At 35.6% G+C, this 72089-nt stretch overlaps 1 pseudogene; it reads right to left on the minus strand.

Moving 5' to 3' along the window:
- Positions 1-24408: 24408 nt before the first annotated feature.
- Positions 24409-38439, minus strand: LOC149182097 (UPF0603 protein At1g54780, chloroplastic-like; annotated as a pseudogene).
- Between the last annotated feature and the right edge of the window lie 33650 nt (positions 38440-72089).

Raw genomic sequence — 72089 nt, forward strand, 5'->3', positions numbered from 1 at the left:
TCATAATAAGCTTTCCAATCTTCAATAATTCTTTTCTCGATGTTGTGATTCTAGTTGAGATGATGAGGAAAGTCAATACCCAAATATTTAAAAGAAGACATCTGTTCAAGACAATGGTTATCATAGACGAAACTACCATGGGTGATATTTTTGAATTTAGTGATCATCACTTTAGTCTTGTCAGTATTAATAATCATACCCATCTTAGAGCAGTAGACATGAAGAGTCTTTAGTTTCTCATCTAGATCATCATGGATCCTTGCAAGAAGAATGATGTCATCAGCATAAAGGAGAAGAGTAATGATAATACCAGTGAGCTCGGTGCCTTTGCAGCTCATAGTTTCCAGACACTCCTCTAGCTTATCGATGTAAATACCAAAAAGGGTAGGGGAAAGGGGACAACATTGTTTAACCCTGATATTACATTTAATATCTTTAGACCATCCATCATTGGTCTTAATATTTTCAATGAAAGTCTTGTAGAGGTGGATCATAAAAATCCTAAGTCCAGGAGGAACCATGATCTCTTCAAGCCTCTCCCAGAGCTTATCTCGAAGGATAGTGTCGAAAGCTTTTCTAAAGTCCAAAAAACAGCAGAAGATATCAGTTTTACTATTGCGACATTCCTCTGTGATGATCCTAAGGGTGACAAGGTGGTTGATGGTTGAGTGATGCCTCCTAGGACCATCTTTCCCTTTAGCTATCTTAGAATGAACCAAAAAATCTTGGCCAGGATGTGGTTAATCATAATGGTCCTGTAGTTAGACGGAACACTTTTGTCTCCATTTTTGAAGATAGGAACAATAAGGCTTTGCATCCAAAGCTTATGGAAGCCATGCTTTATATCCAAATTGAGAAGCTTGTGGAGATGATGAATGAGGATAGATTTTCCCATTTTAAAGATCTCAGCTTGGTAACCTTCAATATCTTTGCCTTTCCCATTAGCGAGCTTATTAATCCTAGAATCAGCATCTTCTAAAGAAAAAAATCTCATCCTTATTAGGAGTGTTTAGGATACAACTTCTTAAGATAGTAATCCAAATTTTCCAGGGGATAGAATGATTATCTCTAGTTTTACAAACAAGCACATTCCACCAAAACTTTCTTGGTTCAACTTTAGAAAGGTGGAGAATATGCTCTTGTCTCTTATTAATATATGACCTCTTCTTCCTCTTAATGAGATATTTGTATATAATTATATTATGGAGCTTAGTGATTTCATTAGGGGCATCTCTGACTTCTTTCGTGGAAATTTTAGAGTCTTTTTCATACCAAGGATTGGAAGTTCTATTATTTTTCTTATATGAAGTCTTACTAGAATTGTCATAGTCCAAGAATAAAAACCCTTTCATGTGAAACAAGGTCAGTACCACATACTACAAGCACAAATGACAAACTCAAAAACAATATACTTATTCAATGAAAGAATGATGAATCTTATTAGTGCACTTTAAGTTGAAAAGCTCTTGAGTTGTAGTGTCAATCAAATTTTCTCAGGTTGGATCATAATTAAGTACTCAATGTTGTTTTGGGTCCAATTTGGGGAAAAGGAGGAGCTCTTGGTGACAATGGGATGATCAGGATTTTCAGAAGGGAGCTTTGCTATACTTTTCAAAAAAAAAGCCATTCATTCTAGTGGAGGATATATAGGGAAGCCTTTAATAAGGACCTTTCCAAGATCAATTTGGAGGAAAATCCATTTTCAAAGCTTAAACATAGTTCTAGATTCAAACAAGAGTAGTCATTTCTTAGAATAATTATTAATTCCCAAGTAATTGGAGCCAAATTGATATGTTGACCATTTATTCTTATAGTGGAAAAGGAAGCATTTATGAAAAGTCCTTGGCCCTTTGATCCAGTATTTGAAGTAAATATCGTGATTAGAAATGTAATGAGAGATGGAGTTTATATTAAGAAAGAGGGAAAAGTAGAGGGCCAGTTAATAATTATCTCTAAAACACTCTCAATAGAATCCTAACATATTTGAAATGGCAAAGGTTAACTCCATGGTTATTTTTTGCTTTAGAAACTTTGCTAATTTCCATGATTGAAGCATGTATTCATGCCTTGAAAGAAGCTCACAAATGGTTTTGATATTGGTTGAAGCAAAGAAAATGTGAAAATTTACACTCACATAGAGGTAAGGAAAAAGAGTATGTGGAGCTTGTTTTCTTAGACTCCACACAAAGAATGGAAAAAAGGTGAAAAAACCAAGTCAAAAGATATGTGTAGCTTTTGTCATGCAGAGGTAGGTGTTAACTCCACACTCTACAACGAAGGCTTTGCGACGCAAGTGACACAAAGGTTTGCATGTAAAAATTTTGATTAAAAGGAGTGGAGCTTGATGCCACATGTCCATTGTTACCCCACTTTCTGTATGATTTACAGGAGATAAAAATAATGAGATACGGGAGATACAGAGTAGATACTATTGTTATTCAAATTTAATAAAAAATATTACTATGTCTTCCTCTACATAAAACAAACATCTTCCATAAAATATTTTATCCATGAACATGATTTAAAATGAACCTCTTCCATTGACATGCCCAGCTGCAAAGAGGAACGATGTCGATGGCTCAATTTCAATTTAGAAAATTCACAATTAGTTTCAATTGTAAGATCTCCTATTTTTAGTTAAGATTTTAGTTACAAGTAGTGAAATAGGACTCACCGATCAATTGCGATTAATCACGAGTTAGAATCTTCTCACTCTCCAAATGATCTAATCCAAATCTTTGTGAGTCAAACTCACATTGACCAAATTTAACTCGTGGGCAATGCAAGTTTGACTTGCAACTTCCCGATTAAAGAAAATTCCTTTAATTGATTCTGGTTTATTCAATTTTCCAGCCTTGACTCAACGAGCATGAGTTTTACAATTTTAGGTATGTTTCATTGCTAAAAACTAAACGTTAGTCGCTCCAAAATTTATTTCTCATTTCTCAGGCCTGCAAATCATATGTCGAGACCTTCAATAATCAATCACTACTCACTATTACACAGTCCAGACTCCATATCGGTGAACTGCTAGAGTGAGCCTAAGTCCAGACTCCATATCGGGCAGTCACCAGCGTGTGCTCTATCCATACTCCATATCGACCCTCAGGCAGTCGCGCGTCACCTTCAGCATGTGTTACCTTTAGGCTTAACCACTTCACTATTCAACAATTGACGTATGTTTGCACTTGGTTTAAATAATAGGTGTATTACTATATTGAAGTTTCAATGTCATTTTCAATGGAAAGTTTCAAGTTTCATTGTTCAACAATCGAATGTTCAACGTATTCCTTTGGTCATGGCTTTTCAACCCTATAAATGGGGCTCAAATAGATTTTAAAAATGCACTAATAAATGATTTCATACCAACCACTGGCCAAGTCATCAAGCATTCCTTCCTTGGTCAATGTCTTGCCGACTCCAAAGGCTTTAACCATGCATTCACAACTTTGGGTATTTATGTTCTTCCGGAACTTTTTATTGATGTATTGGTGCAGTTGTCTTATGCTAAATGAACTTGCAAATTCAATATTACAATGCAATATATGTTGATAATATTTCCTTTAGGTAGCATTTCCTCATATATACCTAATTGTGTTTCATGGTCATAATGATATATTAGGTCGAAATGTGCTTGTGTTGCTGACAAACTCCTCTTTGATCCTTAACAAAACCTCATATCCTTTAAAACCAACCCTCTTTTTTGCGAAGTTATATATGGCATTTTTAATTTTAATTTTTCATTGCCTTTTACAAGAGCCAAATTAGATAGAAGGCACAACTCCAAATCTAAACAGAGACCATAACTTAAACACAAGTCCAAAACAATGTCGAGGGAGAAGGACTTTTCTTGGGCTTATTCTGACAAGATTCTTGGAGACCCCAAGTTCCTTTGTAAATTTTGCAAAGAGAAATGTAGTGGAGGAATTTATAGATTCAAGTACCACCTTGCACAAATACCCGAACATGATATAGGTCTCTGCAAAAATTTTGACGAAAATGTCAAACACCAAGCAACCTTGGCCATTGATATGTTGAGTCAACAAAATGCAAAGAAAGAAAAGAAAAAAAAAATATGAACTCCTGAAGTTGACAATTTTTCTTCCACTACCCCATTGTCATCTCCCTCTATTGAATCCTCAATGTAGTTCCCAAGTTTCCCACACATGCCTCCAATTCCAAGTCAAACTTAAGGCCAAATGAATCCTCCTACATTCAACATTGCAGGTGGAAACATAAACACCTTTTTTCTCCTCACACAAAACCTGGTTCCCAACCTACCTTGGATACCACTGGTTGGAAAAAAAATATCCATCGTCATGCAAGGATGGCCATTATTAACTTTTGGTACTATCCTGACATACCTTTCCACTATGCCATAAGTCCTTATTGGCAAGCTATGATTGATGCAGTTGTTGTTACAGGTCCAGGGTTCAAATCCCCTTCATCAGAGAGTATTAGGACAAATTTGCTATTAGAAAGTGTTGAAGATGTCATGCTTATGCTATCTGAGTTTCATTCATCATGGGTAGAAACATGGTGCACCATCACGAGTGATCGATGGATAGATCAGAGGAATAGAACTTTAATAAATCTCCTTGTATCTTGTCCAATAGGTACAATGTTTCTCAAATCAATGGATGCCTCAGACAAGGTTAAGACTGCAAAACTTATTTGTGAAATTATGGAGGAAGTCATTCAAGAAGTGGGAGAAGAACATGTTGTACAAATTGTCACCAAAAATGCACCTAATTATACGGTTGCTGATAGTCTTTTTGAAATTAGGCACCCAACTATTTTTTGGAGCTATTGTGTTGCCCATTGCATAGATTTAATGCTTGAGGACATTGGTAAGCTTCATTGGATACATGAGGTTGTGGAGAAGGAAAAATCCATAAGCAAATACCTATACAACCACACTATTGTCCTAAAAACCATGAGAAAATAATCTGAAGGTAAAGAAAATGTTCGACCTGAAGTGACTAGATTTGCAACAAATTTCATATCTTTGCAATTTGTGGTTGAGCAAAAGATAAATTTGAAGAGGATTTTCTTGGGACTTGAGTGGATGGAATCTAAACATTCCTAAGATCCTTGAAGGAACTGAAGTTGTTTCACTTGTGTTTAATGACGGTTTCTGGAAAGATGCCAAAGAGATTATTGTTGTGATGGAGTCCCTTGTTAGAGTTCTCAGGTACTTGAAGTCTTTTAAGTTTTTCATGTTTTAAATTTAATTTCAAGCTTCTTTTCCATTTCAATGTTTCATATTTATTTAAATTTGAAAGCTTGAAATTTCAAGATGGTTGATGGTGATAAACCTGCTATGGGTTGCATTTAAGAGGTAATGGATCTCGCAAAGGAGGCCATAAAAAGAAGATATTGGGATGAGGAGGGAAAGTATATGTCTCTTTGGGACATTATTGATGCATGTTGGGATAGGAAATTGCATTCCCCCTTACATGCTGCTAGGTACTTCTTAAACCCACAATATTTTTTATGATAAGAGAAAATTTAATGAGGGTGGGGAGGTTCGTAGAAGACTTATGACATGCATGGAAAGGTGCTTCCATGATCTGGAATTTCAAATTCGTGTCTTTTCCCCACTATAGGATTATAGAGCACCAACAAAATTATTTTCCTATACCAATGTTATACGAGAAAGGTCTAAGATGTTTCCAGGTACCCTTTGAGGCTTGAAGGCTTCAGAGATTCATTATTTTTTTTTTTTTTTTTTTGTATGTTAAATGTTTTATTAAATTTTGTTGTCTTTTTAATTTTTTACTACTTAGTATTTAGTATGTCTACTCACGAACCCTTGCCACTTGCTAGGTCTTTGGTGGAAAAACTTTTGTAGTGATACGCTAGATTTGAAGAGATTTTCCATTTGAATATTAAACCAAGAATGCAGTGCTTCAGGTTGTGAGTGCAACTGGAGCATGTTTAAGGAAATATATTCTAAGAAGTGCAACCGATTGACACAAAAGCGCTTAAATGACCTATTTTTCCATTAAAATCTATGACTTCGCAACAAGCAAATACTAGGCGAGAGATTGAATTTGAAGGTTTCATAATCTGATTTGCAGTTCAAAGTTTAAACTTTCAAGTTCAAAGTCAAACTTAAATTCACATTTCAATGTATCATGATAATGATAGCTTTGGATCATCCACCAATAGTCCTTAAAGAGATATATTTTCAAACTACAAATGTAGTAAATTGGGTACAATTAGAGGAGGCTCCTCTTTTAAGCCTACATGACTTGAAGAACTTTAAGAGTCAAGCAAGCAAAGGAGTGGGAGGAATCACTTCTATTTCTCACTCTTAAGAGTCTTAGACTCTTAGTTACTGATTTTTTTCTAATTAGTATGTAGTTGTTTGTAAAATTTTAGAAGCAGTTGCTTCTATTTCTATGTAGTCACTAGTTAGGAGTCATGATTCAGTAGTTTGGATCATGTTTGGATTCATAACATATATGAGATGCTTACTCATTCATGATATTTTGGACATTTATTGATATTATGAATTGTTTGGACATGAGTTTACTAAATATCAATGAAAAATGTTTCTTTTTAATTCAATATATGTGTATATTTTTATTTATTGAATTCATTGATTTTTTCCTGTTTTTTGCCGATTTTTCCCCAATCCAATTAAAAATCTTAGTTCTTTTGCCTCGCTAATTTATTATCTATTCCAAGTCTAGTAACATTGGTTACAAGTTTCATTCTTCACTTATGAGTGCTAATGTGTGCTAGAGAGTGCCAATGCACGCTGAGGAGTGTTAGGGAGTACTAGGACAACAAAAGGGAGCGCTAGGTCAAAGTGCATGGAAGTGAATGAATATGAGGGTGTGTTGGGGAGTCTCAATCAGTGCTAGCTATCATGCGAATGAGGGAATGTAAAGGTATGCTAAGCATGGGTAAGGGATGCCAGGGAATATCAGGGAATGTTAAGAAGTGCTAGAGTGTGCTAAGTAGTTCTAGGGTGTGCTAACATGTGCCAAATAGTACCAAGGCATGCTAGGTGCTAGGATGTGTAGGGTGCTAGAGTATGCCAATATGCATCAAGGAGTTTCAAGGAAACAAAAGAAATAACCAAGATAAAATGCAAGGAAATGAAAACATAAGAGGGTTAATAAGTCAGGACTTTATATTTTTCAAAAGGGGCATGCTAGGCACACTAACAATATGTTCTAATACATGCCAGGTGCCAATGTGTGCCAACTGATAATGTTTGTCAATGCAATATTATGCCAAGGAGTTCCAGGGCATGATAAGGACTACAGAGAATGCCAACACATGATAGGGGAGTGCTATGCTATGATATGGCATGCCAACATGTGCTTGGGTGTCCTACTCATGGAAAGATGTTCTAGGTACAAATATGTTCCAGGTACAAAGATGTTCCAAGATATGTGAGGTGCCAAGGAATGTTAGTGTTCAGTTCCAAAGCATGTTAAGGTGTGCCATGAGTGTTGAGGAGTGCTAGGTCTCTCTCATTAATAGAATTGACAGAGCTTGATTATGTATTGAATAATATAGATACTACACACATTAGTGGAACTTTATTTAAAGGAAATTTGCTAGATAATAAACCTAACAAAGGTGAATCATGTGTTGACTCATAGGAAAACTATATTCTTATGACTTGAGGAAAATGATAGACACTAATTACTTCTTAACAATTGACTAACTATTATAACCACTATGACCTAGGACACATAGTGAAAAATACCCCACAACAATGGTCTTAAATAGTTATATTTTGACAAAAAATATAGTAATAGGTACATAGCGTCATCAAAATCTCATTGGAATGATCAATGATGACCAAAAAAATTTGACCGTCACTAAAAGTAACCAAAAAGAACATTAGTGAGGGTCAATAAAAATTTGTCACTAGAAGTGTCACCAAAGGGAGAATTAGTAATGAGCCTTTAACAACCCTCACCAAAAGTGTCACCAAAGAGAGAATTAGTGACGGGCCATTAACGACCCTCACCAAAAGTGTCATTGAAAATGGCTTTGGTGACAAACCTTAAGTGACAATCACTATATACACTTACAACAACAATCTTTTACAGACCGTCACCATATGCGACGTTGGTGATGGACCTTAAAGGTCTATCATAGGCAAGAAGCATCATAAAAAAATCATTGGAATGATCAATGATGATGAACATTTATTGACCATCACCAAAAGTAACCAAAAAGATCATTGGTGATGGTCAATAAAAGATCGTCACTAGAAGTGTCACCAAAGAGAGAATTAGTGATGGGCCTTTAACAACCCTCACCAAAAGTGTCACCAAAGAGAGAATTAGTGAAGAGGCTTTAATGACGCTCACCAAAAGTGTCATTGAAAATTGATTTGGTGAAAAAACTTAAAGGACCATCACTATATACACTTACAACAACACTTTTTTAAAGACCATCACCATATGCAACATTGGTGACAGACCGTAAACGTTCGTCACACACATGACCCTCACCAATGACATTTTTTCTTGTAGTGAAACACACCTTCGTCAATGATTGTGCTCAGTGTGGATATATTATAAGCATGTAATATGATCTGGAAGGGCTTGTAAGGAGGAAGACTATATCTTGTCAGTCGACTCCATTCAAAGGAAGTGACCAAACTTCTTGGAGGGGGTGCCATGGGAATGGGAAATCTGCCCCCTAGTTCATTGGAATCTGAATAAACGTGAAGAACATGAGTAGTATGGAGTTCACTCTCTACATGAAAAGTACGATCAACTGAAGGTTGAATCAAGTCAACCATTTTCTCAACCAATTGCTGGTCACGAATAAACTCATGAGATTCTCATTCAATAAGAGTGGGATTGACTGGAGATGGATTATAATCAATCACTTCATCAACTAGTGGAGGATTACGGGAAATATTCTACTAGCCAGTCAGAAGTTGTGGTTGAGAAACAGTAAGATTTCCCAAAAATTTACATGTTTCATCCATATAAGGGCAAATGTGAATTGGATGATTCCCTTCACATAACTTACATGGAAACTTAACTTTACCCTTTTTTCTGTGAACCTTATGATCACTTGTCAATGGTTTGTCACCAGAATAATCTCCAGAATCTGATGACTAAGGATGATGTGAGCCTACGGACCACACTTTTAGTACCTTAGGAATACTAGAACAATCTCAAAGAAGGTGATCACCCTTACATAACTTGCAAGGGAATTTAACTTTGTGCAGGTAATTGGAAGGTTCATCCATACTAGTTTCATTAGTAGAAATGGTTGCTTGGTTTCCCCCTTTCTTGTTTTGCTTCTTCTTCATCATCCTTTTATTCTTCATCTTAGCTTCCTGGTTACTAGAATCATGTTATGAAACCAGCTCACAAAAAGATAGAAAAGATAGATCAATGCCTTAGAATTCAGCCTCTTCGAGGGGGAAACCTCCTTTACATTACATAAATGAACAATTCTTGGATGAAACAATTATATAGGAGTCTAAGGAGTCACATTATAACACGGACGACCTAACAAGAATAATATAAAGCCACTAAAATAACAATAGAGGGATTCTATGGGGCATAGTAATAACAATATGGGGACAATAGGGGAAAAATAATATTAATAAGGGATACAACTACAATAGTAATGGGGTAATCACTAGTATTATAAGGACCTAACATGCCCCTCTCCTTCAAAAAAGTGTTGTCCTCAATGCTTAAGTAGTTATGGATGCTTCTGTATAAAATTCTCATCCTCCCATGTGGAATCTTCAGCGGATAAGTTCTTCCACTTGATGAGATACTCTGAAATTGATCGATTTCATAGCTATCGAGTTCTTGTCTCTGTGACTGCTTCCGGTTCCAATATAATTTTTCCTTCCTCGTCAAGTTCTGACAATATTGTTTGAACTGGGAGCTTGTCGCCTATAACCCTCTTTAAACATGAAACATGGAAAACTGGGTGCACTCGAGAAGCTGCTGGAAGCTCCAATTTGTATGCCATAGTACCAATTTTTTTCAACACCTTGTACGGACCATAGTACTTTGGTGATAATTTATTATCCTTCTTAGCTTACTTTAGTGAAATTTGTTTATATCGTTGTAGCCGTAGGAATACCCAATCACCTACATCAAAACTTCTTTCGCTGCAATGTTGATCTACCTGTTGTTTCATTCTACTCTGTGCCAACACGAGGTTATCCTTTAAGAGTTGGAGGACTTGTTGTTGATGTTCAATGTGATGTTCCACTACTTGAACCTTAGAATTTTCTCTTAAATATGATGTGATGGATGGTGGCTGATATCCATAAAGTCCCATAAATGGGGTCATTTTTGTTGCTGTATGGAAGGACATGTTATACCACCATTCATCCAGAGGCAACCATTTGACCCATTGTGTCTGTTTATCAGAGACAAAGCAACGAAGATATCCTTCCAAAATTTTGTTTACTATATTAGTTTTCCCATCAGATTGAGGATGATAAGATGAGCTATGAGCTAACTGACTATCAAGACAAGAAAATAATTCTATCCAAAAATTTCCATTTCCATGTAGATTTTGAATTGTTTCCAGAAATGCAGTAGAAACTGTACTGGCTTTAAATGAATGTGATAATGCACAAAAGTGTGCATACTTGGTAAGTCTATCAACTACCACCATGGTGATACTCTTTCCCTCAGACTTGGGTAAACCTGTGATAAAATCCATTGAAACCTCCTCCCAACGTTGGCTTGGAATGGATAAAGGTTGTAATAGACCCGGGCTCTTAATTGTTTCAACTTTATTTTGTTGGAAAACCAAACATTCTGCCACAAACTTTTGAATATCCGATTTAAGGCCATCCAAAAAAAATTCCTTCTTAACCCTGTGGTAACTTTTTAAAAATCCTGAGTGCCCTCTTAGGGGAGAAGTGAGCAATTCCATAAGAATCTTTTGCTTGATTTGGGAATTCTTACAGAGGTATAAGCGATCTTTGTACCATAATGAATCATTTTGCCAGCTAAATTTATCAGATGTACTGGAATCTTGTTGTAACTTTCGAATAAGTGCCCACACTTCTTCATCATTCTTCCATTCCTCCCTTGCTTCATTTATCCAATCTGGTTGGATAATAGAAATGGCGCACAACAATGCTTCCACATCCTCATCCTTTCTTGAGAGTGCATTTGCCACCACATTTTTCTTCCCTTTTTTGTAGATGATTTCAAAGTCATAACCCTAGATGATTTCAAAGTCATAACCCAACATCTTTGTGACCCACTTTTGTTGCTCTTTAGAGGATAATATTTGTTCTAAAAATTATTTAAGGCTATCATGATCCGTTTTTACCTTGAAGTGTCTTCCCATTAGGTAGGGTCACCATTTCTTAAGTGCATGTAGTATTGCCAACATTTCCTTCTCATAAATAGCTTTTTGTAAAAACTTTCCCTTGATTGGACGACTTTCAAAAGCAATGGGTCTTTCATCTTGCATTAAAACAACACCAATTCCATTTCTTGAAGCATCACATTCCACAATAAAGTTTTTTGTGAAGTCTAGTGTAGCTAAGACTAGTGCTTGGCACATTGCCTCTTTAAGATGTTCGAAGGCCTTTGTTGCTTCTGGAGTCCATGAAAATGCATCTTTCTTCAATAATGTTGTTAGAGGTGCTGCTATTCTCCCATAATTCTTAACAAACTTGCGATAATACCCTATCAACTCGAGAAATCCTCACAGATTTTTTATGGATCTGGGGATTTTCCATTCCTTAATGGCTTTAATTTTGCTAGGGTCTACCTTAACTCCTTCATGAGATACAATATGACCCAGATATTCCACCTCTTGTACTCCAAAGAAACATTTGGATCTTTTTGCATATAATTGTTTCTCCTCCAATAGTTGTAGCACCCTGTCAACATGTTCAACATGATGCTTCCAAGACTTGTTGTAGATTAGTATATCATCAAAAAATACTAACACAAATTTTCTAAGGAAGGGTTTGAAAATGGAATTCATCAAACCTTGAAATGTAGATGGTGCATTGGTAAGGCCAAAAGGCATGACCAAAAATTCATAATGACCCTCATGAGTTCTAAATGTTGTTTTCGGAATGTCTTCAGTCTTCATTCTGATTTGATGATATCCTAAATGAAGACCCAACTTGGTGAAGTAAATTGATCCATGCAATTCATCCAGTAATTCATCAATGACAGGAATGGGAAACTTATCCTTAATAGTGAGCTTTTTTAGCTCCCTATAATCCGGACACATGTGCCATGATCCATCCTTCTTGTGCACCAATACTACTGGAGCAGAGAAAGAACTTTGACTAGGTTGAATTATACCATCCTCTAGCATTTCTGCAACCATACATTCAATTTCACTCTTTTGGGCATAAGGATATCTGTACGGACTGATGTTTGGAGGAACACTTCCTGGAATCAGATGAATAGCATGATCATGATCATGAATAGGTGGGAGACCTTTGGGAGTCTCAAATACCTTGGAATGATTGTCCAAGACTTTTTGGAGATCTGGAGAAATATATGATTCCGACATGGAAACATCTAGCAAACATAATTGTGAAATTACACCTCTTTGTTCCTTTTTTAGAAGCTTTGTCATACCGTTAGAGCTGATTATCTTTCCCAGTTTCCCCGCAATACCCCTTAATTCAACTTCCTTTCCTTCTACATAAAATTTCATGAAAATTTCTTGAAAATTAAAAGATATTGTACCCAAGGATTGTAGCCATTGGACTCTTACTACAACATCAACACCTCCCATTGGAATGGAAAGCATTGGGCTATCAATTCTTCCATAAAAATTGCCCAAGTGATAATTTGTTTACAAGAGAAAAGCCATTGATACCATAAAAACTGATTTGGTTCCAAATATAAAGTTTCAATACGTACATTTTATGTGTTTTTCACATTATTGAGATCGAAAAAATGCTTCATCTGTAATATCCATGTTGTGGGATCCTTGCCATCAAACTTCCTCATATCGATTTTTGGAATATGGTGGGTCTTCAATCCAACATTAGAGTCTATGAAATCATGATTAACATTTCTTTTGTTCTCATCATGAGTTTCCTTTACTACCCTTTCACCATTAGTAAGCATTTCTTGTAGAATCTTTGTCAAATCTGTCTTCAAATATGTCTTAAAATCTTCCATGCCTGTCTTCAAATCTTCCATTCTTGTCTTTAAAAAATCCATCTTAGCTTCTATGCCTTTCTCTAAACCATCCATATTAGATTCTACATCTTTCTTTAAACCATCCATCTTATATTCTGTTGCTTTTTGTGCAAGTGACACTTGTTGCACTTGGTCTCGTAATTTTGATATATCATGTTGTTTTTCTTCCTCTTCTTCATGAGTCATTCTAGAGCTTTCAGGTTGCCTACTAGGTGTTTTCATTTTCTTTCCTTGGGGCATCAATTACTGATAATAATGCTTTACTATGCCCTTTGAATTTCTTCAAACTAATTTTTCAAACCAAGCTTATGCAAAAATTAAAAAAAAAACTACACACCTTTTTTCACTTTGTAGGAGCTTGATATTGAATCTTATGTATCTCTGTAACTTCGAATCATCTAGCTTTGGAATTGTGATCTATGGTAGCCCTCTGCGTCCTCTTTCCAATGCCACCAGTTTGATCTAAATTGGATTCTCCAGGGAAGAGTTATGCCAAATCTCCCATAGTGACCTGATTATAGACTAGTTCAGTAGAGCGAACTTGTACGACGTGGCACGAGTCACTTTTTCGACTTTTGGCACTAAAAAATATATACAAGAAACTACAGTCTGTCCTATTTCTGTACCATTTTACGAAATTTAAATCTGATGCTCAAAGAGAAAGTTATGATGATTTTCCCTAGGTCACTTGTTTGGAATGTAATTCAGGAGTTTTCACAAAGACCAAATTTCTCAGATCATGTCTCTGCAAATACAGTGTGAAAAGATCTGAAATTCAGACCCGAGGTTCAACGCGATTTCATCTCAAATAGGTTTTTGTTAAGCTTCTGAAACATCGTAGAAAAAATTTATAAAAAAAAGGCCACGATGACCTATTTGGAGCAGTGAAACCCTAGAATCCAAAGCTTTGATACCAAATGTTATGAAACCAGCTCACAAAAAGATATAAAATATAGATAAACGCCTTAGAATTTAGCCTCTTCGAGGGGGAAACCTCCTTTACATTACATGAATTAATGATTCTTGGATGATACAAATGAGAAAACCTCCTTTCTATATATATGAGTCTAAGGAGTCACAATATAACCCAACCGACCTAACAATAATAATATAAAACCACAAAAATAACAATAGAGGGATTTTATGGGGCACAGTAACAACAATATGGGGATAATAGGGGCACAACAATATTAATAAGGGATACAACTACAATTGTAATGGGGTAATCACTAGTATTATAAGGACCTAACTCATGACTTTCACTAGGCGAGGAGGAAGAAAGGGATGAATAAACAATAGGTGAAGAAATAAAAGGGTAAAATTTAGCATGAAATTGAGGTTTATGTTTCTTAGGTGGAGGACTACTTGGTTGAGAAGAATTTTGGACATTTAGAACCAAGGAGGTTGAAAATAACCAAACTGGTAACCAATGGTAAATCCAAGAAGGGACAACATTGCCATATAAGGAGCACCAATATTTCCAAAAGAAGGAAAAAGACCAAGATTCACATCATAGGGGATTCCTTAATTACTAGACTTGGGAGCTATCACCAATAGTCTCAACCTAAGATCCACTGAGGAGTTGTTCCACGGTGAGGATGTTGTTCCACAATTAATTAATTGATTTTCGAAATTAAATACATAAAATAAAACAAAGGGGAACTAGGCAAATAAGGATTACCAAGTCACTGTGAGCTATAATATACCACTTTCGTAAACCAAGGATTTACCTCTGGGCAAGAAATATCCATAAATGTTGTGTTCAGTGTATCATAGTGTACAAGGTGGCCAACTCAGTTACCTATGGTGGGATAACAACCTATATGGGACTTCCAAAATATGGTCAGAGTTACGTAGAAGTGCAGTCTATACTAGTATTTTCTAATGTGTAACCATACGATGAGATAATTCCTATATAATTTTCATGCATGGAGCATCATCTGATATACCCAAAGGTACATGGAGAACAATTGGATACACTTACATACGTGGAAAGTGATATCACCCCCGGAATGGAACACTAAAAAAAAATGACAGCTCCTACGCTTAAAGACACCGGAACATTTCTCTAGCCTAGACCTCTATGTGAGTCATTAAGTTTCAAATGATCCTTAGGTAAATTGAGTGAATTTTGGATTTTATCTTCAATTGTGTTTCGATTTCAAGGCTTAAAATTCGATGTCACTTGAACACACTTATGATGCAAATAATACGGCAAAAATAACTCTTTTTGTTTTCCTTTTAACAATGAAAGGACTAAGTAAGTGGGGGAAGAAGAAATCAATCAACAATGCAACAAATAGTTCATTCAACAATTGATCCCCTCAGCTTCACTATTCCAATCAAGATCAAAGCCCTATATGCAATGCAAATATTTTCTTTTCTTTTCTTTCCTTTTAATGTTTAAAATGGAAAGAAACATATGAATGCAACTTAATCATTGATGAAAATAAACCACATAGACTTTAACCATAATGTAAAAGTCACTTTTCAAATTCAACAATCAAGCTATGCATACAAACCCGAATGGACAAGAAGAAAGAAAGAACAAAACAAAATCTTATTAAAAAAGTGATGAAACATAGAGGTGATTAACATTCATACACCATTTAAGCAAACATAAAGGAAAAAATGCGCAATTTCACACAAGGGATCAACTTTCCAGAGACAAACAAAATCAAAGACACAAGGAAAACTTGTTGGACCAATGTAAATCAAAGAGGAAGGCAGAGGGATACAATTTCATGCATCTTATAGGGATCAACACAAGTACATAACATGCACTAGTGCTCTGTGGCGCAGGCGCATAGAAGGAGGAGGTGTGTTCAAGCATTATGTCTCCAAACTAAGGGGTGTGCTGAAGAAGATCCAACCAAATTACGACACAAAAAATCAAATCAAGCTCAGAGACGGGTTTTCCTAAGGTCAACCAAGATTTGGGTGAATTAATCGAGGTTGATTTAAGAGGTGAAAAAGATGTTAAGGTCAAGGAAACCACTAAGTGAAGAAAATGATCCCTAATGGAGTCACTAATTTGTTATGCGAAATTTACGATTGCAGAAAAAAAGTAATTTCCCTAAACCTATTGGATTGGTCAAGAAAAGCATAAGGCAAAGAATATAGAGGTTTCCTTACAGAGGGTGAATAATGGAAAGGATCCTACTTGGAATCTGTCACAAGATTTACTTTCCTCCTTTCCTGTAAGCTCTAATCATAGCTATGGTTTGTATAATTAGAACATGTACATAAAACTAGAAAAATCCAAGGATCCACAACATTTATGCAACATAATTCAATTACTATATTCAATGAATCATCAAAGCATTGAAATACATGAGACACAACACATATAGGAAAACAAGATATTCTTTGTATTAATAGAAATAGGAGAGAGTTTACAACCAAGAATAGTACTTGATCTTGTAGAGATCTCCCCAAGTTGACTCGAACTTCCTTGTCACAAATCACACCTCAATATCACCCAAATGCATGAAGATGATGACTCATTTAAGTTCAAAGCAACAACATAAGGGCACAACTAATCTCCAAAATCCAACCCTGATGCTATGGATGGCAGTAAATTTATAGGAGAGAGATGGTAGTTTAGGATTTACCATCATGAGCTTGAGATCCACTTATGATGGAGGATGATCTCAAAGGATAAGAGGTGATGTCTCCAAGGTAGGATCAAATAGGACTCGGGCTTCTTTCCCAAGGTAAATGGTTAAAACAACCCGTGAAAGCTTCTAAAAAGAGAAGCTTTAGAAACCTTTTTAATTTTTTCAAATTTCTAGAATTAGCACACCCTCAGCAAGGAGTGACTAGTGCTAATCAATGCTACTACATAAGGGAGAATCCAGCATTGAACATACGTGGGTAAAGTGGTAGGGTACGTTGAGGATAAAAACATTCGTTTTGACCAATTAACCCCATAATCCTAGACTTTTGGGGAATTTCATGCTTAGGGATTTGTGCAGGGATGATGAAAACATGTTCACGGATGTGGATTGATCCAATTTGTAGGCATATTGACCATATGTGGCAAAATGGCCTATAATACCCTAAGTAAAACATGTTCCTTTTTCAATACAAATTTCAATTAATTTTCTTAGGAGTAAAAATTTAAAAATATGGGATTTTGAAATATTTCTTATTACAAACAAAATAAAAATAAGGAGAAATCTAAGTAGCATTTCTAAACAATTTTGTATGAAAAATGAACTCTATATTAATTTGTACAATTATAATATCAATATTAAAAAAATTAGAATTTCATTAATTGATACTTAAAAATAATTAGAAAACAAGGAAGTGTAACCAAATTATTTTATTTCATTTTACTCTCTTAAGCTATTATTGCTTCTTGATCTTTGTCAAGGATTGATTGCATCATATATTTCAAAACCAATTCCTAGTAAAATGTTTGCTAAATGTCAAATAAGAATGTTATGGTAGTATTGGAAATAAAATGTTTTAGTCAATATTGTTGTGAGAAATATAATTAATAGCCAAGAGAAAGAAAGGATAAGGAGAATCTTCGAGAAATATAATCCAATGATGGTTCATCTTTAGCTTAAAATTATAGAGCTAATCATAACTATATTATTACAAAATAAAGATAATAAAATTGTATCGAAAAGACAAAAAATGCAACTAACTAATCTACTCCTGTAACTACATTATACTAACTAACAATGAATATATAATCTCATAATGGCGATGTGCCATTCCTGTAACTACAAATATGCAATTATATGTACATTATAAAATAACACTAGAAGTTGTAGAAATATAACATAAGAAAATAAATAAATATTATTAAACATTATATTTATCATAAACAAGATAACATTATTGCTATTTACATGAGATCTTGCGTGAACAATTCCTCCAAAAAAATGAAACTAACTAATCTACTCCTGAAACTATATTATACTAGCTAACCATGAATAAGTAATCTCATAATGACAATGTAGCCATTCTTGTAACTCCAAATAGATATTTATTTTGGTAAACAAGAAGTTGTTAAGGTTAAATATAGATGGATAGGATATTTGTTCAGAATGATTTAAATCTCGTATAAGAATGTTAATATGGGTGATATAATTCATTTTATTTACCACATGGAAAATATTAACCTTACTATACAATGAGAATTTATTTAAAAATTATTTTTTTAACCAAATTTCAATTCGATCACCAAAAATTAAGTTGGAATTTTATTAAATATTCTAAAAGGTTTATGGATGGATAATATGTATGCCAATAGTTATATGGTACCATTTAAATCATTGGATCTTGTGGAAAAGCATTAACGTTTATGGTGATAATTCTGAAATATAAAGCAAGATTATGAGGGATCAAATTATTGGTTGAAATTGCAATTCTTTATTATTTTGATAGATTATTTGGTTCTTATATATTAAATTTCTATAAATTTAGAAATGAATAATTGCATCAAATAATATGTAATTTTCTATCCATTTATAAGTTGTACTATTGATACTTAAACAATTATCATATAATTATATTATTGAATTTAAATTCTAATCTACAAAAGGTTCCTTATCATTACAAGGAAATGGAATCTTATTCATGGAAAATTCTTTCAAACATATATCAATTGAAATATGGAGATCAAATTGGGTATCATTACATACTTTTGAAGGGTTTTAAAGAACATCACATATCTCACCAAGCTCTTTAATTATAAATTTAGAAACACATTTTGGAGTGGATGTTTCCTTTGAAGGATGGACATCATTTTGAATTTAAAAGGTAAGAAATAAAAATCCATTATAACATTTTTTGTAATAAGACATATCTCATCTTATACTTAACTTACTCTTTAGGATTAATGACATGAGAAATTGATATAATCATCATCATGGGATAAATTTTCTTAGTGCCATAAATGTTTAGTGATTCATAAAAGATGATTCCTTTCTCTTCCTCTATATAAGGCATGTTAGAAATACAAGTATCATTAGATTAACTAGATTCACATGCACATAATTTTATAAGGTTATCCATAGAAAGATTATTTATTATGTCTTAATCCTAAATAGGACTATTGGTAAATTCATAATTACTCTAATTTATCATAATTTCCTTATCTCCTAAATCTGAGTTTGTATATGAAGGAAATTCTAAATGGAGGAGTAATTATGATATATATTAGAGGCTAAAAGGAGATTATGATATAATGAAAATTAAATTTCTAAACATGCATTTTCAAAATATGTTTCTATTGATTAAATGATCAACACTATCATGGTTCAATTCCCCACTATTGATTTCAACACAGAGAGTATTAATAGAGAACTTAACATTATTTGAAATAATTTCATAGGCACCATCAATATATTTAGGTTACATTCCTAAAATGGTGTGTCAAAGCATTCCAGGCTTTATGATTGAACAAAATTATCAGTGCATTTAAAAGAATAATACTTAAAAATTTCTGCAACGTGCATATTATGAGAAGAATGAAAGTTTGTGTTCATCATAGATTTCATATTTTGGTACACAAGGAAGCGAGTAAAGGCAATGAAACCTTTTCCTTAAATATATAGTAGAAGGTTTATTGTCAAAATGAAATTAAAAAAAAGAATAATCTTCATATGAGAAGAAATTATTTTGTAGAATCGTCTTCATACATATGTAAATTTTCTAATTCCAAACACAATTCACTCTAATCATAATCTTGAAAATCATGTACGAATTCACTTACAAAATGTGCCAATGTGTGAATAGAAGTCGGTGAAAACATCATACACCAGCGTTTTACCTATCTTTCAAAGCAAGAGTGAGCAACATGCAGATGAAACTCTCATAAACCATATTGTTAGAAATACAATTTTGAATAAATTGAAGAGCATGTTTAGATGCAAATGTTTCAACCTCACTATCGATTTTTTTTTTTTTTTTTTAGTTTTACTATTTTTATAGGAGTAGGACATGACACATCCAAAAATGCATCTCCAAATAGGGGTTTTGAAAGGAGCCACTAATAATAAAAAAGTATTAAAATGAATAGTTCCACAGGGTCAGCTTGTCATTAGCCCTCCTTTTAACACCAATTGTTGAATTCCTTCTATAATAGGGTTTCAACACTAAATCAAGGTCCCAACTAGGCTTGTATTTATTTGGTTTGGTGATGTCTATCAATATGTGGGCTTCATTTCCATTGAATGGATTTGTCCTTAAAAAGAGACTTTGGATAATGATTTACTAAAACTCAATGCAATATAAAATAATAACATAAATCAAACTAACTAATGTATCTATATCTCCCTCATACTCTATGTTTGACTATCCCTATCTAGATAAAGAAGTTATTCATAATATCTAATCAGAATTTCTTTTTGAAGGTTTTCTTAAACCAAAAATATTTGTTATGGGACCTTTTGCTGACACTTATATTCGCATGTGGAACATGAGCAATGCTTTCTATAAAAAAATACTTTAGCAATCCATCATCATAAACAAGAAGCAAATAACCATGAAGCAATAATAACACAACATGTGGTAACGAATTTCATCCAGTGTGGACTAAGTCTCCGGGCCTTAGTTCAAGGGTGGGATGCTGCTTCATTAGTCTCTACAAAAGATGATGAGTACATGGAAAATTCACTGTCAACACAAGGATGGATCTCTCATCTCGAGTGGCTATGTATCTCCCAAGAGGTGTTGTCCTACAAAGAACTCTCACTCACAAAGACTCCTCCTTTAACAACACAAAGAAATTATCTCTCACAAAAATCGCATAAATGGACACTCACACATAAGTGGCATAAATGGTCCTCTCTCACAAGGTAGCTTAAAATGGACCTTTCACATAAAGTGGCACAAAATGCATCAATATACCTTGCAATCTGACGATGGCCTAAAATTCGATCGCGATCCTTGCAAAAAAGGGTGAAATTTGAGTATAAAGTTTACCCCATTCTAAAACTGTCAAGTCTAGGCCTCCAGGGAATCTAAAAGATTCATTATCGATTCATGTGTCAAGGTTCCACCCTCAAGGCCCCATGCTCAAGGTTCTTCCTCTGGAAAATTGGTTGCTTAGATCAGAAAATTGTCTGCACCATCATATTCCTGGCAAAATTCTAAGAAATATGACTATAAAGTTGACCCCATTTGGATACTATCAAATTTGTGCCTCCAGGAAATCTAAAAGATTCCTCATAGATTCCTTATCCTGGCTCCACCTTCAAGGTTTCATCTTTGAAATAATATTGTCATGGTTTCACTCATCACTCTACCAACCTTCGTCTAGGTTTCTATGACATGTTTGGTTTTGTGGCCTTCTCTTTGCCCAATTGCACAAATGACTTAGGTTTAAACAATTTTTGTATTGACGGATTTACCAACGTTGGCCATTGGCATGTTGGTTGGCTTGTTGTTAAACTAAGAGGAGGTTACCATAGGGTCAAGGCTTCCAACCCCCGCATGACCATTTCCTTGACGTGTTGTTTTAAAATGTGTTCATTTTTTCTTTAGAGAGACACCATTGGGTGGGTTGGTTGGTAGTCGTTGCAGCTCCAATACATGTTGGCCTTATTGTGGTTGTTTGAAAGCTAGATTGGTGGTTCGATTTAGGGTGTCAGTGGTTACATTGACACATTTAACTTTAAGGCTACTAATTGGGTGGGTCGGTTCGACATGCTAGTCATGAGTTCAACTTCCATCGGCCTTTGTTTAAATATGCTGGCCATTGGGCCATTAGGCACGGTCCTGGGGTTATAGCCATAGGCCCCAACCCTATTTGATTTAGTTTTAAATAATGGTTTTGAAGTTGGTGGGGTTGGTGTCCTGCCAACCAATATTTTAATTATTATCTTAGAAATCCAAATAGAAAAAATTTCCACCAAAGTTTTTAAGAGTCATTTGTAAAATTAAACAGGTGACAAATTAACTAGTTATGGCTATTGTTTAGTGCTAAATTGTCGCTTGATTATTTGCCACAAAATTTAGCATGTTTCGCTAGATTTATCCATGCTTCCAAATAAAGTTGTGCTCTATATTTAGTTGGCGACAAAAGTCTTGCTCCTTTGACCTGAAACTTTGATTGCCAATAACTTGCACATATGAAGTCATATTTAAATGGTGTTTGCATCATTGGAATCAAGATGACGATCTCTTTCATCTAGTCCTTCTCATTTCTTCTGATTGATCCATTTTTATTATTTTTTGTTGTCGATTTAGGTTTTGTAATAGCTAAATATCTATCTTATTTCACTCCACCTTTGATCTTATTATTGTTTTACTCTTCTCATAGCCTTTACCAATTTAACTAGTTCCACTCTACTTCTATATCCATTAGATGCAGTCTCTTCATTATCCAAAGTAATGTTTAAACCTTTATATTTCATCTTATGACTATAAACTATTTTTTTCTCTTCCATATCTCCCATTTATATCTATAATCTAACTATGCTATGATACCTGTAAGTCTACAAAAATATGCATACAATTAAATTATGTTATAAGAAACCAACAATTATACAATTCTAGAAATTATATTTATGGTTTTCCACGGGGGATTCACTCAATGAGCCTCACTCAATGAACTTCTCACATATCGTGTGGGTTTGTGGCATACTAAACAATACCCTTGATTTGACTACATATTGGAAAATACCTTTAAAAATCACATTTTCAACCCCTTACCAATATGAACCCAATACACTTTCCCAATTTAACAAACCTCTACTTTCACTAGATACGACTTGAGTGGGCCTAATGGTTAAGAGCATGTGTTTCTTTCTAAGAGGTCACAGGTTCAAAACCAGAGGGAGGTAGAGTATGTATGCCTTCGTAGACTCAACAGTCAAATCCCTACACGGAGGTGGGTCCCTTGTCCCACAAACAAGGGGGTCACATACATCAATTTGGTGTCTGGATTGGCTCTGACCTTAAAAATGGATGATAATAATAATAATGTATCCATTTTTTTATTAACATTTTTTATACCTCTTTATATTTTTTAATTAGCTTTGAGCTCTTTAAATTTTTTAATTAACTTTGAACTCCATTATACCTGCCAATATAAAAATTCTTTACCCCCTATATATCCCAAATATATTAAGTCAATTTTTCCTCAATATATCTCCACTAATATGAACCCATAGGGTATGGTATTGCTCCCCTTTACCCATATATATCTCTCAATATCTTAAGTCATTTTTAACTCAATATATATTCCCAATATGAACCCATGTGGTATGGTATTACTCCCCTAGTAAAACCTAATGTAATCTTTCATGCTCTTTAACTACCATCAATATTTTTTAGATTTTCTAAAAATTTATAATATTTAATTTAATTTCTAAAATTTATCAATTAATTCTCACAATTACTTTCCCTTCACTATTTATTTGGTGAAACCTAAGTACGTGGTAGAAAATTGAAATTTGGCCTATTTTCTCAATTTATGTCACTATTCGTTGAAATCTGAGTAAGTTAGTCGGTTGATGTTTGGCCTATTTTCTCAATTTCATGTTGTTTTGAGTTTATGGTTAGATTCTATTACTAAAATATTTTCAATGATGGCTCCAACTCCATTATGAGCATGTTTTCATATTTTGGTTAACTGATAATGAACATTGAAGTTGGTTTATTTTCTCAATTTCATGTGTTGTTTTGAGTTTATGGTTAGATTTTATTATTAAAAGATTTTCATTGATGGCTCCAACACCATTATGAGCATGTTTTCATATTTTGGTTAACTGATAATGAATATTGAAGTTGGTTTATTTTCTCAATTTCATATTGTTTCGAGTTTATAGTTAGATTCCATTATTAAGAGATTTTCATTGATGGCTCCAACACCATTATGAACCTGTTTTCATATTTTGGTTAACTGATAATGAACATTTTCATTGATGGCTCCAACACCATTATGAGCATGTTTTCATATTTTGGTTAACTGATAATAAATATTGAAGTTGGTTTATTTTTTCAATTTCATATTGTTTCGAGTTTATAGTTAGATTCCATTATTAAGAGATTTTCATTGATGGCTCCAACACCATTATGAACCTGTTTTCATATTTTGGTTAACTGATAATGAACATTGAAGTTGGTTTAGGGGACTTTGAATTACTCGGGTTTTTTTATAGTTTTATTTCCGTGCATTAAAATTATTAAGAGAGTTATTCTAAAATTAAGATAATTTCGCAAATTACGATCATTTTGCTTACCTAAAAAAGCCAAGATCAAGATAGCTTTTCCTATATAATCACTACAAGATAAATGAACGTTTGTCTCTGATTTCTCCTCTGCGTATACTGACAACGTTATCCACAATGAAGCGAAGAGCGTGCACGAAACCGCTATAGCTCGCACGCTCTGGTGTCTCTTTTACAAAAGTGTATGCCTCAACTTTATGTGCAGACATGTAACGTTTCTGGCCATTCATTCCCATTGAGACTTATGGAGGGGACGTGCATCAAACCCATGCGCTCACTGGCAACCTCTTTGAATCCTTTGTCTACTGAAATAAAAAAAAATTCCAATATGTACGGTTTTCTCTCTGTCTTGTCCATTCTTTACAGTGATGTTTCTTGTTCTATTTGTGTGTTGTTGGTCTCATTTTACAGCTTTTTGGTTGCTGGACATTTTTGGCCTATCATATTATAGTAGTATAATCAACAAATTATCTTTTATTTTTGTTAAGTTGTCTGTAATACAAGGCTTGACTTGTGATTTGAGGAGCAGCTGTGAAAGGCATCTAATCCATCCAAGTTATTGGGGCATGCATCTGACCTGAGTCAGGAAGGGCATCTAATCCATCAAACTTATTGGGGGATGCACCTGACCTGAGTCAGGAAGGGCGGCATCTAATCCGTCAAAGTTATTGGGGGATGCACCTGACCTGAGTCACACCAGCATTTAGCTAATTAGATTTTTTAGCATGTCATCTCCCCTAGCTAACACAAGGCACAACCACCACCCAGTGAAATTTGATCATGGGTTGCCTTGCTGACGAAGTCTATTGATTAGATTTTTTTAGCATGTCATCTCCTCTAGCTAACACAAGGCACAACCAGCACCCAGTGAAATTTGATCATGGATTGCCTTGCTGACGAAGTCTATTCCAATATGTACGGTTTTCTCTCTGTCTTGTCTATTCTTTACAGTGATGTTTCTTGTTCTATTTGTGTGTTGTTGGTCTCCTTTTACAGCTTTTGGTTGCTGGACATTTTTGGCATATCATATTATAGTAGTATAATCAACCAATTATCTTTTATTTTTGTTAAGTTGTCTGTGATACAAGGCTTGACTTGTGGTTTGAGGAGCAGCTGGGAAAGGCATCTAATCCATCGAAGTTATTGGGGCATGCACCTGACCTGAGTTAGGAAGGGCATCTAATCCATCAAAGTTATTGGGGGATGCACCTGACCTGAGTCACACCAGCGTTTAGCTAATTAGATTTTTTAGCATGTCATCTCCCCTAGCTAACGCAAGGCACAACCACCACCCAGTGAAGATTGATCATGGGTTGCCTTGCTGACGAAGTCTATTGATTAGATTTTTTAGCATGTCATCTCCTCTAGCTAACACAAGACACAACCAGCACCCAATGAAATTTGATCATGGATTGCCTTGCTGATGAAGTCTATTCTCAACAAATTGTGTTAGTAAAACTTGACGACTCTCAAATTCAATATCAAATTGATAAATTTTATATTTTATTTTAAACCTGAGATTTGAACCAATATCTTTAATTTGGACATTGGATCAAAAGTTATTAAATATAATTTCTTTACCATGAAAATTCCAGTTCTCATTGGATTTCAGTTATAATTTTTATAAAATACTGCGCTTTTAAAGTCAATTATATTACGCTGTACTGTCGGAGTGAAATACTAAGAAGTATATAAGCCTGAAAAGACTTTATTGTCGAGTACACAGTCTAACAGGTAAGACAAGATATCCCCATACCGAAATTTGGACCACGGGCCACCACACTATTGTTCGTATCCCATATCACAAAGGTCTTAAGAAGTGGTCAATTTGTTCTCTTTTATGAATATCAACACCAACTTTTTGAGAAGCTCCTCATCAAGATCTTGTTCTCTGAAATGAAAAGTAGACCGCATGGTACTCAGTAGGGATGGAAATGGATGTACACATTTTATTTTTACAAAGTTTTTTTTTTTTTTAATTTGGTCTTTAAATTCATTTTAATTAACAAAAAGGATTTCCACATTTTATTTTTACAAAGTTTTCTCTAAAATTAGTAAGAGTTGATAGATTAAATTTTTTGAGATATAATTTTTTTTTTAAGTTTAGTAAGAATTGTTAGATTAATTTTTTTGAGCTGTAATTTTTTTTTTTTAAATTTAGTAAGAGTTGATAGATTAAATTTTTAACAGTTTTTATTTTCCCATTTTTACTTACTAATTTATGAATCAAAAATTCTTATAGATTAACTCATCAAATGCCATATGAAATGAGTTATAGTTTTATGGGCATATGGTATAGCTACACCATAATCTTGTAGCAAAACCTATATACAAATTAAGAATATCCATAATGAAATAAAGGTGAATTTTTGTGGTTACATTTTTTAGTGTATATATGCTTAATATATATATTAATTCTTTTTATAACTAGCAATAATAATAATTTTAAAAAATTGTAATTTAGTTATTTTTTGTTATTTTTTTTAGTTTTGAAATAAATGTTTGGTTATTATATATTATGAGTGATATTAAAATAATTTATTTATCAATAAGAATGTTATTGAAATATTTTTATTATATCTCTTTTATACAGAATTGCAATATCAACAAGTGTAAATAAACATATTAAAAATAAAATTAATAATATTTTATACTTCATTTAATTAAAATTAACTATATATATATATATATATATATATATGGCTGTAACTAATATTATTTCTTTATTATTCTTTACTTAAAATATAATATACTGTTACCTAAGGATAATTTTAGGGGCGAATGTTATTAAGGGGTTTTAAATTTTTAGTGGGCGAATATTTTGTATCATAGTACATTTTTACAAATCACCTCAAATAGCCCACCTTATTTTAAGGGAGAGGGTAAAAAAGGTAAATTTAGCCCTTGAAACTAGGACTTACAACCTTCCATTCGCCATTTTCAAGAATAGGTTTTATTTAAGTGAATCCTATGGGCCAAATACCATATTTATAAAAGAGGTATGGTAAATTAATAAAAATATAAATAAATGAGAGATATGGTAAATAAAATAAAACATTTTTTATATTTACTCCATAAGTCACATTATATACATGTAAGGGTGTAAACAAATAAAAATATAAGTAAAGTGGAGGTATGGTAAATAAATAAAAATATAAATAAACTAGACGTATCGTAAATAAATAAAACCTCTTTTTATATTAGTCCATAACCCTCGTTCTATTTATGAAGGCTCAAGAAAGAGGTTTTATTTTAAGTGAATCCTATGGGCCAAATACCATACTTGTAAAAGAGATATGGTAAATTAATAAAAATATAAATAAACGAGAGGTATGGTAAACAAATAAAGCATTTTTTTATATTTACTCCATAAGTCACCTTATATTTACGAACACTCAAAAAATGGGTTATATTTAGGTGAAACCTATGGCCAAAATACTATGGGACAAATACCATGGACTAGATTGTTATTAATACCATGCAAAAAACCATTATTAACCCTAATATTAGAATTAATAAAAAATAAAAATGGCACATGGTATTGACCCATGGTATTCACCAAAATGGCTATTGACCCATGGTATTCACCTAGAATGTAGCCTATTTAAATGGGGGAATTCACGAGGACTTTACAAAGTTTTATTATTTAGTGAAAGACTCACCAAGATCTTACAAGATTTTATAATTGAGTAAAATATTCGCCATGACTGGTGAGAGATTCGCCAAAAAATTATATATACATATTGTATTATTGATAAAATCGCCTTCCATTTTTCCTATATACCATGGAGATTCGCCCATTTATTATATTTATAAATTTAGGAGGTTCTTAAAATTTTCCCTACTATTACCTCTTACTAAATGTTAAAATACAAATTTGTATAAATTCATTATCAAAATAATATCTTTCAAAATAAAAAGCAAACTACATGCCACAAAAATATTTATTTTAGGAAGTAATACTAGATAATTACATGTCATAGAATAAGATATATATTTGCGTACAAGTTATGACTAATTAATTATAGAAGGAAATTTCAACATTGTTGAATAGAAAGTTTATTTCATTAACAATTAATTTCTTCATTTTATTAATCTAGATGATTAATTTATATTTATGTAAATATAATTTATATGTTATATATTTTTAATATTTATTAATAATTATTATTTATAATATATTAATATTAAAAGTTAAATTTAATAAACTAAATATTAGATATTTTTTGGGTAAAAAATATATTGTAGAAATTATATCTAGTGTTTTGAATCATTTAGTGTGGTTTATTTTTAAAATAAAATGGAGAATTACATCGCACTTCATTAAATAGAGATAGCATCAAGAAGAGATAATGAATTTCAATTCTAGCTGTTAGATTGAACGACTAATTTCAGTAAAATAAAAATAATATTAAAAAGAGGAATAGATCCTAATATTCAATTAAAAAAATAATTAAAAATCCCTAAAAAATTAATTTGGTTCAAATTTAAGTAAAGGAATAGGGGAAGGTCAACCAAAATAAATGATAAATATATTAATATCAAGGTCAAAATTCAAAGTTACAATTAATTCATATAGATTTAATTAAATAAATAATTAATTTGATTAATATAGTTATTCTTGTTAATATTATTATCATTAACCAAGAAATATAATATTGAAAGGAAGAAGTCGAGTTACAAACAATTCATATCAATTTAATTAAATAATTAATTAATTTTATTATCATAGTTATTCGTGTTACTGTTATTATCATTGACCAAGAAATAGAATATTGAAAGGAACTCGGCCACATTATTTAAAAAGGTGAAAGAGAATAAAACAATAAATAACAAATTAAAATATTGTTCATTTATTTATATATTAAGGGAAAGAAATTTGGGAAGAAGAAATTAATGATGATGATGATGATGATGATGATTAATGTCCACTAAGACCAGCATGGTCTATCAGACCCTAATAAAAGAGATTCTAATTGACATTCTTCGAAATCTTGTTTTTGTGATCAAGGAGCAAGGAAATAAGCATTCCAAAATCATTATAGTTGGGTTGGCTTAATAAATCAAGAAGATTGGAGGCGTGACTGATGATAGGGAATTGAGAGCAGATGTGGGCAAGAACTAGGAAAACTAAAAGGAAGTGCTTTTCATCTTCCACCTTCTTAGTATCACAAATATGACAAATTCTATCATCTCAGGGAGTCTTGGGAGTAGACCATTTCCATTCTCACTCTGGAGCTCATGAGAGTTAGTTCAAATCCTACCAATGTTCATTTTCTTCTTAGTGCTAGTCAACATAGAGAGATAATTCTGGTTATCAAGGGTGGGGTTGATCACCTCCTTATAGTACCTTAGCTTCCTTTTACCATATAGCTCCTTAGCATCCCACATCTTGTCCTTAAAACTGGAGATAATAGTATCTTTGGTACTATCCTTGCTTCCCATGATGATCTACTCCTTAATCCCCCAAAGGTTGAGCCAAGACTGATCATCTTGGTGCCACCCACGCATGAGGCGCGGGTGGGGGTTTTGACTAAAGTTAGAAGCAATTTTTTGGAGCGCCTTGGATTCCATATTGCAAACCTTCTTATTATACATCACGTATCTAAGCATAGCCACACTTTCAATGAGGAACATGCCAACTTCGATCAAGAGTATAGCATAGGGAGTATTTCCCTTAATCTTGAGTTTATAGGTTATGAATTGCTCTTGGATCATCTCAATCTTTCTCCATGAGTCCCTAGATATAAAACACTCTCAAACTTCACATCCATATAAGTTAACAGGGGTGATGAGAGTCTCAAGGAGGAACCCCTTTTTACTCCAAATGTACAAATCAAATGACTTAAAATTGTTTTCAAGCTCATAATAAGCTTTCCAACCTCCAATAATTCTTTTCTCGATGTTGTGATTCCAGTTGAGATGATGAGGAAAGTCAATACCCAAATATTTATAAGAAGACACCTACTCAAGAGAATGGTTATCATAGATGAAACTACAATGGGTGATATTTTTGGATTTAATGATCATGGCTTTAGTCTTGTCAGTATTAATAGTCATACCCGTCTTAGAGCAGTAGACATGAAGAGTCTTTAGTTGCATGTCTAGATCATCATGGCTCCTTGCAAGAAGAATGATATCATTAGCATAAAGGAGAAGAGTAATGATAATAATAGTGAGCTTAGTGCCTTTGCAACCCACAGTTTCTAGACACTCCTCTAGCTTATCGATGTAAATAACAAAAAGGGTAGGGGAAAGGGGACAAGCTTGTTTAACCTTGATATTACATTTAATATCTTTAGACCATCCATTGATGGTCTTAATATTTTCAATGAAAGTATTGTAGAGGCAGATCATAGCAATCCTCAATCCAGGAGGAACCATGAGCTCTTCAAGCCTCTCCCAGAGCTTATCTCGGGGGACAGTGTCGAAATATTTTCTAAAGTCCAAAAAACGACATAAAAATTCGGTTTTACTATTGTGACATTCCTTTGTGATGATCCTAAGGGTGACAAGGTGGCCGATGGTTGAGTGATGTATCCTAAAACCATCCTGCCCTTTAGCTCTTTTACCCTGGTTCTCAAGCCAAAGGCTACACTTTTTTTTCCAGAATGAGCCCAAAAATCTTGGCCAGGATTTGGTTAATCATAATGGTCCTGTAGTTAGAGGGAATGCTTTTGTCCCCATTTTTGAAGATAGGAACAATAACCTTTGCATCCAAAGCTTAGGGAAGCCATGCTTTATAGCCAAATTGAGAAGCTTGTGGAGATTAGGATTGAGGATAGATTTTCCCATTTTAAAAATCTCAGGTTGCTAACCTTCGATATCTTTGGCTTTCCCATTAGCAAGCTTATTAACCCTAGAATCATCGTCTTCTAAAGAAAAAAATATCCTCCTTAATAGGAGTGTTTAGGATACAACTTCTTAAGATAGTAACCCCAATTTTCTAGGGGGATAAAATGATTATCTTTAGTTTTACAAACAATCACATTATGCCAAAACTTTCTTGGTGCAACTTTAGAAAGGTGGAGAAGATGCTCTTGTCTCTTATTAATATATGACCTCTTCTTCCTCTTAATGAGAGATTTGTATATAATTATATTCTGGAGTGTAGTGATTTCATTAGGGGCATCATGATTGCTTTCGTGGCAATTTTAGAGTCTTTTTCATACCAAGGATTGGAAGTTCTATTATTTTTCTTATACGAAGTCTTAGTAGAGAATTTTCTAATGGTGGTGGAAAGGGTAGTAGTAAAATGGTAATAGCTTTGGTAAATGTTGTTATTATAAGTTAGGGAACCTAAATCCTTTTCCAAATCTTTTAACAAAAGGTCAAAATTACTTCTATCGAAGTGAATGTGACTTTTTCTTTCATTGTTCTCCTGCATGTGGGTGGTATGCATAATAAGATTGAGGGATAAAGGCAAATTTATTTGGTCAGAGTTAGGCTTGTACCCATTATGAAGCTCAAAGTTTGTAATATGGCTGAGGACACGGATGTCAAAAATCGCATAATCCATGTCACTACTACCTAGCCCATGGAGACAGGTCATATGACTGGAGAGAGGTCATTTATTAGTACCATTACAAATGATTAGGTCTTGGGAACTACAAAGTTTGAGGAGCTCGGTGCCGAATAAGTTCTCGGTTATGTCTTCAGATTTTCTCTTGAATATATTAGCTAAGTTACCATATTCATCAAGCCACAAGGGGTTGAGGTTAGAGTTGTTACTTAACATAATATATTGGTTAGTAGTAGTTCGAGCATTAAATTCCCCAATTAAAAGCATATTTCCTTCATTCCTTAAGTTGTAGATGTCTTTTTCTAAGGTACTGAAAGGAAAATTCTTATCGAGGTTGTTTTTCTTATAGGATGTAGAGTTGATAGGGGTGAAATAATAGATTGCAAGAAAGATCATATTGGTTGTAGAATCAAATATCTCAATCCAAATGTACTGATTGAAGGGGTCGATTTTATGAAGTTGAGTGTGAGAGAAAACATAATATCTAATATAACAGGGACTCTGTTTCTTCAAAATCATAAGACACAAATAATAATAATAATATCATCAAAAATAAAATTAAAGGATTTTATAATGAAAAATAATAATTAATATTGAATTGAAATAAAGATAAAAAAAGCTAGAAATCACAATGCTAGAAAAAAAAACAAACAATGATATGAAACACATGACTACTGGAAATCTCGTAAAAAATAAATAATAAAAAATAAATAACCCTATAAATAGAACCTAAGATGAAATGGAAGGGATCTAATAACAGCTAAAATATTATTTAATTATTTCAAAATAAATTTAATTAATGAAAAGTCATAAAATTTTCAAAAATTATATAAAATATTTGAAATATTAAATATTAATAAGAAATAAGAAATCCAAAATCTATATATTCTTTCCAATATAAAAGCTCTCCATATAAAATCTTTCCATTAAATAATGAAGCAAGTTTTCGTAAAACTACCTTTTTTCAAAAGCGAGTATAAAAAAAATATTTTTAATTATAATACTATTAGGATTATGATTAGCCCTATTTTACACAAATTGTATGGAATTATTATGGAAATAAAGATTAGGGTATGGCTATAAAGTATGTAAAAATAAGCTAAATGAAATATCATTCAATTTTGGACCACCTTGTTACTGTTTGAATGCTTGTATAGGATTTTTTCACATAACACTAAAGACAATCGTTTGGAACGGGTTGAAGAGATAAAAATTTCTTTTGACTTAAGGATTGTTAGGACAAGATTGTATGAGAATGTTATGTTCATGTTTAGGAACATTAATGGCTAGTAAGAAGAAATTATCTACAATATTAGAGTCAAGCAAGGATGTCCCTTATTGGCCTAGACCTTGTAGTCATCACTCTTGTTCTTTATGTTGATGCTATTTGTGAGGATATCCTATGATCCTAGAAAAAATATAAAAATCCTCTAGGATTTTCGCTTCAATATAGTGTGACTGTTACTATTGACAAAATGAGAGTTGTGAGAAACAAATATAAAAATATCACTTATGAAACTTTTTAATATGACAAAAAAAATAGAGGAATTTCCTTAATATAAATATCCTGGAATCAATATTCATCATAGATTCAACTAGAATTATAACGTTGAGGAAGGAATAAATTGAGGGTGGAAAGTTTATTATGACTTGAAAAAAAATGAAAATTAGTGGATGTTTGATATAGTATTTAAAAGAAAAGTATTCTTTTGATCCTTTTATCACTCCTATTATTTTGTAGATGTATAAATTAGGTTGTAGATTTGCAACTGCTCATGAAGTTTTAATCAAAATCAAAAGACACAGACCTACTTTACTACTCTACAGAATTTAATTCATAATTTAGAACAAAAATCTCAAACATGCAAGAAGAAATAACACACATGCAACAAGTATTTTTATTTGGGGAAAGAAATATTCTAGAAAACCCCCATGTTTGCTTGCATTAATCAAATGAATGGAGATGTATTACAATTTCTTTTCTCATTTGAGCTCACCCTGAAATTGCACAACCTATCTCTCTATTCACTAAATGCCTTTGACCTAGACTTAGTAAAAATTTCCTCGACTTGAGCTCCTATTTCCTTCCATTGTTCCTTGAGGAATTAGAGAATATTATTTAGGAAATTCCTTTAATTTAATTGCACAATTCATTAGGCTGATCATCTGACTACATGCAACACCTGTACACTCAACACTAATCTACAACTGATGTTACTCTACCTTGAAATATCCACCTTAATTGGGTAACTTGAATTCTCTGCATGCACTAACTATTTTGGGTTGATTTATTAGTTAATTGGATGATCACTGAGTTTGACTTAAGTCTCACTACACAACTTGACCCTCCATTATTTCCTCCAACAGATAGAACTAGTTTAACTCAAAACAACTTGAGATAACTGACCTTGATTTCTACAAATTAGCAATCACACATGCCTAATTGAACTCTAACTCCTCAAATTTGAATTTACTGATGAAATTAGGTGACACCAGCTATATCACACAAGTTAACATCATCCAAGTTGTCCGCTAATGTGGAAATTTAAATTTTCTCAATTTAATAAAGGAAATATCAAATTGACAATTTCTTGTTTCATTTTTTAGCACTCCCTCTCATAAAGAAAGGGATTATCAACCACCCTTATCCTTCACCCGTGGAACTCAAAATTACCTCTTGACAAGGCCTTTGTTAAAATCTCAACATCTTGTTCCTCTGCTATAATGTACTGCAACAACATTATCTTCCTCTGCACACAGTCTCGTAAATAGTGATATCAGATATTTATATGCTTGGAACGATCATGAAAACCAAGATTTTTAGAGAGCTTGAGGCAACTCTGATTATCATAGTTTATCACAGTTGGATCCATCATGTGACCAAACAATCCAAAAAATATCTTTCTCATCTAGATCGCCTCACATCTTTCTTGACTAGAAACCATGTATTCTTTTTCTACCAAGATGAGTGCCATAGATATTTGCTTCATGTTGTACCAAGAAACTGTTGTGGACCCAACACATAAAATTCCACCTAATGTAGTATTTCAGTCTGATGGACTCCCCACCCAATCTTCATCTATGAATCCACATAGCTTCACTCCCTCTATTTTTCTATACCATAGTCTAAACTAGGAAGTGCCTCTGAGGTACTGTAGAACATGCTTAGCTACCATCCAAAATAATTTGGTTGGCCTAACCATAGCTTGGATCAGCTGGTTTACTTCATAGCACATATATATTCATGTGTTCATAAGATATATTAGTGAACCCACCAATTTCTGGTAAACAGTAGCATCCACTTCCTCACTAAATGTGGCATCCTCTTTCCTCCAGTTGGTCTTTAGAGGTGTATCCATGGGTTTGCAACTATCCATGTAGAACCTCTGAAGTATCTCATTGGCATACTTTCCCTGAGATACAAATAGTTCCCCATCACCTTTACATACTTCCAATCCGAGGAAGTAGTGCATGAGACCCATTTCCTTGATTTCAAACTCTCTTGCAAGGTCCTCCTTACAATATCTGATCAACTTCTCATCACCATTTAAAATCAAGTCATCAAATATAAGACAACAATCAACAATTTACCTTCTACCAAGATATGATAAAGGTTTTCATTCGCTTCACTTTTGGTGAATCCCAAACCAGTGAGATAGCTATTGATCTTGGTGTACCAAGTAGGAGGTGCTTCCTTGAGACCATACAACACTCTCTTGAGTCGACACACATGAGACTCCTGATCAAAAGTCTCGAAGCCTTTTGGTCACTCGATGTACAACTCCTCCTTAATAACTCCATTGAGGAATTTTGTTTTTACATCCATTTGGTGAATATTCCACCCCATTTATGCATCCAGAGCAAGAATTGATTTGATGGATGAGTACCTTTCTACAGTAGAAAAGGTCTCCTCATAGTCAATCCCCTCAACTTGAGAGAAAAAAAATTGGCCTTGTACTTTTCTACGCTTCCATATATTGCATGCTTTACCTTGAAGATCCATCTCAAAACCACAACTAATTTTCCTGCGAGTCTTCAAACCACTTCCCAAACACTGTTTTTTACCATGGATTCGTATTCCTCCACCATTACATCACCCATATAGGTTTCTTTAATTCTTCCTCGAAAGAGGATGGCTTAGTCTCTATAATCTCAGTCATTAGAGCCATGTAGCCAGTGTATTGATTTGGTGACCTTCTCAACCTACGCTGATTTAAAGGAGAACCCACATTCTCCCTCGAATCTTGCACAAGTCTCTTAGCTTTCATGGTTCTTTTTCTTCCTTCTCTAGATGGTTATGTTTGAGTGGTTGTTTCCCATATTTTCTCCTCAATTTTTGGTTTCTCCACAACTTCCTGAGGCTTCTCCTTTGGATCTACAAGCTCCTCTTCTACTGGGAACCGAAGCTCCCTCTCAAGAGAGAACCACGTGGCTTTATCTTCATCAAATTTTACATCCCTTCGTACAACTATCATTATGAGTGATGGAAAGTACACATAGTAGTTGTGGGGATTTTCTATGTAACCCACAAATACCCCCAATTTTGTTGTTGGATCTAGCTTCTTCCTTGAGAAATCCAACTTTCTCCCTAAGAAATCCTCCTCTTGTGTAATCATGCGCAAAATTTGATGAGGACTCTGGTTCTAGAAATATACTATTGTGTGCATTCCTCAGCCCACAAATGCAAAGGTAGGATTTAATTATGCAACATCACTCTCGCTGCTCCCATAATGTTACCGTTCTTTCTCTCAGCCACCCCATTTGGTTGTGGGTTGTGGCGTGTTGTAAACTCTCGTCGAATGCCTTATTTTGTACAATTTTTTTTTAAATTCATTCAACACATACTCACCTTCATTACCACTCCTAAGAGCCTTCACCTTCTTGCATTTTTCTTTCTAAACCAATGTCTTCAATTCTACAAACTTGGAGAATGTCTCATCCTTATTTCGCATGAAGAAGATCCAACATTTTTGTAATATGTCATCAATAAAAATGATAAAATATGTGTGCCTCGCAGTGGAGACTATCGAGAAAGGTCCACAGACATCAGAGTGGACCGTTTCAAGGAGTACATGTGCTTTGTTGTCCCGATCATGGAATGTAGATTTTTTGTACTTTCCCTAGGTACATATTTTGCATACATCTTGATGATCAAGTGATCCTTTAGGGAGGCCCATGGTTATCTGCTACATGATCTTCAAAGTGTGTTGGGAGCGGGATCCCCTAAGGAAAGTTTTGGGGCTAAAAGCCCATGTTTTGGTCAAATTTTCTAATAAACTTGTAAAGACTCCACATTTTGTGGTCATGGAGCATGAGGGTGTCATAAGTCATAAAGGGTTGTTTTCCCTTAGTTTTGTAAAGTAAAGTCAGCTGTAAAAGATATGCCCATGGTTGCAGGCAATGGGATTGTATAAAAAGAGCTAAGCTCTAAGTAGTTCGAGGGACACACAATGTAAGAGATTCGTGGCTCTGAAGTAAGAAGCCTAAGTTTTGGGTCGTAGAATAGGTATGTTAGCCTCACTCTCACATTAAAAACAATAATAAGTCCAAAAATATTAAATTAATTAAATCATGAAAGTTAGGATTTATTCCTACCTTTCTAGATTGAGTTTGTTCCTCATGGTTAGGAGTTAGTTTAGGCCTAGTTGGTTGAGAGATTCTCTCTAACTAGTTAGGCTCCTAGATTAGTGTTTGGTTGAGATATTTTCTCAACCATAGTGTCCAAGATAGACTCACTATTTTGAGACAAATTCTCCTCGTGTATTTATATGTATCATAAACATTATTTATACACTACATTGAGAGTGTGAGAAATATAATACAATGAGGCTCATGCCTTTTCCACCATGTCTGTTTTGTTTATATTTCTGTTGTTTATTTTATTAATGTTTTATTATTCGATTAAATTTCTTTATTGTGGTATCAGAGCCTATATGGAAAAAAGGCATAGGTATAGTAGAGTGGTGTGTTGTTTGTACATTGCATTGGTGTTTGCATGGTCCATGGAAAATATTTTTGAGGAAGTGGTCGGAATTCCCATGCGTACACTTGCAGTCTTGAAGCAGCCTCAATGAAGGCCGGTCTGCCTGTTACGGCTCCCTCTTTCTGAATAGTCACCAGCAAAACCACACCTTTGTTATTTCCTTCTTCCACACTAAGATACCATCGCTCTTGGACTTGGTATGAAAGGAGGCGTTGAATGTCGAACTTGGTTACATGATTAATGACGGCCGCATCATCTTCTACAAATGTTTCCATTCAAAATTTCGAATTCGCTGGCATTAGCATTGGCTATGACTAGTGGAGTACACAAATGCAGAGCAGTTGTGAGTGCCAATGTTGTTAGTCCCTTCTAGCCAAATGTTACTCATCATCTGTAGCTGTTCTCAGTGGTCATGGCAGCTCTGGGGAATGCCACTACTCTCTTTCTTTCATTAATGTTTATATGTCTCTCAAGATTGCATTAGAAGAAGGGAGAGAGGGAATTTCGAGGTAGAGATGATAAATGTGAATACCTTTTGTTACAGAGGGCTAAAGAAGAGTAGCGTGACATCCTCTCCATGACGGTTTGGACACAAGACAACAAAGTTACAATGATAATAATAATGTTTTTGATAAATGTGAGTTATTGGGAATTTTCTAAAGTTTCTTTGGTTGGAGGCATAAGAATGTTAGAGATGCAAATTTACATGCCAAATGATTGTTTTGTAAAAGGTTAAGTATGAGCCGAGGAGCGAGATGTGGTACTTTTTCAAGTTGTTCATGGGTTCATTCTCCACGGTGGGTATGATTTTTGTATAGAAAATATTGTTGTTAATGCATATGAATAGTCATAGTTAAAGGGTTTCGGCCTTTTTGATTTATCTTTTCACTCCATCTAGGATAGAAATTTGAAACTAGTGATTTTGTCTCTCAAAAACCCCTGCCAAGGAAAATTGACTTAGAGATTTGAAAAGATCAGCTGTCAACGAAATTTCTTTGGGGTTTGTTGTCTTAGTGATCATAAGAAGATACGCCATTTTCCAAATTCAAAGTTGGAAATATTGAGCATTGAGGACTTTTGCCATCACTCAATCTTACCTGCATGTAGCATTAGCCTTGAGGATCCCATTGGAGAGCTCACTCGACCAGTGAGCTTTCATCGCCATGTCATACATACTCTGTGAGTTGGTTATTGTTTAGTGAATGCAGCGTGAAGAAATGCTAAATTTCGTGCAAAAACTTTGAGAGCCTAGCATAGGCACACGAATAAAGCACCAACATTGCAAGTGGAACCCATGGTGGCTTGGATTGTGCGTAAATGACTACCCATCGACCATTACATACAGTGAAGCAATTTTAAATTGCCTACGTAGAATACCTCCTGTAAAGAAGACTTATGTTGGACCAAGCTTTATGAAGATCCATTCAATTAAGTTAGCATATTAAGTACGGAAGAAGCGATTCAAATTTTCAACTGGACTTTTTAACCATCTCTCCAACAAATTTATGGTATGCTTATACATTCATAAGTATTTCAACATTAAATCACCTTTTTATAAATCACTTTTATAAAGTGATTTTAATATTTTATTAATTTTTTTGGAGAAATAAGGTGCATTAAATTTTTCTTTTGGAGGGATAAGTATATTTTGTAATATTTTTGGAGTGATAAGTGCTTTTTGGATTAATAAATGATTTTTAAAATTTTGGGGTTATAAGGGTGTAGTTGATTTTTTATGTATTCAATACTGAATAAAAACATATCCTTTTTGGTGGCGATTGTGTCCTAGATCCGCCTAAAATTGAGTAACGGGTTCTTAGGTACATCTTGTGTAGTCATTGATTATGCATGTTGTGTGTCTAGTTTGACACTACAATGATCTTATTTAACACAGACAAGGAGTCTAAAGCAAGTGAATGAAACAAGCACATCATCTACATCAAAAATCAACTACATCAACAACATTTGCATCAATTCAACATCAAACTTTTGAACAATGCAATTGCAAATGTTTTGTAAAAGTCCACTCAAAACAAAATTGTAACTTGCACATCATAATTTGTAAGTTAGCTTGTAATCAAAGTCAAATTGAGTTGAATTGTAAGGGTGCATTCTCGGTCGAAACCAACACCCAAATTGTGAATTTATAGGAGGTAAAGTAAGTCAATTCTCCTCAATTGAGTCAATTAAGTGAGTCAATTCTATTCAAGTGAGTCAATATCATTTGAACTTGTCATTGTAAACATTGGGTACATTTTCGGTGCTATCCTACATCCTCATCCTAGTACAAAATTCAAGTGAGTGAGATGTTCAAATCTCGCAAGTGTTACAAGCAAGCATCAAGAAAAATCAAGCAAGCAAGCGAACTAGTACAAGCGAGCGTGTCAAAAGTTATAATGGGTAAAGGAGGAAAACATCTTCAAAGTGCAGAACTAGTGATTAAAGATTTTCAAGATTGCAATCAGGAGATACAAAACAAAGTTGAAATACTGGAATGGAAGTTGAAGCAGAATCAAACCTTAATCAATCAAATGACTTTCACATTAGAAGTAGTAAAAGACTTTCAAATTGAGCTCAAAATGAAAGAAAAACTCATTCATGCACTCCAAATTAAGTTAAGTGAAAAACAAGATTGTGACACATAAGACCTCATCACAACAACAAATGAAAGTTGTGATACAAGTGATCTTATTCAGCATATTAATGAAGGTTGCAACACAGATGATCTAATCAAGCAAGTTGATATAAGTTGTGACAAAAGTGATCTCAACCAACTAGTTGTACTACTTAATGATGCAACAAGTAGTACCAAAGATCAAATTGATCAGTTTCATGCAACATGTCAAACAAAGGAACTGTTAATGCTTGATGCCTAGTGTGACATAGAAGGTTTAATAAATCAAGGATAGGATGTTAGCAGCAACAACAAGTATGAAGAACAACAACATGATAGTCTTTCCAAGAAGTTGATCAGACCTTGGGAAGAAATCTCCTTCAACAAAGATCGACATGGCCTAGGATACAACAAAGAAAACATTTTGTTTGTTCCATATTTCTCAAAGGTAGTTCAGTGTGTAAGTGTTGGTTTTCTAGACAGTGATCAGACTATGGTTAAGTTCAACCATTGTAAATGAAATGGCAATATGGAGAGTAAATTCTTTGACCTCCATCCTTGTCACCATTGTGGCAAGAAAAATCATCCATCTGAAAGATGCTGCAAGCGAAATCAACCACCGAGAGTGAAGATCAATTATGCATGGATTAATCCTTGGAAGTGATCATCTACATTCAAACAGTTGTCTATGTGTTACCGAAGGATTCAGCCTCACATGAAGACCAATTCTACACTAAAATGAAGAAACTCTCCTACACCTGAAGGGGGGGAGTTCAGAAATCAACTACAAATGATTTTCTCTCCTTTCTGCTGACAAAGGGTGGAAATGATAATGGAATTGAAGGAGGTTGTCAGACTGAAAGTCTCGACAACATTAGAAAAAGTAGCTAGTGGGAAGTCTTCATAAAAACAGCCTGTGGGTGTCGAAAAAGCATCTAGTGGGCATCATTAACAAATTCACCAGTGGGCAGTCAACAATTTTTGCCATCATCAACATCAAGTAGCCAGTGGGCAGTTTCGCATCAACAAATTTGCTAGTGGGCGTTCAACAACAAAAGCAACAATGAGACATTCTCAAAAAACCACAATGAGTAGTTTTGACATCAGCAAATTCACCAATGGGCGTTGTCAATATTTTGTCAGTGGACAAAGAAAATTCGCTAGTGGGCATCATCAACATTTTGTCAGTGGACAAAGGATGATGATTGAAGGACAAATGGATCCTTTTGCAGCTTGGCACATGAAGAAGTCGTCAAGAAACTTTCAGAGATGAATCAAACTTGTAGCTGATTCATGTTCTCTTCAGATTGGATTTTTTTTAGCATCCAGCTTTGGCAGTTTTTTAGGCAGTGATTTTTGACGATCAACAGTTTCAACATGAGGACTTGGAGATGGTACCAGGTTCTTACTTTGGACTTATCTTTGAGGGGGGGGATGTTAGACTCACTCTCACATTAAAAACAATAGTAAGTCCAAAAATATTAAATTAATTAAATCATGAAAGTTAGGATTTATTCCTACCTTTCTAGATTGATTTTTTTCCTCATGGTTAGGATTCAGTTTAGGCCTAGTTGGTTGAGAGATTCTCTCCAACTAGTTAGGCTCCTAGATTAGTGTTTGGTTGAGATATTTTCTCAACCATAGTGTCCAAGATAGACTCACTATCTTGAGAAAAATTATCCTCATGTATTTATATGTATCATAAACATTATTTATACACTACATTGAGAGTGTGAGGAATATAATACATTGAGGCTCATGCCTTTTCCGCCATGTCTGGTTCATGTATATTTATGTTGTTTATTTTATTAATGTTTTATTAGTTGATTACATTTCTTCAGGTAGAGGCTCTGTAGCTGAGTGCGTAGAGGCCAAGGGTAGAACTCCGCAGCTGAGTGCATGGACCCCTGCAGCTATGTGGGCAGGGCGAATAGAGTCTGTAATCGTTTCAAAATATCAGTAAAGAGAAGTGTTAGTGTCAGTCTTTCCAGCCTTCCTCCAGTGATCAAATATGCTCTTACAAAGTGGTCTCAGAGTGTCCAGGTCAAATTTTGTCATTTCAAAGAGTTTTCAAAGCAAAATTTGGTCACTAGACATTAGGTCTAGGGTTTGCTTTCACTCCTTCTAAAGCTGTCCAAATGTCGGTCCATGTCATCATTCAGCTGAGTCTATCATCATTCATAGGGTTGTCCTCATCATGTCATGTTCCATTGAGTCATTTTACACCTTGTTCATGCTTCAGTTGCACCTAGGCAAGGTCATTTCCCTCTCCTAGGGTTTTGAAGGCAATTTCTCTTGGATGGTCAAATCATTAGCAAAACTTGTATCCAGATGTTCATACATATTCCCCTATCCTTCATGTACCTTATCAAACACTTCCCATCTCTGAGATCCCGCAAATTCCTCATTTTCGCACAAACCCTAGTTTCTTGCTACAACTTGGCAATTTTCTAGGTTGGGCCTGTGTTTTGCCCGTTTGGACCCCTTCCCCTCGCTCGATCTCTAAGATTCCACTTTCCCCTGCTTTCTAACATCCCTCCCTACTTCCAAAAATTTCCCCAATAATTTAGAAGCCCCTTAACCCCTTCATTTCGCTTCATTTCCACAAAATTCCTTGTTTCACACATCGGGATAAGTTTCACTCAAAAGATGTTTCAGAGCAATCAAAGATGAATTTTGGAAAACTGAGAGAGGTTTTTTTCCAAAACATCTCAAGGAAGAAAAACCACCTTCACTTTGTACACAGGTGTCATGGTTTTAGAGAAAGGTCAAAAATACCGTTGCCTCAGGAGAATCGAATGCACCTCTGAAGTGACCTTGGGAAAATCAGGTTTTCTCCTAGCTTGGTTGGACAAGTGATTTTTTTGATAAGTCAAATGATAACTAGACACAAATTAATTTCCAATGAGATATCATGATCTCAATTTGGAGTTGAGGAAGGCATTCAAACGTTGACTTCAACAACACTCTGCCTTGAGGAAGCCTCATTTGGCACATTTTGACCAGTCTTGGGAGATTTGATATTTTACATAGAAAATGAACTCCAAACTGAAAAATTCAAGCTGGGTTGAAAAGTAGACTCAAAGATATTTCCAACGAGCTATCTTGGGCCCAATTTTGACACCGGGAAGGCCTCCAAAAGCCTACTGAAAACTGCACTATTTAACTGAGTGCGCACTACGCATCAGGAAGGACGCGCTACGCGTCAGACAGACTTTTCCAGTGTTATTTTACAAGGACGCTACGCGTCAGGGGCATGCTACGCGTTGGGCAGGGCGTGCTACGCGTTGGGGTTTCAGCTCAAAAAATTGCCAGCAAGTCATCAAATTGATTTTTCTCTCAGGCAAAGTGCAAGTAGGCTTCTCCTTTATGCCTAGATTTGGTTTTGCAAATTGAAAAGAGAATTAATATGTTCAAATGTTATGTGAATGATAAATCAAAAACCCTCCCTTGTTATGGAAAATTGAAAGTTTCAATGGCACTAGGGTTTCAAATTGCTCTTGCTGTCCAAGATTGCCCATTTGTAAATCCCTTTTTCCCTCATTTTCATCACCTTTATCCCTCAAATTTTCCCTTGAAATTTCATCATCCTCCTCTTTAAAATTCCTAAAGGCATACTTAATTCCTAAACCCTACTACACTTCAAAATCCCACAATCTTGTAATTTCCCATGCTTGCCTTCCCTAAATTCCTTCTTTATGTTTATTGTCCCTAATTCCCTCATGTTCCCCTATCCCTAACAATTCCCTTGTATTTATGTCCCCTTGGTAACAGCATTTGAAAAGTCATACAACAGTTTCACATATCAGCATTCATCCAAGGCAGTCGTGCAACAACAGTTATGTCATCCGGTCATTCATCCGATTATGAAGTGGAAACCCAAAGTGACTCACCCTTGGAAGGACATGCACTCATGAGGCTTCATAGAGGTGGCAGAAATATCATTACTTGTCCCGGAACTTGGTGTACAAAGCCAGAATCGGAAGTTTGAAAGAAAAGGTAAAGAGAGCTTCAAGGAGGAAAAAAGTGGATGAAGGAATCTAGATATTGGCTGAGGAATCCTTGGCTCGTCATTGCCCTTGATAAAGAACCTACAGTCCAAATTTCAAGAAATTTGAAGAAATTTTTGACATTTTGGAATTTTTCCACTAAAAAACAAGTTTTTGCCCTCAACGCGTAGCGCGCCGTGCGCTACCCTTTAGATAGGCAAGTCCATTCCTCAAAAACTCAAAATTTTTGGATTTTTCATGACAAATTACACTTGCTCAGCAATTGCCAAGACATTTGATCAGGTTTTGAGCCCTCAGAAGGTCAAAAAACATGTAAAAAATGACTTTCTGCCACTTTTTGGACACACAGGGAGCAGTCTTGGGAGATTGCAAGTTTGGAGGGGCAAATGACCACCAAATCAAGAAATTCTACTTGTGCTAGAAATTAGACATCTAGACCTTTCCAACAAACCTACTTTTGCCTCATTTGGATGCCGTGAAGTGCCTCAAAAGTTGGATCAAAGGCGCGCTACGCGTTGAGAATTGGGGCGCTACGCATCAGGGAAATTTGCCAGATTTTCACCTACAGCTCAGCAAAATGCAGATTTGACTAGTTTTGACCTTTTGGAGTGATTTTTCATCCTCCTTGATGTAATTGATGTAATTTTATGATTTCATGGCACTTATTTATCTCTTCTAGAAGATTCATTCATAAAAAGTCAAAAATTTAATGAATGAATTGGTTTCCTAGCTTATAGAGGCAAGTGGTTTTGACTGCCTAGATTTTAGTGCTCAGTTTAGAATTGGTTGAAACAGCTCCTAGAAGGATGAGCTCGACCCCTAGAGGCAAGGAAAGGTGTTAGCTTGCGTATATTATGTATTTTCTTAGTCATTTTTCATGGTTGGACCCTTGAGGGATAAGCTTAGACTGTATTACTCTTTGTATCTCTGCAATTTTGGCAAAGGAAAGACTAGGGTTTTGCAGCACTATTTGGGATTCCTGTGGTGATTTGTGTTGATGGTGTGTTTCTCTCTTGTACTTGTAAGTTTGTTATGTGTATCATTTTCCTACTCCTCTTTTCTGCAAATTAAGTAAATGAAGTGTTAAGGTAGAATTCATGGTTTCTATGCTCTGCCTTTAAGTTTACTTAATATCTATGTTTTCATCTGTTTAAGGAGAACTCCTGATGGTTTCTTTCTCTCCTTAGCTCCTCACCAGTCATACCTATCCATTCACTTCCTTCAAAGGCATCAAGACAATCTCCTACCTTGCCCCAAAAAGACCTCTGCAAAAAACTGTGTCTCATCCCCGCACCCAAAATTGATGTGCTCAGTTTTCCACCAAAACTCTAAAAATTTAAAATCAAATTTTCCCTATCAGTTTACTAGCCTAAAATCAGTGTTCTTAAATTGGTCATCTCCGCCCTTTGAAGACCTCTCGCCGAGATAGACCCGGAGAGAGCCCTCTCCTGCCCCGTAGGGCTAGCTACGAGGCTAAGTGGTTTGATGTTGCCTTGGATTTTGTCCTTTTCAGCCTGAGGCCAAATTCAAGCACTAACAAGAAGTATTATGCATTTTTTGTGTCTTTGTTCCCAATAATGCATCTTGGCATTTTATGTATGAATTTCCTTTATAATGCTTATATGGTGTGCAAATGAATGTAATTATATTGGATAACTGAACACAAATAAGAATACCAGTTTACGTGGTGCTAACTATGAGTATCTAATAAGATAAGTAATATTCTTAAGGTAACATGACAATTTGCATGGTACGTTGCCATAGCAATGCGAAAGTATCTAAATCAAAAGTCAGGGTTGCACGAAGGTCAGTCGTACCTTTTCGTGGAGGTATCGAAGGGTGGAATAAGGGGTTAGGTAGGCAGAGCCCTAGAAATAAGTGACCTGTGTGAAGGCAATAATAGAACGAATAAAACGACATCACGACACTTTTAGGGTGCAGAAACTTGGTTCAAGCACCCCCCTATAGTAATTCGGGTGAGACTTCGGTCCGCACTCCACGGGATGATGTTGAAAGGGCCAGTATTATAGGGATTTGTTTGGATAACTAACTCTAAACTTGGGTCAGGCCCCCAGAATCCAACAAATGGTTCTGTTGCCGGGACATGAATCTGCATAAGAGATGTGTAATGTTGTATCACTGGAATCCAACTAATAAATAGATCGAAGATTAGTTAGAGAGGAAGATCCATGAATTCGTGACACAGGAGGATTTTTGACTGAATTCGTGGTTGACACCTTAGTCAGCTACAGGGAGGCGGAGTGGGGCTCTGACAAAGGTGTGAGGTCGCTTTCACCTGAGATAAAGGAGGAGACAGAACAACATGGTGCGGACCCTGAGGACACATTTTCCAGCATCAAGCGCCCAAGGGAGTTGGAGAAAGGAGGGCCCAGGAAGAAATCAAATGTGACCAAGATCTCACTGGACCCCATCACATTAACAGAGGGTGACTTGCATGATATCGGCGACATAGTGAAGGATGTCACCGCAAAGGCCCTACAACAATTTGAGTATCAGTAGAAAATCATCTTGGGGCCTATCCAGAAAGGGTTGCAAGAGTTTTACACTCGTGCATCGTAGACTGGCACGATATCTACCAACCTAGCTATCAACACTTCAGAGGCTATCGAGATGTTGTGCGCGAAGGCCTCTAGTGAAATAGTGCTACTTGATGGAACTGACCACAGAGAATGAGGCTGACAAGCCCACTGTCGGTGCCCTATAGGGATTAAGTTTGAACCTGGCAGTGCTCCCACGAGAACCGATCCACCTCTTACAGGATGGAGTAATTGTAGAGCTGAGAGCCTATGAGCACCTCACCCTCCAAGTGATCAGTAAATAGAAGATCAACAACGAGCAGATGGCACTATAGAGAAATGCTGCCTTCGCCACTGAGACCGAGGCAACCAATTAGAGCAAGCGCATTATGTAGGTCATCGAGGAAGCATGTCGAGTGGTCCCACAGTTGGCCATTCCAGATGATGAGCCAGTCGAGGTACACATCCGTAAGCTGGCCACAGGGGTGCATGACACTTGTACTGAGATGGCACGGGTTCAGTTGGAGTTGAACCTACAAATCACAGAGTTATAGTTGAGGGCCTAGCCTTCAACTCCGCCAGAAGTGAAGGAACAGCAGGAAACTGTTGTCACAGAAGTAGTAGTGGTAGTGGATAGTGCAGTAGTAAACTGCACGCAATTGTTTGAGCAGTCATTTGAGTTCCTGACAAGCTTGTAGGAGGACCCCAATGTATAGAGGCTAGAGATGGAAGCGCATGAGCTACAATAACGCTATGATGAGGTTAAGGGCACAATGTGAACCGTCGCACTGACACAAAGACTAGCCAACTTGTAGGAGGCCAAGTAACTGAAGGAATAGGTGGATACAGCACTACATAAGGAAGTAGTCCTGAAGGAAAGACTGAAGCCCTAGCTGGATGAGGCTTACACAATGACAAGATATATCGAAGGCAAGCTTGTGACTCTGCAAGGGACACAGGAAAAGCTTGAGGTCGACAGTGCAGGAGCAGTGACCGAGGAGACAGTGGAATTTGGGAAGCAGGTGGCCGCACAGTGCACGACTGAGGTCGTTGTCATACGAGTCGAGATGGAAGGGTTTCACGCAAAGATCTCCGTGCCTACCGAGTGACTCGAGGGTGAGTGACGATGTTTGTGTTGGGGGGTTGTTGGGAATGGGATCCCCCAAGGATAGTTTTGGGGCTAAAAGCCCATGTTTTGGTCAAATTTTGTAATAAAATTGTAAAGACTCTGCATTTTGTGGTCATGGAGCGCGAAGGTTTCATAAGTAATAAAGGGTTTTCCGCCCTTAGTTTTGTAAAGTAAATTCATTTGTAAAATATCTACCCATGGTCTGTGTACCATGGGATTGTATAAAAAGAGCTAATCTCTAAGCAGTTTGAGGGACACATAATGTAAGAGAGTCATAGATCTGGAATAAGAAGTGTAAGTTTCGGGTCATAGCATAGGTAGAGGCTTTGCAGCTGAGTGCACAGACCCATGCAGCTGTGTGCGCAAGGTGGATAGAGTCTGTAATCGCTTGAAGATATCAATAAAGAGAAGTATTCTACAATTTCTATGTCTTTGTTCTGAGTAATTCATCTTATCATTTTATGTATGAATTTCCTTTATAATTCTTATATGGTGCATGAATGAATGTAATTATGTTGGATAACTTAATGCAAATAAGAATATCAGTTTACGCAGTGCTAACTGTGAGTATCTAATAAGATAGGTAATATTCTTAACGTAACTTGACAATTTGCATGGTACGTTGCCATAGCAACGCGAAAGTATCTGAATCGAAGGTCAAGGCTACGCAAAGGTCAATCGTACCCTTTCACGGAGGCATCGAAGGGAGGAATAAGGGGTTAGGTAGACAGAGCCCTAGAACTAAGTGACCTAAGTGAAGGCATGAATAGAAGGAATAAAACGACATCACGACCATCTCAGGGTGTGGAAACTTGGTTCCAGCACCCCCCCATACTACTTCGAGTGAGACTTCAGTCCGCGCTATGCGGGTTGATGCCAAAAGGGCCAATAGTGTAGGGATTTGTTTGGCTAACTAACGCTGAACCTCGGACATGCCCCCATAATCCAACAAAGCACCATGATGAAAATGGCCAAGTATTCTATGCCAAAGTTCACTAACATCAAGGCTCTGCACCTTCTTTGCCTTTTGTGCTCAATGCAACACAATCCTCCACATCTAGCTTGTACAATTTCTTCACACGAACCCCAATCTTCTTCTCCTATCCCATGATTATGTGTCTCAAGAATTCCTTTCCTTTGCTGAAGATCACATCATAACCATGGTCTTCCAAAACCGCAATAGAGACAATGTTTTTCTTTAGGCCCAAAATGAACATGACATTCTTGAGCCTGAGGGAGGATCCCGACTCCCTCTGAAAGGTGATTCTATTGATCTTGTTCATGTTATACTTTCCACTCTCCCCCATCTTGATGTGAATCTGCAAATATTTTTCTCCTAAGTCACTGAAAATGTCTCTATTCCCCATCATGTGGAATGATGCACTTGATTCCAAGTACCACACGCTCCCCATCACTATGCTGGACATACATGAAATGAGGGTAAAGTCAAGACTGAACTACGAAGCCAAATCTCCACTCGTTGCCCCTCCTGAGGTCTTCTCGCTTACCTTCTTGTGTCGACACTTCATGGCATAGTGGCCAAATTCATGACAATGGGAGAATTTAATTTTTGAAAAATCTTTCTTCTTGAACCCTTCACTAGATTCTAGCTTGGATTGGGATTTATTCCCTTTTCCCTTATTTTCCTTTCTAGCCAATGCAAATTTTTGTTCATCCTCTCCCTTGGATGAAGTCCCATCACTAGTATTCTGCCTTATTTCCTCCAGTACCAAACTGGACCATAAGCTCTCGTATTTCGGTAGTTTCTCCCTCCCATTCCCCGAATCTTGAGAGCTATGCCAACCCTTGGGACGGCCTAGAAGGGATAGGCTTACTAATTCTTCTTCAGGGACATCAACACAAACCCCACTAAGTTCATCATGACACTATGTAAACTTGCTTAGATACTACGGAATTTAGTCATTTTTCTGCAGCTTTATAATTCAAAGTTTATCCTTGAGCGCCAGCTTCTTATGGTCATTACTATTCTTGAACAATTATTTCAGTGCTTTCCACATCATGAATGGAGTTTCTTTTCTACGGATATTTGAGACAATATGATCCTATAATCCCTCTAAGATTATTATCCTCGCCTTGGCTACATCTTTCTTCCATTGATAAAGGTTTCGGGGGTCATATGCTTGAGGTTTTGCAACATCTTTCTTGATGTATTCTAGAAATCCATTGTCATCCAATACCCCTTCCGTGTGATCCTTCCATTCAACAAACTTTTAGGTGCCTTCCAAGGAATACTCTAGCCTTATTCCATAGAAAGCCATCTTCTCAGCTCTAAAGAAATCCTGCTACATTGATCTTCAAATTCGAACATCTGAGAAACAACTTCAAATTTCCTGCTCTAATGTGAATCATGCTCTGATACCATGTATAAATTAGACTATATATTTGTAACTACTCATTAAGTTTTAATCAAAATCACAAGACACAAACCTACTCTACAGGGAAAATTTTAAGAACCCCCCTAAATTTATAAATATAATGAATGGGCGAATCTCCACAGTATATAGGAAAAATGGAAGGCGATTTTATCAATAATATAATATGTATATATAATTTTTTGGCGAATCTCTCACTAGGCATGGCGAATATTTTACTCAATTATAAAATCTTGTAAGATCTTGGCGAGTCTTTCACTAAATAATAAAACTTTGTAAAGTCCTAGTGAATCTTAGCATAGGCTACATGCTGGTTTAATTCCCCCATTTAAATAGTCTACATTCGAGGTGAATACCATGGGTCAATACCATGTGCCATTTTGGTGAATACCATGGGTCAATACCATGTGCCATTTTTATTTTTATTAATTCTAATATTAGGGTTAATAATGGTTTTTTGCATGGTATTAATAACAATCTAGTCCATGGTATTTGTCCCATAGTATTTTGGCCATAGGTTTCACCTAAATATAACCCATTTTTTGAGTGTTCGTAAATATAAGGTGACTTATGGAGTAAATATAAAAAAATGTTTTATTTGTTTACCATACCTCTAGTTTATTTATATTTTTATTAATTTACCATACCTCTTTTACAAATATGGTATTTGGCCCATAGGATTCACTTAAATAAAACCTCCTTCTTGAGCCTTCATAAATAGAACGAGGGTTATGGACTAAATATAAAAAGAGGTTTTATTTATTTACGATACGTCTAGTTTATTTATATTTTTATTTATTTACCATACCTTTTGAGTAAGTATAAAAAGACTTTTATTTATTTACCATACCTCAAATTTACTTATATTTTTATTTGTTTACACCCTTACATGTATATAAGGTGACTTATGGAGTAAATATAAAAAATGTTTTATTTATTTACCATACCTCTCATTTATTTATATTTTTATTAATATACCATACCTCTTTTATAAATATGGTATTTGACCCATAGGATTCACTTAAATTAAACCTATTCTTGAAAATGGGCCAATGGAAGGTTGTAAGTCCTAATTTCAAGGGCTAAATTTACCTTTTTTACCCTCTCCCTTAAAATAAGGTGGGCTATTTGAGGTGATTTGTAAAAATGTACTATGATACAAAATATTCGTCCACTAAAAATTTAAAACCCCTTAATTTCGCCAAAGGGCGAACATTCGCCCCTAAAATTATCCTTGCTACTCTACTGTTCTGTAGAAGTTAATTCACAATTTAGGACAAAAATTTTGGACATGCAAGAAGAAATAACACACATGCAACAAGTATTTTTATCTGGGGAAAGTAATCTGCTAAAAAACCCTAATTCCTTCTTTCATTAATCAAATGAAAGGATATTTATTACAATCTATCTACTTGACTAGGCTCACCGTGCAAGTGCACAACCTATCTCCCTGCTCACTAAAGGCCTCTGACATAGACTTAATTTTTCCTCGACTTGAGCTCCTATTTACTTGCATTATTACTTGAGGAAATTCCTCTAATTGAATTGTGTAATTCCTTAGGTTGATGGCCCCTAAAAAAGTGGTTTTCTAAAATTGCTTCAAACTTTAGCCAAAACTACTTTTGACTCAAGAAAGGATGGAATAAGGATGCTTAGTCTTGGTTAAACTATTGGGAAATAAGTGAAGGAATCACATTGAAGAATAAATATAATACTATAAATATTATTACATCAAAATTTAAGGTGAAGTGGAAGGAGGAGATGTTATTGAAGAATAAGGATATTATTAGAAATATTATAACATATAAATTTAAGGACAAATTGTGATGTGATAAAGAGTTTCAAGGAAATAGGAAATGAAGGTATTATAAGGAGGTGATCAACTCTAATATAGAAAATCAAATGTATCTCTCTATCTAGACTAATGTAAAAACGAAAATAAATATTGATAAAATATTTAAAAAATCCCATGATATCCATTGTAAGATTCAACATTGATTAATGCAAAAGCAATAATGGGGTTGTAAGTGTGAAGGTATTTCCTTAGCTATTGTGGACAATCTAGCTTGGTGCCTTTGTCAAACCATCCCATTTCTTCAACATCTTCATAACAAGCTTCCCCAAATTCTATTGGATCTTACTAGGCATTATCACATGCCAGGAAACGTTTTCCATTTCTACACATAATAACCATGAAAAGCTAAGAGGTAAAGTCCCTATACCATGGGATATTTTATTTTATTCCCTGAGAATGGGTGAATAATTATAATAAGCATAGATTAGTGGATCAAAATATAATGTGGTTTTCTTTTTCTAGCTAGAGGTCTAATCTCTTCCCAAAGATATGATACATATGACACTTGTATTTTGTACACACACCTAGAAGTCAAAGATTAATGTATGAAATTGTAAGAAAACATAGACAAGAAATGGTAGTACTTTTAATGACAATGATAAGGTGAAATCATTCCATAAATCCTTTTCCTCTTCACCTCTTTTAGTATCATTGTCCATTTGTTACTTTATCAAGAAACTAATTAGATGGCTATTGTATTATTATGTATTTTTCCTTCGATGCATTCATTTACTTATAGATGAGCATTTCATGGAAAATATATCAATCACATTTGGAACCTAATTCATCAGTAGAACTCCTATGTATTTTCCCATTTGACATCTAGTGACCATCACCCTACATTTACCCTGTTTTACAAGCCTTCCAGGTAAATGTGAAGCAGAGTGCCACTCTGACATGACCTGACCTCAAATTTCCATTTAAGGAAGTGGTGTCTACAAACTTACCACATACAGACCACAAAATAACATGCTATAGGGACTATAGATCACCGAGGAGATGAAGAAACACCCCAAGTGGTCAATCCCTAAGCTGGAACCTTATTTCTCTAACTTGGACCCACAACTACACCCATAACAAGGCATGCATGTGGTTATGAGGATATAATTGCACTCACAAGATTGCCTCCATGCAATTATGGCCCAATAGTTCCAGTTTTGTGCCTGTGGTTATGAGATCTAAGCCACTTTTCAATATAGTCTCCAAATGCCTACCTAGAACTACCTGTAACTTTCCAAAAGCATAAATGAGATGCTAAAAATGCTAATCATTTAGAACTTGAACAAAAACTTGACCTAACAATACCTAGCCATGACAAACATTCCGAAGACATATGACAAACATAGAATCTATAGGTCATGAATGCATATATTTGATCTTAAATATTTGAACCTCATCTGGAAATCACCGAGAAGGTCTAATTCCCTCTCAAGTAGTTATAAAAACACTTGTTAAACCATGCATTCATAAACCATTCATTAACTTAGCATAATAAGAGCCATAGCCAGTGTTAGAAAATCAGAAAGGCATAAATATTTTCTTATACTTGATAATTACTTGTGATATTCTTGATTTCTGATTAGGTTCCTTTATATCTTCTTTCTTTTAGTTCATCAAGAAATTACCAAAGAAATAGCACAAAAATCAATAGACACCATATAGGCTCACAACTAGGGAAAAACCCCTCTCTAGGGGATTGTTAGTAATTATTCCTTCAATATTTTTCCTAAGATATTTGAAGACTCTAGACATTGACACAAACTTTCCTCCACACTAAGTCAAACTTCTTCTTCCTTTGCAGATGATCCTACTAGTACTGATAGTAGTAGCAATAGTAGCAACACTTTCTTCGACCTAACAACTTTGACCTTCCCTTGGAGACTTCGATCTTCACTGAAAGACTTCGATCCTTACTTAGAAACTTCGATCTTGGCCCAAAATAGTTTCTTTAGGTAGCAACACCCAGCACCAGCAACTTCAACCTATGGCAACAACAACATCTAGCCACTGGCTACATAATCAACTAGAGAACTTCGATCATCCAAACCAGGGCACAATAGAGAGAGATAGATGGAAAAAACTTTGATTTTCCTTCTTTCCTTCACCTAGAAAAAAATCATATGACCTCTGCCTTCCTCCTTCTATTTCACACTTTTTCCCAGCTTCAAGAGATATCGAACTTGCTTGTCGTGTGTGCTTCAAATGGAATTCGAACTGGTCCATTTATAGTCCTTTGGTGAGGTCGAATAGCCCTCTTTAAGGTCGACTTGATCATCTTAAGGCCAACTTGATGTGGAGGAAACATAAGTCATATTTGCCTCAATACTTAACCTTTTTACACAATTCAGAAGCCCAAGAAGGTTCTCTTTAAAAGTATAATTACTCTATTAACTCTGAATAAATCCTAGAAAACCATGATGACACAAGCATGAAAACCATGCCTTAATAAGTCATAATAATAATAATAATAATAATAATAATAATTTTCTTTATTATTTTTACAAATACATTTCATGATGGCTTAAACACATTTAATAAAGACCAAACCTAGTTACATTTTCCAACACTCCCTCTTAACTAGGGAGGTATTCATTATATACAAGTACAAGGAAGATCTCAATTATATGAACCATGAAAAACTTTAGGCACCGCAATTCCGTGGACTAGATTCCTAACCAGGGAAATCTATCCATTGGTCTCTCAACAGTTTAGGCATTGCAATGCCATGGAGTAGATTCTGAATGAAGGAAATCTATCCAGGTGGGACTAAGATGGACTCAAGATTTCAACCTTACTTGCTAACCATCAACCTAGAGAGCTAGGTCTGTATCCAAAAATCAAGTCTCTACAATCAACGCCAACGTTCCAACTTTGGGACCTAGAAATCAACACAAAATGTTGGCCAAATGTCTTCCTAGGCAATGTTTCACTCACAAATCCTCAACACTCCTTGATCCAGTAGACCAAGGAGAAAAAATCTATCCCAATCAAACTAATTGATAACGATCATGCTATAAAAACCTTCGTGAAATTCAAATGTACAAACACAACCCAAATAAATAATATACTTTGACATATTCATAAATAAACACAAACCTTTGGGGTTTCCCTGATGTTGCTTTTCATACACAATAGGCCCATCAACCAAATCTCAGATACTTTTCTTTTCATACAATAACATATCCTTCAAAGTTCATTCTCCAATCAAAACTATGCTCTCCCTCTCAACTAGGGATATTTTCTCTATCCAGGCTCCCTCTTAATCTCAGGGAGATCTCTTCTTCTTTTCGACATCAGAGTATCTTTAGCGTCTTCCATCCATTTCATCAGAGTTATCATCATTATCATCTTTCACATCAACTTTACTTATGATCGTCATCTTGAAGATTATGTTTTTGCACAACTTATATAGAAAGTACAACCAAATCTATAAAAGCATGAAGTTAGTTATATCTGAATCACAGAAGCATTTCAACTTTGTATATATCAGATACCTAAAAAAGAGATACATACTCTTCAACATATTTTTAGGTATTTTTTCATAAACCCTAGACTACTTCATCAAGACCTATATAATAGCTTTCATTTACATCTAGGGTTTCAATATTTCTACCAACTACAACATATATAAAACCCTAGAAGAAACTTTTACAAAGCAATTTTTAGAATCCGTACGTTAGACTTCCTACTAGGATTTCATACAAACCCTACATAACATGTATAATATTTAAACAACCAAGAGCCAATTACAACTTTTTTCAACAACATGACTAACATCCACTAAGGTTAGCTACAAACCTTAAATTTTCTCATTTCAGCATCATCCTAGAATATCAAACTTAGGCAAGGACTTATATTAAATGTTAAGACTTATGACCATTAATAATTAGGCCAACACATATCTAGGAATTTTTCATCATGCATAAGCATATCATATGTTAGAAACATGTTAAAAATATGTCGACCTAGACCAAGCTAGGGTTTCAACTTCATATATAAACCTAGGGTCTAATTCCTAGAACTTTAAATACCTAACAAGGAATTTTCGTATAGGCCCAACCAAACCCTAAAGATCTAGGGTTTCATAACATAGCAAAGTAAATCCTACTATATAAAAATTTCAAAGGTTTAGGATTTCAAACAACATCATTTCAACCCTAATAAGTTAGGTTTTCATGATCAAATTGAAATCCCAAACATGACATCATCAACAAAAACTTCAAATAATATTTTCCAATAATCCTAAGCAATATTTCGGATTTAGACATTAATATTTGCATACCCTTAGGTTAGGGTGTTCTATATAACATTCTAGGGTTCTATAAGATCAACTAATAATATGAGGAGGGGGTAGATTTATCAAGTGATGAATCATCCAAAACAAGAATCATTAAGATTCAATATAGCTATACATAATGATGTTAGTAATAGATTGTCAAATGAATGAACATTTATTATAAATAAATCAATGTTTGTAATTTTGATGCATACCTTTGTTTCTTGACAAACCTTGTCTTAGGAGGCTTTATTTCATACTCCTTGAGCATATAGTAGATGTTTCCCTAATCAATACAATAGAGGGAGAATGGTGATTAGTATTTAATATAATGAAATCTTAAACAAGTACATGAAAGAATAAATTGAAAGTAAATGAGATAATTATATTTGGGAGATGTTGGGGGATGCCTCTAAAGCTTGAGGGATAACTATAATCTTAAGAAAACAAAACAAAATGTCTTTTCTTAGAACATGTTAAAAATTGATAAATTCTAAACATAAAAAATACAAAATAGAATATCTAAGACTAGAAGCAAAGGACTTAGCAGTGTAATTCCCTTATATCAAATTCTTTAGGTTTGTATTTCTTTAGGTCTTGTTCTCCAGCAACATTGGCTTGATATATTTCTCTCTTCTTTTTTCTTTGATTGTCAGGATAGTCACTCATGTAGTGACCCTTCTTATGACATTGATAGAATTCTACTTCAGACATGTCAACCTTCCTCTTTGGTCCTTTCTTGAAGTTTTTTCTGTGTTGAGCAGCATAGAAATTTGACACTCCTTTAGGGTTGGAAACTAATGAAATTATTAATTCTTATTAATTGTAAGTGGTCCATATTTCTCCAAAATTGGTAGCTTCCTTCCAACTATTGAGTCCAACAGTAAATGCACCCCAAGTAGGAGGTAATCCTAGTATAGCAGTGCTCACAAGTAATTTGTTTAGAACAATTTCATTAATGGCCAAAATATAATCTCTAATTATTGCTATCTTCACAAAAGAGGAGGCCTCTATATCTTCTTTAGTCATATTTGCGGTCCATAGTTCATTCTTCAAGATTTCTACTTGACCAATATTCTTAATAGTGAATAACTTTGACAAAGACTTATACATTTCTTGAGCATGGTCAGTGTTGGCTATGAATAGGACAAGATTGTCCTTTATTCCTTCCGCCATTAGGTTCATGGCCACTAATTTCAAACATTTGAACTTTGCTTTATCAGCATCATTGGAGTCTTATGTAGGCTTATTTACTTTTCCTTTCACCAAGTCTAGTACCTTGTTCTTTTCAAAGATGAGTTCAATCCTCTTCTTCCAGGATATGTAGTTTGAGGCTCCTTCAAGTTTATGATTTCCCTTGATTTTGTTAGACATATTTCTTGAATATAGTGGACTTATTCCTTGAAATAATCCTTTTAAATGATTCCTTGATGAAGTGCTTGAGACTCCCTTTAGCTTCTTTCTTCACCAAAGCTCTGATACCATGTTAGAAAATCAGAAAGGAAGAAATATTTTATTATATTTGATAATTACTTGTGATATTCTTAATTTCTTATTAGGTTCATTTATATATTCTTTCTTTTAGTTCATCAATCAATTACCAAATAAATAGCATATAAATCAATGGACACTAAATATAGCCTCACAGCCAGGGAAAAACCCCTCTCTAGGGGAAAACCCAGTTAGTAATTCTTCCTTCACTAGTTTTCTTGAGATATTCCAAGACTCTAGACCTTGACACTAACTTTCCTCCACACCAATTCAACCTTCTTCTTCCTTTGCAGATGATCCTACCAAACTTGAGAGCATCATGAACAATAGCAACACTTTATTTGACCCAACAACTTCAACCTTACCTTAGAGACTTTGATCTTCACTAAAATATTTTTATCCTTACTTAGAAACTTTGATCTTGGCCCAATAAAGTTTCTTGAGGTAGCGACATCTAGCACCAACAACTTTAACCTATGGCAGCAACAACATGCAAAAAATAGCTATGACATCAACTAGATAACTTCGATATTCCAAACGAGGGCATGAGAGAGAGATAGATGGACCAAAACTTCAATTTTCCCTCGTTCCTTCAACTAGACCAAACTCACATCATTGTTTCCTTCCTTCCACTATTTCAGACTTTTTCCCAACTTCAAGAGATATCAAACTTTCTTGTTGTGTGTGCTTCAAATGGAATTAAAACTACTTCATTTATAGTCCTTTGGTGAGGTCGAACAACCCTCTTTGAGGTTGACTTGATCATCTTAAGGCCAACTTGATATGGAGGCAACATAATTCATATTAGACTCAATAATTAATCATTTTACATGATTCAGAAGCCTAAATAGGGTCTCTTTAAAAGTACAATGAATCTATTAACTCAGAATAAATTCTAGAAGTCCTCAATGGGGACTTTGACCTAAAACAGGATGACCTGAGCATGAAACCCATGCTTTAATAAGTCATAATAATAATAATAATAATAATAATAATTCTTTTCTTTATTCTTTTGACAAGTGTATTACATGATGAATCAAATACATTTAATGAAGACCAAACCTAATTAATTTTTCCAATGGCCAGAGCACATCATAAACCATACATATAACTAGAACATTAACCATGAAAGAAAAACCATCAAATCATCATAATAATAAGTACAAGTTCTCATAAATCATAATAAGAAGTTAGCTCTTATTAACATATGCAAAAGCCAACCAAATCAGGGACTTCCACATACCACCCGACAATATATTGAGTTGAAACAATTTTTTCTTTCAACCAATCACTACCATGCCATATTGCAAGCATGAATGTGGGATATCATGGGATAAAAAAATACATAAACAACAAATGGAATAGAGAGGCTGCACAACCTCCACCCTAAAACTACTACGATCTAGCCAAAATTGATCAAGAGATCACAAAACCAAAACAAGCTTTAATGCCTCAGAATTCCTTCACCACCCCTTGAGGATTTTTCCTATGTAATAACCCTAGGTGAAAATTTCATGTAATAAAGTTAATAAAGGAAAAATAAGACCAAGGTCATGGGACACTTATTCCAAGCTAAATGTTGGGAAAAACATCCTAGTGGGCGTCACTTGTTATTTATTATGGCTAAGGAAATTAGCACATGGTTTTGAAAGGAGAAATGGCAATTACTGGCATTTATTTATTAAAATAAAGGAAAATAAGAGAAAAGGGAGATGAATAGCCCCACGAGGGTAGGTGAGCTGGTAATCACATTGCGATGAAGTTCGTTAGAAAGGCAGGCTCCATACTGAAGGTCACGAGTTCAAATCCCTCGGACTAACCTAGAAGTTGTGGAGAGGGGCGGGTGTAGTTTCTCAGGGTTTTTAGTGGTAGAAGTTAGAATTGACCCCATGTTACGCAAGTTGTGAGGTTGCTCCAGTTGCCAATTCCTCTGTAACAAAAAAAAAAACAAAAAAAAGAAAAGGGAGATGAATGGTGTAACACCCTCCTTCCACATCCACCCAAGTAACCATGCTAACTAAGGTAAACATGAGATGAGAGGCTACTATGATCATATTTGATCTCCTATATGACATTAAGGAAGTGGAATCGATAAAACATCACACACAGTCATCCAACATCATCAACAGAATCCTTAGGAGACAAGTCAGCCACTCAAAAAACATATCCCTGGGTCCCACTACTGTTCTGGATCTCTTAGGCCATAGTTGCTCTTATGCTATTGTCAAGGGAGAAACCAGTAACCTAAAATCACTCTCATAGGCTTGCATTCCAGTGCCTATGGACCAAACTTGTCAATTTTGTGCTAGTGACCCCAGGATTTAAGCCACTTTTTCAGGCCTAGACCCTAGGCCACTACCTAGAATGGAATGAAATTTTGGAACCAATAAAGGTATAGGGAAATAATGATGCAAAAGAAATAATCTCAACAAGGCCTTAACCGGACCCCTACTAACCATGAGAGGCATTTCATTAAACATATCATCGACATGTCACCTACAGGAGTAAACAACAGAATTAAGCGTAGGGATATCATACTTATCCGAGAATCACAATAAACCATTGTTCCCTCATGTCATTTGTTTCTTATTCATCTATTAGGTAATAGACACATTATCCATTCATATACAAGTAAAAACATGCTGAGATCCATACATAGTTTTTGTCATAAAATGTGGATATAAGCAACATAATAAGAATAGAAATCCCATAAACATATCATCCATCAAAATCCATATATACACCAGTAATTTTACACATGAAAATCAATGGAGTGAATTTCTCATTAATCAATGTAATGAACCAACTAGTGATGGGATTACCATGTTCCACCTAACCATAGATTGGCTAAGCCAAGTCTCTCTTCAGCCAATCACCCCCATGCCATATTCCAAGAATGAATGTGGGACTCATAGAATACATCAAAAAAACCAATCAATGTGGATGTCACTAGAGTTATCCACCTACACCATGAGGAATTTGAGTGCCTCCTAGTCTCTCAGGCTTTACCATGCATCTGTAGTCAGATTCAAGTGTCACTAGGCCCTACATCGCAACATACTCTCCAGGATTTACTATGTATTCCATCCTAGAATCACTAAGTTCTACACCAAGACATACTCTCCAAGCTTTACAGTGCATTCCATCCCAGAATTACTAGGCCCAACAGAGATAAAATTCACCTCTTGGCTTTACCATATATCCCACCATTCACTGACAAGGATTCCTAGGCACACAATCTAGCTTTACCACAACCCACAGTTCAGTTCAGGCATTACTAGGCCAGTGGCTTCATGCATCCTCAGTCTGGTTCAGGTACCACTACACCATGTGTTTGTCAATTCAGAGATCCACCCCACTCAGCTTCAAATCCAATCTGACCATCCCAAATAAACCGAATGAGAGAACCCATCTCATCAAAGCTATCAGGAAAAGGCAAGACTAGGCTGAAAATACTATCACAGCTGGCAAAACCCATGCAATCATAGAAAAGAAACACATGAAACATGCAACCTGTGACCTTTCACCTCTTTTTTCTCCTAATTTCCATTATTTTCATAAATAATTGTGCCAAAATTCCATTTTTACCTTTCAAATCCTTAGCCATTACCTTTCCCATTTTTCTTATCCATAAACAACCAAACAAACACCCCCTAGGATGCCTTGCCCAACATTCAGCTTGGAATAAGTGTCCCATTCATTAGTGGTTATTGTTTTTAACTTTTATTACATGGAATTTTCACGAGAGATGTTAGAGAACCCTCCCCCTTGGGGGACACTATCCTCGGTGTTCAATCACTTATATACCTTAGAAACCTACTAAAAGAATACATACTACTTATGGAGCTTTATCACATGGCTCGATGCAATATTTACAATGAAGGGTTTACTCAAGAGAAGAACGTCATGACAACATGACAACATACCGCATAGTGGAGCTTTATATCACTACTCGTTACGGTATTTACATCCATACACATGGGTATATATAGCAACATCACCATAAATATTGATACCAAAACATACATAAAACGTATACTAGTCATCATATCTAAGCACATATCAAAACATCATATAACATATATCAAACCATCATAAAGCATACATCGAACCACCATAAAGCATATACCAAACCACCATAAGAAAATACCAAACCACCTTGTCAAGCTTCTTTGCCTCAACTTGAAAACAAGGAAGGATACATGGCCCGCATCTCATCCGTCATCTCCCATGTATCTTCACTGGGCCCAAAGTGCATCCATCGCACTTTAACTTGCTCGATTCTGAAGCATGAGCACCTTTTTCTGCAATATACACTGAGGCTTTAGCTGGAATTCTCCATCTGGTTCCACATGCAATGCAGACCAGTCAATTACATAATCAACATCCTTAACATACTTCTTAAGCAAAGATACATGGAAAACATCGTGGACTTTCACTGTCGGGGGCAATGCAACTCGATAGTCTAATGGCCCAATCCTCTCAATGATATTGAAGGGTCCACAAAACTGTGGTGCCAGCTTGGCACATGATCCAATCCACAAGGAGCTCTTCTTCGGTTTGATGTGCAAGTACACATGTTCCCCAACTTGGAACTCCTTGAATAGCCTATTCCTATCTACATAACTCTTCTGCCTAACTTATGATTCCTTTAAATTCTTCTTAATCATCTGCATCTCTTGTTCCATGTCTTCCAACATATCTGGTCCAATCAATAATCTTCTAACCAGATCAATCCAACTGATGGGACTGTTACAACTCTGCCTATACAATTCCTCAAAATGACTCATCCTCAATAACTTCTAATAACCATTGTTTTATACGAACTCTACCAAAGGGAGATACTCTTCCCATTTCCATTGTTGATTCATCACATACATCCTCAACATGTCCTCCAATATCCTATTGACCCTCTCTATCTATCCATCTGTCTGCGGATGATAAGTTGTGTTGAAGGCCAACTTTGTGCCCAAACCTGCAAATAACTCCTTCCAAAACTTGGAAGTGAAATTCGCATCCCTGTCTGACACAATATTCTTTGGAAAACCATGTAGTCTAACCAAATCTCTAATGAACACCTGTGCCACATCACTAGCTAAGTATGTAGACTTCACCGAAATGAAGTGTGCAACCTTTGTCAGCCTTTCCACAATGACCATGATGGAATAATGTTGCTTCACTATCTTCGAAAACCCTGTGATGAAGTCCATTGAAATGACCTCCCATTCTCATTGTAGAATCCTAATCGGCTATAGGAGACTACCTAGATGCTTACACTTTGGCTTCACTTGCTGAGAATCAGAGCATCTAGCCACAAAATATACTACATCCCTCTTCAATTTTAGCCAATAGTAATACATATTCACCATTGTCAGTGTCTTCTGATAACCTAGGTGACCTGAATATGGTTTCACATGAAATTCCCTCAATACAATCTTCTTGAGCTCACTTCTATATGGTACATATTTCATGTCTCGGAACCTGACCAATCCATCTATTGTAAGACAATATTCCATGCCCTATGCACCTACACCTGTATGTGTACATGTACCTATACATGTACCACTACATGTACTAGTACCTACACCTGTATCTATACCATGACCTATACCTATACTTATACTATCACCCTCCTGCAAATCGTGCACAATTTCCATATACCCGACTTCCTACTATCCTTCTTGCAAGATCCTGTCCTATAAGTTTGTCCCATAGGAGCTCACAGCTGCCAAATGATGTACCTATACCCATCTGCTGAGAGCATCTTGCAATCTATTCTTTTTACCTTTGATGTACCTAATCTCGAAATCAAAATCATTGATCATGGCCAACCATCTAGCTTGCATGGGATTTAGATTCGGCTGGTCAAACAAATACCTCAACCCAATGTGATCATTCATAAGCACAAACTGTCTGCCAAGAAGATAATGCCTCGACATCTTCAGTGCATGTATAATCATTGCTAACTCAAGATCATGTTTCAGGTAGTTCTACTCATGCTTATTTAGTTTCTGGGACTCATAGCATACCACGTGTCCATCCTACATAAGGACTCCACCAAGCCCTCTCTTGCAAGCATCTGTGCATACCACAGACTCATTATCCATATGTGCAATCTATAGTATGGGTGCATGCATCAACAACTTCTTAAGCTTCTCGAAGCAAGATTCACACTCCTTTGCCCATTCAAACTTATTACCTTTCCTTTGCAATGATGTAATGGGATAAACAATTTGTGAGAAGTTCTTGATGAACCTCCTATAATATCCTGTTAGATCCATGAAAAATCTCACCTCGTACACACTCTTAGGAGCTACCCACTCCATTATGGCCCTTATCTTCCCTGGATCTACTGTAATGCCTTCCTTGGAGACAACATGTCCCAAGTAGTGCACCTCAATCTGAAAGAAACACCACTTGTTGATCTTAGCATGTAACTAATCCCCCCTCAACAACCTCAAGATTTTTGCTAAATCCTTGACATGCTCTTCCTCATTTTTAGAATATAATAGTATATCATCAATGAACATAATAACAAAGTTATCCAAATATGGATGCAACACACTATTCATGAAACAAATGAATGTAGCTAGAGCATTAGTTAAGCCAAATGGAACAACAAAAAACTCATAATACCCATACCTGGTCCTTAATACAGTCTTGTAAATGTCCTCCTCTTTGATGCATACCTGATGGTATCCAGAACTCAAGTCAATCTTCGACAACACTGCTTCTCCCTTCAGCTAGTCAAACTAGTCATCAATCCTTGGTAAAGGGTACATGTTCATGATAGTCACTTTTTTCAACTGCCTGTAATGAAAGCATACTACGAGAGTACCATCTTTCTTCCTCACAAACAAGACTAGTGTGCCCCAAGGTGATACACTTGGCCTAATGTATCCCATTTCCAACATTTCATTCAGCTACAACTTTAACTCAACCAACTCAAGTTTGCTCATCCTGTAAGGTGCTTTCGATGCTGAAGCTGCCCCTGGAACTAACTCAATAGAAAAGTATACCTCCCTGTGAGGTGGAAACTCTGTAATGTCCTTAGGAAATACTTCTTTGAACTGCTACAAAACTGGGTATCTATTCAACGCATCTGCATCCTCAACCTCCTTACACTTATCACTAGAAATGTGTACTCTAAATAGCTTGCACCCTTTCATGCAGCTACACTTTGCTTGCATAGTTGTCACCATCCTAACTAATGTGGCTTCCTTCCTACCTTGCAAGACCCTTGGTTCTCCATTATCATCAACACACTTAATATCTTTGTCATAGAAGTCAACCTTGGTTCTATGTAGATACAACGAATCCATGCCCAACAAAATACTAAATGGTCCCAAAGGAAACACATTCAAATGTATTGCTGTAGAAATACCATTTAAATCAAATGTTCAAGCTCTTACCCAATGATGAAATCATTTCTTTGTACCTGTAGCCAACTGCACTAACCAAGTATGTGCGTGCAAATCCTTATTCAAACCACACTTATCCACCAAGATATGACTAACATAGCTATAATTAGATTGAGGGTCAATCAAAATATAAATAACTTGATCACAAATCTTACCGTCCATCTCAATGATAGATGCCTGGTGCTTTGCATGTCTATTGTCCACTACTGCATAGATATGTCGAATACTCTGACCAACATCCCCAACAGTCTACGTCTTATATGCACTATATATCTCAGGCCTTCCACCCTGATGTTGCAGACAATCTATCCTAAGGTGTTCCTCACCACATGTCTACCACTCCAACCGACTAACCCCCTTACCTCTATGATGTTGTTGTTGTGACCCATGTCCCTGTCTAGTTGCATTAAATCTCTTTTGCGGAGCCACATTTTCTTTCTCATCTACATGTTGAGGCCTTGTCCTCTTATGCTTCCATTTACCTCTACCTTTGTCTTTTCCCTTCCATCCATGCTGAGATTCATTCTTATGTTTTGATTGTTCATAAAAATGCTTCAATTTCCTAATAACTTTCTCAAGTGACCGAAGCTCATCATACTCAATTTGATCTCTAAATGCTAATGGAAAACCACTAAAAAATCTTTGAACTTTAGCCTTCTCATTAGTAAGATATGGTACATACCTCAATAGCTCTACAAACTTGGTCATGTACTCTTTGTCTTTCATTGATCCCAAATTTATTTCATAGAATTATTTAGCCTTATTGGCTTAGTACCTTTCTCACAAGTACTTCTTCCTGAAAAGCCTCTTAAATTCCTGCCATCTCAAGTCATCTATCCTGATCTCTCTAACCCACTTAACATCTTCCCACCAGATGTATGCTTTACCCTTCAAGCTGAAGATAGCTATTCTAACCTTCATGTTATTGTGTACTCATGCAACTCAAAGAATTTGTTCATCCCAATTATCCAAGCCTCTGCATCTTCTGCCTTCTTCACATGTCCATCAAAAGTAGGTTGTTTTGCTTTCTTGAATTCATCTGGTAAGTATCCCATACCATTGATCCTATAAGGATGATAGCAATGACGATCATGATGTCTATTAGAACCAGAACTAGAATAATACATATACTGATTGCCCCTCCTTTCCAGAGTGTCCAACGAATTGCCATCTCTCACTGTATCAGATCTATCTAACTTGTGTCTACCAGGAGATCTACTGCCATATGATCAATTATTCACATCCTCATGTCCATGGCTAATCCGAAGTGGCCCTTGTCACTGCAGTTTGGACAAACTCTGAAGAAGAATACAATTAACCTCTTCTTGTTTCTCTTGTGCCTTTATGATCCGATCATTATCTTCCTTACAACTCCTTATCTCTTCCTTCAAGCTTCTCAATGTATCGGCCAAATTAGAAGTATGCCCCACACCACACTGCTCATCTAACGTATAGGGAGATTCTATGTATTCTACCACCATGCTTGCCATTTGATCTTTCTCTTCCTATAATGCATAATATGTCAGATAAACCAAATCACAGTAAACCAACATACCTTAGTATAGCTCGGGGAGGATACCTTTACTGCAAGATCACCAAATCAACATGATACATGTATAACATAATCATAATAGCATATCAACATACGCAATTAAATGTATCAACACATAAACATCACTCTAACTAGGATCCAGTCATCAATGCAAGGACATATCAACAATGCATGATATTACCTCATGCACGAAAACAACCATCACTCCATTATACACATTGTGACATGCAACTATCAATATGCATAAGCAATGCCTAGCCAGCTGCAAATATGCATAAACGCATGTAGTTGAACATAATTGATCAGTTGTTGCAATCAACCCACAAGACTAATACATGTAATCAAAATATTCAAAATCTAACCTAACATACGAGGATGTAAGTAGGTGACATAAAATCAACATGTAAGTGAAAAATAGCCATATACAGTCAGTCACATACTCATGTCAAATACTCTTCACGAAATCAACACCAAATTCTACATGATAGCCATACTACAACCCTAATCTAACATCCAACAATTGCAACAAGTATATAGTGTAAGAGACACACATGCAACTCGTAGGCATGCATGACTAACACATTCAACCCATCCAGTGCTAGAGTTGAACCATGCACTGATACCACTCTCTAATACCCTCCTCCCACATCTACCGAAGTAACCATGCCAACCAGGATAAACATGAGATGAGAGTTTGCTATGATCATATTCAACCTCCTATGTGACCTTAAGGAAGTGGAATCAATGCAACATCACAAACAGTCATCGAACATCATCAACAAAACCCTCAGGATACAAGTCAGCCACTCAAATAATCTGTCCCTGGGACCCACTATTGTTCTGGATCTCTTAGGCCATAGTCACTCCCATGCTATGGGAAAGGGAACGACTAACAACCTAAAGTCTCTCTCACAGGATTTCCTGCTAGCTACCGTGAACCAAAATTCCCAGTTTTGTGCTAGCGACCCCAGGATTTAAGCCACTTTTTCAAGCCTAGAGTCCAAGCCACTATGTAGAATGGAATGAGAGCTTGAAATCAATAAAATTACAGGGAAACAATGACACAAAACCAATAATCTCAACAAGACCTTAACCAAACCCCTACTATCCATGACTGGCATTCCGTCAAACATATCGTCAACATGTAACGTACAATTTTAAACAACATAATTAAGTGTAGGGATCTCATACTTCTCTAAGAATCGCTATAAACCATTTTTCCCTCATGTCATTTGTTGCATATTCATCTATTAGGTCATAGACACATTATCCATTCATATACAAGTAAAAACATGTTGAGAGCCATACATAGTTGTTGTCATAAAATGTGCATATAACTAACATAATAGGAACAAAAATACAATAAATATATCAGCCATCAAAATCCATATATACAATAGTAAATTTACACATGAAAATCAATGGAATGAATTTCTCATTAATCAATGTATTTAACCAACTAGTGAAGGGACTACCACGTTCCACCTGACCATAGATTGGCTGAGCCAAGTCTCTCTTCAGCTAATCACCCATTTCCATATTTGAAGCATGATTGTGGGACTTAGAACAAATCAAAAACACCAATCAATGTGGATGCCACCAGAGTTTTTCACCTACACCATGAGGAATTTGAGTGCCTCCTAGTCTCTTAAGCTTTACCGTGCATCCATAGTCTGATCCAAGGAACACTAGGCCCTACACCGAGACATACTCTCTAATATTTGTTGTGCATTCCATCCTAGAATCATTAGGCCCAACGAAGAGAAATCTACCTCTCGGCTTATAGTATATCCCACCATTCACCGAAAAGGATTCCTAGGCCCAATAAAGCACACAATCTGGCTTTACCGCAACCCACAGTCTGGTTCGAGGGTTACTAGGCCAGTGACTTCGTGCATCCTCATTCTAGTTCAAGGACCACTACACTATGTTTTTTTCAATTCGAAGATCAACCCCACTCATCTTTGAATCCAATTCTACCATCCCACATAAACCAACTGAGAGAACCCATCTCATCAAAGTTATCAGGAAATGGAATGGCTAGGCTGAAAATACTATCACACCTCGAAAAACCCATGCCATGGTAGAAAATAAGCACATGTAATCCCATGCATGCCAAATATAGCAAGGAAAATACACATGCAAGTCGATACTTGCAATGAAGCTTGTCGTAGCTACTTGATCTTGTCGTTCCTTGCTTGATCTTTTCTTCCTCTTGCCTTCTTTGCATTTCCTGCTCCAATGCCAAAGTACTCCAAGAAAAGTCTAAGTGTCCAAGAGTATGAGAGAGAGAGAATAATTAAATAACTCCAAAGATAAACTGACAAAAGGTTACCAACTGATCGTCAAAAGACTTTTTATGATTGAGGCCTCTATTTTCTTCATTTTCCATTATTTTCCTCCTCACATGAAACCTGTTACCTTTCACCTCTTTTTTCTCCTAATTTCCATTATTTTCATAAATAATTGTGCCAAAATTCCATTTTTTCCTTGCAAAGCCTTAGCCATTGCATTTGCCAATTTCCTTAGCCATAAACAACTAAATGAACAGCCCCCCTAAGATGTCTTTCCCAACATTCAACTTGGAATAAGTGTCCCATTCATCTGTCGTTATTGTTTTTAAATTTTATTACATGGAATTTTCACCAGGGCTGTTACAAAAGGACACAGGTTTATATGAGGAAGAAATTGAAGGAAAATGGAGAAAAAATGAAGAAATTAGAGGCATCAATAATAAAAAGGCATGAGAGAATGAGTTTGGGGCCTCTTGTCTATTTAGCTTTGGAGTTAGTTGGAGAGGAGAAGAGCACCAACAAGAGAAAGCAAGCAAGAAAGCAAAGGAAGGCAAAGGAAAGTAAGGACAAGCAAAGGAACGACAAGGAAAGCAAAGGACAAGCAAGGAAGGATTGGATCAAGAAGCTTCAATACGAGGACTTGCATGTAACATGTTACATGCGTCATTTCCTAGCTAAAGTGTGAATGCACGGTGCATGCATTTGTGTATTTGGTTCATTTGTTGTCATTGGCATAGGTTTTTCTTTGTTTTACATTGGTTTCAGCGTTTCCTTAGTGATTCTTAGATAGCCATGGTTTGATGGGATTCATTCTTGGTTGAGCATTAGATTGCTGGAAGGTTTTAGATTCAGGAGAGATGGTCTCTGGAAAATCCCAAGGGTTGGGGGTGGAGACAGTTTTCTCTAGGAAGCCCTCAATAGATGGGTGGAGATAGGAATATTCCTCTATGGATGGTGAAGGAATTATGAGGCATCCAAGATTGGTTTACTTTTTTGATCTTAGGACTAGTTTAGGTGAGATCATGGTAGCGTGATGGTGGAGGTGGTTCAACCTCTATATTCCCTTCGTTGTTTATGTCTTGGTTTATCCCATGATATCCCACATTCACGCTTGGAATATGGCATAGGGGTGATTGGCCAAAAGAAAGATTTGATTTAGCCCGATCTACAGTTAGGTGGTACATGGAAATCCCTAAATTGGTTGTCTTTTGCATCATTTAATGAGAGTTATTTCTCTAAGGAGATCTATGAAGCATTTGTACTGGTTAATATGATGATTTGATGGTTCTTGTGCCCTGGTAAATATGTTGGTTATTTGTTGGTTATAAGAATGGGTTTTTTATATATTCTAGCTATGGCCTATTCATGCATTGATATGTATTGATTTGGTCGATGAGTACATGGGATAAAAAATGTTTTTCCAACTATTAAGAGAGGGAATTAGACCTTCTTGGTGAATCTGATATAAGTTTCAGGCCCCTATGTTTATATATGCATTCATGACCTATAGATTTCATGTTCACCACATGTTTGACAAAATGTTTGTCATGGTTAGGCCTAGTTAGATCAAGCTCTTAACCAAGTTTTGCATGAATGACTATATATTAATTTTATTTATAATTATAGAAAGTTTCATTCATTTCTAGGTAGTTATATGGAGACAAACCCTGAAAAGGTGGGACTGAGTCTACGGTCGCAGGCTCAAAACTGAGAAATTGGGACTGTTGTCACTACCTTGTAGGCTAATGCATGTGACTAGATGCCTAGAGTCACATGGAGGCCTTGTTATGCATGCAACTGGGGTCCCAAATCACTAAATAGGCAAGTTAGGTCAAGGTTTGGGCACCTGGAGGGGTGGTTTAGGTCTTGGGGGTCCTATAGCTCCTGAGAAAGGTCAGTACGGTTTCATTTTGTCAACTTTGTCTTCTTAAGGTGATATAGGAGTTAGAGTCATGTTATATTAGCCCCCTGCTCATGTTTACCTTGGCAAGCTGGTGAAAGTGGACAAATGTGGAAGGAGGCATTTCAAATTGGTATCAGAGCATGGCACAACACTTGGAATGGATGGGAGAAATGTGTTTGTCATGCATGCATGTATGATTATCTATGTGTTTTCCATGCATGTAATGTAGTTCAGACAAATATGACGGTGGTCATTATGCAACTGTTGGTATGTTATGATGTTGATATGTTGGTCGAGAGGAGGTGTGAGATGTAGAACATCAAATAGAGGTTGCAACACTAGACCTCAGGGTAAGAGCAGATTCTCATACAGGCTTGTATGTGAGGCATGTAAGTATGATGGTTAGTGATTGTTATATTTATTATAGTTATATACATTCATATCATTCTATTGTTGTTGTGGTTACATGCATGATAGATGCCAGTTAATCAGTGTAGTCATCTTCACATGTTTCAAATAATCATGAATGATAGTAACTTGTTTTTATATGAATTGCAGCCATATGCATGATGATTATGGTCATTGCATCTAGAATCTTGATGTTATGTGTATCATGCTAATATAGATTGGCCTGTGTAGATATTTATGGTTATGAATTTCAGGTATGAGTTGATATACTTGTGATATTATGTCGTACTAATTTGGGTTGACTTATGAAAATGTGATAGCCTCCCTTGAGATACATTGGGGTATG

The sequence above is a fragment of the Pinus tabuliformis genome, chromosome 3_2 (assembly GCF_031772625.1).
Source record: "Pinus tabuliformis cultivar Carrire ecotype Pingquan chromosome 3_2, CPIR1, whole genome shotgun sequence".
Classification (NCBI taxonomy): Eukaryota; Viridiplantae; Streptophyta; class Pinopsida; order Pinales; family Pinaceae; genus Pinus; species Pinus tabuliformis.